The sequence below is a fragment of the Onychomys torridus genome, chromosome 18, assembly GCF_903995425.1.
Source record: "Onychomys torridus chromosome 18, mOncTor1.1, whole genome shotgun sequence".
NCBI lineage: Eukaryota > Metazoa > Chordata > Mammalia > Rodentia > Cricetidae > Onychomys > Onychomys torridus.
In genome coordinates this window covers 56,761,416-56,833,504 of record NC_050460.1, presented here as the reverse complement: position 1 = coordinate 56,833,504, position 72,089 = coordinate 56,761,416, and the positions used below count along the sequence as shown (strand labels likewise).

At 44.8% G+C, this 72,089-nt stretch overlaps 1 protein-coding gene across 1 annotated transcript; it reads right to left on the bottom strand.

Moving 5' to 3' along the window:
• Nucleotides 1-22,675: 22,675 nt before the first annotated feature.
• Nucleotides 22,676-53,966, bottom strand: Upb1 (beta-ureidopropionase 1). Its single transcript, XM_036167951.1, has 10 exons — nt 53,756-53,966; nt 46,383-46,554; nt 44,385-44,472; nt 37,267-37,361; nt 33,869-34,030; nt 32,144-32,313; nt 26,866-26,947; nt 26,212-26,254; nt 25,117-25,271; nt 22,676-22,991 (listed from the first exon to the last, which is right to left on the bottom strand). The coding sequence occupies exons 1-10, from the start codon at nt 53,857-53,859 to the stop codon at nt 22,881-22,883; spliced, it is 1,182 nt and encodes a 393-aa protein (XP_036023844.1). The 5' UTR covers nt 53,860-53,966; the 3' UTR covers nt 22,676-22,880.
• Nucleotides 53,967-72,089: the final 18,123 nt, after the last annotated feature.

The window sequence follows — 72,089 nt, the reverse complement described above, 5'->3', positions numbered from 1 at the left end:
TTCCCTGAGAATTTATCTCCCATTGAAAGGAAGGGTCCTGCTCCTTAAAAATCCCACTCTTGGGTTCGATTTTCAAATATTCAGGATGGGAAAGAGTCAATCCCAAATCTCAGAAAACCCAAGCATATTTTATCTGCTGCTGACTTACTGGCTTGGGTGGTAATGTGGTTTCATCTGCAGTGCCTGGATCAACTCACAATAGCCACCTCTTCACGCCACGAGAACAGCCCCAGGAGTTCTCCTTATACCTCCTAAGTGTTTTTATGTCTTTATTATTTAGGGATTGGAGCCCTGTCTTTCTTCATATGTCTCCATGGTATGGACCATCAGAAATGATATTTTGAATCAATATAAATGTTAGCTCATTTCTCTTTTGAAGGCTCCAGAGTTGAGGTGAGAACTATTGATTCAATCTCTCGAGCAAATATATCTAGTATCTATGCAGAAGGTTGGATCCAATGACCTCTGTACAGGCACTATTGCATAGCCATTATTGTGTCTTCTGAGGTCTAGAAAGTCATTTCTGGATGGTCTGTGAGATACGATTTGCTGGGGGAAAATATTGGCATCAGGTACTTGTACGTAATTCAGGTGTGGGACCAGAGACTTGGCGCACGCAGGCTGGCGTCAGAGCAGTGGGGATTTAAATCCAATGTCATTTAGAGTTACATTGGGTTGCCAAATTGTATGGTCTGATGTCTACCTAGCCCCCTAGCAGTCAGCCAGTCTCTGCCCTTTTGTTACATCAGGATTCAAGACATACTATTGTATAAACATGGTGATTCGTTGCTCAAGTATAATAAATACCTTCAGCTCCCTTTAGCAACTCATAACTGGCTGCCAATGCCAGGACATTCATCCGGGAGGGCCATTGACTGTTTGTATGATCTAATTTATACTGAACCATAAACTCTGGGTAAGAGGAGCTCTCCTAGTCACTGCCAGGAACTCCAGCAGTTCCCTCTTGTTAATGCACACACCGTCTAAATGGGTTTTACAGGGCAAGAGTGGACATTAATTGATCTTTGAGAGCGTTAAAAGGGGTTTGATGTTCCGTGATCCAGACTGGGCACTCCAGATCTGTTCCTAATTAGAGGCTTTGTTTCAAGTCTGTGATTATGTACCCGTATTCACAGCAGTCTTAACTAGCTACTGGTGGGTCTTAGGCTCTTGGACGCTGGAATTGCCTGTTTTCAGTGAGCTTCTAGGCTCGCCTTGCTGTGATTGAAACCCCAGGTAAGCCCTCGTCCCTTACAAATGTGTGCTTTAGGGGGATATTTTAGATCTATATTCAGTGAGGGGTTTAAAAGTCAGGATGGTATTTCCCAGGGAAAATTCTCCCCCCACCCCCCAAAAAAAACAGGCTTTGGAGCCTGTCCTGGACTAGCTCTGAAGACCAGGCTGGCCTCAAACTCACAGAGATCCACCTGCCTCTGCCTCCCGAGTGCTGGGATTACAGGCAAGCGCCACCACCGCCTGGCTCCAGGGAAAATTCTTAAGTCAACTGGTAGTTAGCAAGTTGTGGTGGGTCAGAGTCACAGATGGTAAAAGAATTTGCCCAAGTTCAATAGAGTAAAGTAAGTTTACCGAGTACATAGCAATAAGGGCAAAGACAGGAAAGTGGCCCGCTTGTAGATAGTGGGCTGTGGTGGGTTTAATTTAAGAGCAACCATCTTTTGGGTGTGAATCTCCCCTCCCCATGTAATTCCCATCATGCAAATGAAGGCAGTCCCAATTGGCCAATGTTTGACTGTGGGTGAGGGATAGATTTCCAGGGCTACAGCTCTGTGGTACTAACTTACGGTTAATTTAATTGTCCATGCTCAGTCATGTGACCCTCTCCTCATGCTTTGTACACAAAGGAACCAGTATTTTCTTTCATGGTGTCATTGGGAGCACTGTGGAAAGTTCTTAATAGGCACCCCTTTCTTTTTTGGTCTCTCCATCACGGTTTTCTTTCTACACAAATGAGCTGCATGTTCCGGCAAAGTTTCCTGCTTCAATTGTAACGTTTAAAAACTGTTAGCCAGGCAAATCAAAACGACTCTGAGATGCCACTTTACACCTGTTAGAATGGCTATGATCAAAAGCACAGAAGACAGCTTATGCTGGAGAGGATGTGGAGCAAGGGGAACTCTCCTCCACTGCTGGTGGGAATGCAAGCTTGTACAGCAACTGTGGAAATCAGTATGGCAGTTTCTCAGAAAATTGGGAATCGATCTACCTCAAGACCCAGCCATACCACTCTTGGGCATATACCCAAGGAACGCTCAGTCATACCACAAAGATACATGGTCAACTATGTTCATAGCAGCACTATTTGTAATAGCCAGAACCTAGAAACAACCTAGATGCCCGTCAACTGAAGAATGGATTAAGAAAATGTGGTACATATACACGATGGAGTACTACTCAGCAGAGAAAAACAATGACAGCATGAAATTTGCAGGCAAATGGATGGAACTAGAAAATATCATCCTAAGTGAGGTAAGCCAAACCCAGAAGGACAAACATGGTATGTACTCACTCATAAATGGATACTAGATATAAAGCAAAGAACAATCAGACTGCAACCCACAGAACCAGGGAGGCTACATAGCAGGGGGACCCTAGGATGACTGTGGCTTATAATAAGTTTTGGTTTTACTCAATTACTGGGCAAGCCTCAATGAAACATTTCACTATTAGGATAAAAATTTGTACTGTATCAAGCTGATAATAGAAAATAAATAAATAAATAAATAAATAAATAAATAAATAGACCAGTTAGCCAGTATGTCTCAAAAAATGGTGGACAAGTTTCTAAATACCCTCAGAAGAATTTTCCAGAAGTAGAGGAAGGTGGGTGTTTTAAATTTTACTTTGAGGAGGGAAAGGTCTGTCCATTTGAACTAATTGTTGGGGGCCCGGGACAACACAGTGTCAAGAGCACTGGCTACTCTTCCAGAGGATTTGAGTTCTATTTTCTCAACACCCATAAGGTGGCTCACCACCACCTGTGACTCCACTCCCAGGGGATTTGATGTCCTCTCTGGCCTCTGCAGATACTGCACACAAGTAATGCACAGAGACACACATGCAAACAAAATACCCATACACACATAAAAATGAAGGAAAAAATTTAGAGTAATTTAGGTTCATTTTTAAGTGGCGTGCAAAAGAAGGCACCTTTTTTTTGTTGTTTTGTTTTGTTTTGTTTTAATCAAGCACAGTGCAAACCATTTGAATTTTGGAGGCAAGCCTTTTTAAAACCTTTTATTTTATTATTTTATTTTTTTATGGGAGCAGGGGGCACCTATACCACTGCCTGCATGTGGAGGGTCAGAACAGAACTTTGTGGAGTGAGTTCTCTCCTTCCACCTTTCTGTAGGTTCTGAGGATCAAACACAGGTCATCTGATTTGTCAGTAAGCACCCTTCCCCACTGAGCCATCTCAGCAACCCCAGACAAGTCATTTACTGGGAAGTAAAGGTTAGTCACAGTAGGGCAAATATCTTGGGCAATTTTGTTAAGTTCAAGTCTAGAATAAGCCAAGTATTCTTCAGATACAGTTTTTCTTGTGTACTTGGTTTTTTAAATATTATTTTATTAATTCATTGAGAATTTTTTCTTTAGACAGGGTTTCTCTGTGTACCCAATGACTGTCCTGGAACTTGATCTGTAGACCATGCATGACAGCCAAAGTAACATTTTAAGTTTTAATTACTATGATTTAGAGATCCACAAAACAAAAATGTCTCTGATTTGCAAGCCCTTTGCCCAAGGGCAGATAGTTCCTGAAATGCTGGAGACTATTATTTATGGGAGATAACAAGTCACTTGTTTTCATTCCCCTAAACAAGTTTGACCCATCTGTACCAGATGTGCCTGATCACATGTGGGCAGGAGGTATGAAGGCAGGAAATATGTCAGAATATTTGCCTATCCTGACTGGACCTGATGGGAAATGCAAAGAATTATGGGTTTTCCTTCTTATGCCCTTGCCATACTTGATTCTGGGACATCTCCTGGGAACCTGACCAATATTTAAATAAAATTCGCTTCAAATTTGGTTTTAAATTGTGATAGTGGTCTTATTCTCAATCAGTGGGATTAACACAGGCTGGCCTCGAACTCAGAGACCCACCTACCTCTGTCTCCTGAGTGTTGAGATTAAAGGCGTGCACTGCCACTACCCAGCTAATTCACTGAGAATTTTACACAATATATTTTAATCATATTCATACCCTCCCTAACTCCTCCCAGGCCCACAACCCCTACCCATGAAACTTCTTTTATTATTGAAAAAAAGTTAATACAACGTATTTTATTGTGATTTTCCCTTCCCCAAATTCCTCCAGATGCTCTCCACCTCCCTACCCACTCAAGTTTATGTTCTTTCTCTCTCCCTTAAAAAAACAAAAAAAAACAAAACAACAACAAAACAAGAAACACAAAAAACCCACAAAAAATTTTAAAAAACCAAAAAACTAAGCAAACAAGCAAAAGACAAGACCAAATTAAAAAAAAGAAAAAAAGCCAAAACAAAGCGAAGTGAAACAGTAAATCCACAAAAATACCACGGAGTTCATCCTGTATTGGCCAAAGCTCCCTCACTGGCACAGGAAGTGACTTTCCGAACAGAACATACATAGCACAGGCTCTAAGACTGACAGTTAATAAACGGGACCTCATAAAGCAGGAAAGCTTCCGTAATGCAATGGGAGAAGATCTTTACCAGTTCTACATCTGAGAAAGGGTTAGTATCTAAAATACATAAACAACTAAACAAACAAACAAAACCCCCGAGCAGCAAGAAAAATAAGAACCCAACTGAAAAATGGAGCACAGAGGTAAGCTGAGGGTTCTCAAAGGATGAAACGTTCATGTGAGAAACACATGTTCAACATCTTTAGCCCTTAGGGAAACACAAATCACAACTCCTTTGAGAGGTCATCTTACCCCAAACAGGATGGCCAAATCAATCCATTAAATGACAGTGTGTATTTTGGCTTCGGTGTCAAAATCAGGTGTCCATTGGTGTGTGAGCTTACAATGGTCTTCAATTAGATTCCATTGATTAACCTACTTGTTTTTATGACATTCCCATGCTGTTTTTATTACTGTAACTTGAAAGCTGGGTTAGTGATACCTCCAATGGGTTATTATTGTTATTCAGTATTGTTTTAGCCATGTTGGTTGTGTGTGTTTCCATATGAATGAAAATGTTTTGTTTGCGCTTTTTTTTTTTTTTTTTTTTTTTTTTGTGAGGAATTACATTGGAATTTTGATGAGGATCTCATCAATCTGAAGATTGCTTTTTGTAGAATGGCCCTTCCACAAAATTAATCCTACTAACTCATGAGCATGGGAGATCCTTCCATCTTCAATTTCTTTCTTAGATGTCTTAGAGCTTTTATTATACAAGTTTCTCACCTGCTTGGTTAGAGTCATACAAAGGTTTTTTTTGAGGCTACTTTGAAAGGTCTCTCTAATTTTTTCCTCAGTATGTTTGTCATTGTCTATAGGAAGGCTACTACTGATTATTGTCTGTTCATTTTGTAACCTGTAACTTTGCTGAAGTATGGAAGATTCTTGGTTGATTTTATTTTTAGGGTCTTTTGTGTTTAAAATCATATGATCTACAGATAAAGATACTTTGGCTTCTCCCCTTCCTATTTGTATAATAGCATCCCCTTGATCTCCTTCAGTTGTCTTACGGCTCTAGCTAAGACTTCACCTACTATATCGGATAGGTATGGAGAGAGTGGACAACCTTGTCTTGTTCTTGATTTTGGTAAAAATACTTTGAGTTTCTCTCCATTTAGGTTGATTCTTGCAGTGGGCTTGTTGTAGATTGCCTTTATGATGTTGAGGGGGTACCCCTTGTCTCACCAAGACTTTTATCATGGAGGGGTCTGGATTTTGTCAAAGACCTTTTCTGCATCTCATGAGATGATCCTGTGTTTTTTGTCTTTTAGTCTGTTTATGTGAAATATTACATGTATTGATTTATAAATGTTGAACCATCCCTACATCTCTGGCATGATGAAGCCGACTTGATCATGGTGGATGATATTTTTGATGTGCTCTTAAATTCTGTTGCAAATATGTTATGATTTTTAAAAAATATTTATTTATTTATTATGTATACAGTGTTCTGTTTGTATGTATCCCTGCAGGCCAGAAGAGGGAGCCAGATCTCATTACAGATGGTTATGAGCCACCATGTGGGTACTGGGAATGGAACTCAGGACCTCTGGAAGAACAGCCAGTGTTCTTAACCTCTGAGCCATCTCTCCAGCCCTGTTATGGTTTTTTTGCTTCTATGTTCATAATATTGGTCCCCTCGAAAGCAGTGCTGACTGGAGGTAGGACAAAACGGTGTTCTGTTAGATTACTTTTTCCCCCCAACTAAGATGCTGAGGGTCTCCAACTGCTTGTTTGCTTGCTTGCTTTATTTGTTTATTCATCTACCTATTTACTTTTTATGTTGCCATGCCTGCGACGCACTAAGACTCAAGTCTGTTGTCAGCCTAACAATTAATTGAAGAAGAAAAATTTAGACTTCATACTGTTTTTCCAACAGGGACAATGATGCAGTTAATCATTGTCACAGATTAGTCTCAAGTGCCTGATCTCACCTGTGGGTGCCCTAGGCTCAAGTCAGTAGGGATAAGGTTAATGGACATGGATTCTAGAGGTGTTGTGCTCACAGATCTTGGTTGGTTGAGTCAGGAGGAGTCAGATTTCAGGACAGCCTGGGCTAAAGAACAAGAGATCTTGTCTCAAATAAAAACAGAAAAGGATATGAGTGCCTCCTTGAAAGATATATAATTGGGTTTTAAAGTTTTGGGGAGGCTGATACCAGCAAAAAAGTTCATCTGTTAATGTAACTGCCCAGAGTTGAAACAGAAACGGGAACAGGAAAAACACAATTAAAATAAAAAATAAAATAAAATAAAAAAACAAAAATCTAAGCAAACGAGCAAAAGACAGATAAGACCAAATTAAAAGAAAAAAAAAAAAGCCAAAACAAAGCAAAATGAAACAGTAAATCCACAAAAATACCACAGAGTTCATCCTGTATTGGCCAATGCTCTAACACCTTTTGTTCTTCTGAGGGTGGGTTCTCCAATTTGAATCACAAGCTTGGCATGGTGACACAGGCCTTTAATTCCAGGACTTGGAAGGCAGAGGCAGGCAGATCTCTGTGAGTTCAAGGATGGTTTGGTCTACAGAGCCAGTGAGACCCTGTCTCAAAACAAAAAAAAACAAAAAAAATTGTTTTGAATCATCACCTTTTTTAGATCAGATGCTATAACACACCTATTTTTTACTTATAAGAAATTTTCTTTATAAGAAAATTTATTGTGTTTATGTATGTGTGTATATATTTTATTTTAAAATTTAATTGACACAGTAGAATAGTACATATATATGGGGCACCAGGTGATATTTTGGTACATGTGTATATTACATAATGTTCCACTCAGGGCGGAGATATTTCTATTTTTATTTACCACTTCTTGGTAATAAAAATATTGGAGTTAAGTACAAAGAGAAAAGGAAGGAGTCTCTTATTGAAGGAGAGTTAGAACCCAGGCCAGGACGGGGCTCTGGGGAGCAGGAGAAGAGAGAAGAGGTAGGGATCTCACTGCGGACAGAAGAGAAGGTGTCACTGGGTAAGACAAGGGCACACAGGGAGTTGAGGGACAATGTCTGCCATACCCTCGGCCCACTTGAGAGTCTCGCCCAGGCAAACAGATGCGCGTGCTCCTCTGGGCCTGTGTATTTCTACAGCTGCGACTCAAAAGCTGCTTATCTTCCCTCCAAGAGATTCTTTGGAATGAACCCAATGGGAGTCCAGGCTTTGGGAGAGTCTCATTGGAGCAGATGGGCCAGGGCAGCCAGCGAGCTTGTTGCCTTTGGCTGAGAGCACCATCCTGGAAGTGGATGTCTTGTGAGTAAGGCCCAGCAGGCTCGGCCATAGGCCTGAGTCAGGCAGCCTGCTTCTACAAGTTTCCCCCTCTTCTCTGCCTTCCTGTGCTTGTGAGAGCTTAGTGCTTTGGGGTTCCTTGGAGTTTTCACAAGTACATGGCGTGCAGGCTCAGGGGCCTGGGTTCTGGTTGCTCTGCAGTTGCTGATTTCCCCAGGCTCTTGCTCCCTTGTGGCCAAACTGTCCTTCCCTGGGCCACAGTGCTGTCCACTATAAGGCTGTTTATAATAAATTACATAATCCCTCTGGATTCTTTCAACAGTCTGGTCTGGTGTGTGTGCTATTATTGTCTGGCTTCACAGATGAGAAGGTAGAAACTTAGATTTTTTTCAAACCCTAACTACCCACTTAGACCTTGACCTCATCTGGCATGGTGAGGTACGTTTGTAATCCCTGCTATTCAGAGGCTTAGGCAGAGGACCACATGAGCCCAGAGTTCAACACCAACCTGGGGAACCTAGCAGGACCATGTCTCAGGTTTTTTTCTCCTGTCATTTACTAATTGGAGGAGGAGTGTTGGCTCCACAGCGCTCAGACAGAGGTCCCAGGATAGCTGGCTGGTCTTGTTCTCATCTTTCATCATGTAGGTCTTGGAGATCCATCTCTGATGGTCAGGCTTTGTGCTAAGCACTTATTGTGCGCTTTCTCTGTTTTATTTTGGTCCTGGAATTTGGTGCCCCTTAATTTGCTACATACATCACTTTTCCCTCTGCTCTCTCTCCCACAAGACAAAGGTTCCATAGGAAAGGTCTTTGTTGTTTAATTGTTGTGTCCCCCAAGGCCTAGAATTATGTATGACTCAAATATTGGTTGAATTAAAGCAATGATTGAATAAATTCCTGGTAGGGGTGTAAATTGGTATAGATTCTATGGAAGTCCATTCAACAGTGGTAACACCTGACATAACCTAACTTTGGACCTTGCACCATGTAACTTTGAATTCATCCCTTACATGAAGGTTCGTGCATATACATACGATCATAAGTGAGTGGATGTTTACTACAGCATTGCTTTCTGGTAAAAGACTAGAAGCAATCAGCTTGTTCATCAATACGGGGACTCATTAAAGAAGCCTCTAGGTTCTTAGGTGGATTCTAGATAGGGTGAGAAGAAAGATGTAAATGTGCTTGGGCTGTTACACACCATCTAAGAGGCACACTATTAAGTAAGAAAAAAGAGCAAAGAACAGCATAGCACTTCTTTCTATTTGCATTAAAATAAAAATGTATAATAGATTTTAAGAGGTATTTGCTCTATCCAGATTATTTTCAGAAGACAAAAATACAATTGTCTTTAGAGGAGGCCAGAAGTTCTCATGGGATGAGAATATATTAATATTACAATATGCTTCATGGCTGAATCAGATGGCAATACCTTCTATCATAAATCTTGAGCAAAGACAGGAGCATCATAGCATCATGAATTTGGGGAAGGGGGCTTAGGCTGTCAAAAAAATCAAACCAAACCAAATAAAAAACAAACAAATCCAAAACAATACAACAAAAGATATGTTCATGAACCACATGACTGATGCATGGAAAGTGTAAACTTCAATGCTTTTTAGTATATTACATTAGTTTTTAACAATATGATAGTTTAAGTATAACAAAATTATCTATTCTATCCTTTCAAAATGTAAGTTTGAGTGCCATTAATTAAAGTCATGATATCATGCAAACATGTTTGCAGTAGTCAAAACTTTGTCATACACTCTGTAAGCAATTATTATGTGGTATTGTGAAGTGTTTTACTTCCAAAAATTATGTACTGACATCAGTTTTTTGTAAATATTATTTCAAAAGAACATCGCAGGTTTAGAAAATGTTTAGAAAATGAACATGCCTAAGGTCTTACTGCTCATACATCATAGTAGTAAACATCAAGTTTATTATAAAACATAAATTCTTACAGAGCATCAACTTTTGGCCATACTTCTGAACATTCAGTGGGATGTCTGGGATCATCTAATGTCCCCATTTTATAAGTTACAAAACCAGTTCTTGGGAGCAAGGTGGATGCCTGAATTCAGGAAGCTTATCATTAAGCAGGCCTCCTAATTCAAGGGATTCAGAGCCAATCATCAAGAGAAGTTTTGTTCCCTGACAGAAAGTGGGGTTTGCTTTGCTCCCTGCAGCCTGGACTTAGTCACCTCTGGTTTGGAATATCTCCTACAAGTCCCAAGGACCTGTTGGGTCTAGCAGTAGAGAATAGGACTTTGCATCCTGATGTCCTTGTTCATGTTTATCTATCTAAAACCATGCAGTAAACTTTCAGGGACATTCTCTGCAGCACGAATCTTAAAAGTTCTTATTAATAAAAACACACCTGAGGCCAGTTATTGGGGTGAATGCTGGAAGATCAGAAAAGCAGAACAAACCACAGCTTCCTCACCTTGCCAATTCCTCAGCTGATCCTGTTTCCTCAGACTGGATGCTTTCTGCCATCACTCCCTGGGATTAAAGGCTCGCTTCTTGGGATTAAAGGCATGTGTCACCATGCCTGGCTATTTCAAATGTGGCCTTGAACTCACAGAGATCCAGAGGGATTTCTGCCTCTGGAATGCTAGGATTAAAGGCGTGCATGCCACCATTTTCTAGCCTCTGTATCTAGTGGCTGTTCTGTGCCCTGACCCCAGATAAATTTATTAGGGTGCACAATATTTTGGAGAACACAATACCATCACAGTTCTCAGTGTCTATTTCTAAGAAAATCTCTTTGGTTGCCCTTCTAACCCCAAATTTCTATGTATGATCTTATACATACACATGAACCTTTCATGTATAGGAGGAATTCATAGTTTCACATTACAAGGTCCAAAATTAGGGTATGTCAGGTGTTACAATTGTTGAATGGACTCAGGTTGGGTTCCCAGCACTCATAGTTCTTAACTTACAAACATGGGTATTTGGAACACAAAAGTTGCAATCACAGAATGGTATAATTTTTTTTTTTTTTTTTTTTTTTTTTTTTTTTTTTTTTGAGACAGGGTTTCACTATGTATCCCTGGCTGTCCTGGAACTCCCTAAGTAGTCCAGGCAGCCTTGAACTCAGAGATCCACCTGCCTCTGCCTCCTGAGTGCTGGGATTAAGTGTGTACACCCTCTTGCCCCACCCTGCATAAATTGTTTTATTGCCATGACAAATTATGAGTCCCTCTGCATACTACAGTAAGCTCTAAGGGGAGATGCTTGATCCACGTAGTACATTGCCAATGGACTGGTTGTTGCTTGGTTTAGATGTGCCATTTGAGGGAAGGTGGGTAAGAGAAACTAGATTTAGATGTGTTTCTCTCTGCCTCCTAGATTGAACATAGACTTTGAAATTGATGGAGAGTGTAGTGATTCCTCATTCACTGAGGACATGTAATTCTTCCCTCATTGTACTTAGCCTGGCATCAACTACCTCTTCACCCAATGACTGGCTACAGCTCATCTTTTCTTTCTTTCTTCCAGGTCCAACCAACTGGACGCTGCATGGACACAGCTTCCTGACTCACCATGGTGTCTCTAGCATCAAGGCAGGCTTATGGTGGACTGAAGGATCAGAGGAACAAACACACAGCTTATGTTATACTCGAGGAAGTTTAGGTCAAAGAAAGCATAGTTGGGTGAGAAGGCAGGGTGCTCCACCCTGGTCCAGGCAGCATGCATTCTTTGTTCCTCTGTTTCTTCTCCGGATTGGTTAGAAGTCTTGTCTAGGGATTGGAGAGAGAGCTCAGCAGTGAAGAGCCTTGGCTGTTCTTCCAGGGGACACAAACTGGGTTCCCAGCACACACATGGCAGCTTAGGATTTTCTGTAACCCAAGTTCCAGGGCATCTGATGCCCTCTTCTGGCCTCCACAGGCACTGCATGCACATAGTGACTATAAATAGGCAGGCAGAACACCCACACCCATAAAATAAAAATAAATAAATGTTTTTAAAAGTCTTGGCGCCTAGTCCAACCCCTTCATTTTACAAACAAGGAAGTGAGGCCTAGAAAGGAGGACATACCCAAGGTCACCAAGAGAGGCCTGTCAGAGCCCAGCCTGGTACCTAGTCTCCTGCCTCCCAGGCCAGCTCTTTCTTTGTAAAAGCCTAGAAAAAACAAAGCTGCCCTGGCCTCTTGCCAAGTCCCCGCGGGAGGTCCCACAGCCAAGAAGCTCTCAGAGTTCCTCTCTATTCTTAGCCTGAACTCTCAGTGACTCTGTTCTTCAGCCCTTCCTTCCTCTTCCCTTTACACTTGGTTTGTGTGATTTGTGTTTTAATAAGTGGGGCTACGTGTAGGAAACAGGCTTCAGCCAGTCCGGCCGCAGAGGCGCAGAAAGAATAAACGTGAGACAAGGGGGCCTGAGAAAATAATTGGCTTCCTTCCCTCTCAACTGACCCCCAAGTGTCCAAGAGCTGGTCTGTCTGTCTGTCTGTCGCCGGTCACGACTGCCAACAAGGCTAGGCTGCCCACAAGGGGGGTGGAATCACCACAGACAAGTTGCAAGGAGGATTGGCCACGGAAGCCTCATTTTGATACAGACAAAACCCAATTCTTCCCAAACTGAACATCCGCCTCCATTTTGCTCCTCGAGTCTTCATTAGCGAGCGAGTTTCCAAACACGAGCGAAGAGCCCATGTCTGGCACAATTCTCACCTCTCAAAACCAGCTTCTTTCTCTATTTGTCCAAACACCTGCTCTGTCCAAACACAGGGCCAAAAGGAATTTAATGACTGAATGACCCTCCAATGACTGAAAGTACAAACAGAGGAGAGGAAGGAAGAGATGGCACCAGTGTGCAAAATGACCAACGGGAACAGCTCTGTCGCGTTCAGATGAGGCAAAGGTTGCTCTGGGCAAGAAGTCACGGAAAAGTCACTAACCATTTGAGCCGGGTCTTGTGGATGTGGTGTTTATTGCTCTGCCACATGTTACTCTCTGTTGGGTGTCACTGTCTCTTACCACACAACAAATTACTTTAATATTTGTGGTCACAGACAGCAAACATGTATTATCCAGCTGTTTCCATGGTTCAGGATCAGGTACAAGAACTGGCTGCCTCTGGTTGAGAGTCTCACGGGTCACAGCTGAGCTCTCAGCCTCAAGGTTAACTGTGGTTGAAGGGAATCCAATGTCAAGTTCACCGAAGTGTTGCTTTTTTTTTTTTTTTTTTTTCTTGGTCCTCTGAGATAGGCCTCCATATAGGAGTGCTCTAAAACTTTCTTAGGGTGAGGAAAACAATTGAATGACCAGGATAGAAGCCCTGGGCCTTTGCCTACCTCACCTTGGGGGTACTCCCTACCTCTGTTGCTCTCCAGATACTCCCCAGCTATGGGTGTTAGAATGTTCACCTTCGTGGTAACATTGAGAACACATACACACACCCCGTGGTGTTACATGAGCTATTGGACATTTTTATCATAAAATACATTTTGTGTTGGATTATTTCTCCTATCTGTAGGCCAATACAATTGTTCTGAGCGATGACATTCAATAGGATGGGTGTTTTCAATGCATTTCAGCTTCATGCTATTCCCAACTTGCAATGAGTTTATCGTTGTAAATCAAGGAACCATCTGTGCTTTTTATTCAAAGAGAGTCACTAGATGAATCCCTGGATGTGAATGTGGATACCAAGAGGCAGCAATCACTGAGGGTCTGTCTTAGAGACTGTACCACGTCTTGCTGGGTAGATCAGATTTAAACATACACATAGATGACAGATTTGAACGAGATGTTCTTTTGCAATGAGGCAACTGAGGTTTCTTTTTTTGTGTGTGCCATGGCTGTCTTTTCTGTGTGCTTACATGTTTACTTCTCTGTGCACATATGTCCCTCGTGTCTCTACCTCCTTCTAAGGGCACATGTAGTTAGATCAGGGCTCCAACCTTATAACCTTACTTGATTTATCCTTCAAAGACACTATCTTGAAATATCATCACACTGAGGCTCAGGGCTTAAAGATGTGAATTTTCTGGCAGACACTAACCAGGCTTCAACAGTAGCTTCTAAGTGAGCATCCTGTTCCCTCATTCATTATCCTACAAGGGTATGATGATTTCTCATATCTGCAGATAGGGTCATTGCTTCTTCTTTTCATTAATTCTACTTTGATTTCCTTTTGCTTTTTCGTTTATTTTTGAGAATGTATTTTAATTACATCTCTCTCTTCCCTCTCCTCCCTCTAAACCCTCCCATAGACCCCTCTCTACTCTCCTCCAAAGTCACAACCTCTTTGTTCATCATTTGCTATTGTCTGCACACATGTGTTTGTATATACATAAATATTCCCAAACATAACCTGTTGAGTCCATATAATGCTACTTGTATGCATGTTTTCAGGACTGTTGGCACTAGACAACCAGTTGGTGTACTCTCTTCCCTGGGGAGGGCCACATCTCCTGTTGTGTGTAGGGCTAGGGCAAGGGTTATCACACACATACACCCACACACCCATACACACACATATACATGGGGAGGGGGAGAGAGAGGAGAGAGAACAAAATCCTTCATATCATGATGTTGCAGGACTATGCCATAGCCTTCAAGAGCAGAGATAGGTTTGCCATCTCTCCTCTAGAGAGGGAGCAATATACCAGGCAGGTTCCCAGGCCCTCCAAGCCTCTGGCCCCTTGACCAAGCCTTTTATGCTCAATCTTGGCATTACCTGCCCTTGACTTGTTGAGATACATCCCAGCATCCTGGTCTCCTTTGATTCTAAAAGCCCACATTTTCCTCCTCTACTCTATCAAAACTTAGCAATCCTTCCAGGTTCTTACATTTGATTTTCAAAGCAACAAGTACCTGACTAGGTCAGCTGTCAGTGAGCTGTGTGGATGTGTCAATGAATCTATTAGTTAACAAACAGGTTAACAGTCTGTGGCATTTTAAAGCTTCAAAAATATCCTTTTGACATGCAACACCTAACATATTTTAACTATAACAAAAATTACATGAGCATCTCTTTCCATACAATGGAAGAGAATCTCTGGCTAGCTCAGGATCACAGCACAGGGCAGCGTGCTGGGACTTGAACCTGTGAACCTACTGTTGTGCTATTCATTTTTATTTCTTGAAGTGCTAGGGATTGACTTTGGGGCCTCTGAGCATGCCAGGTGAGCACTGTACCTCTGTACTGCTTCCCTAGACCCTGCTTTTTCAACACAGAGTCTCACTGCATAGTTCAGGTTAGCCTTAAGCTTGCTGTGTAGACCAGGGTAGCCTTGGACTCCTGTCTTAGTTAGCTTCTTTGTTGTTGGGATAAACAGCATGGTCAAAAACAAATTGGGGGGCGGGGCAAAGGGTTTATTTGGCTGACACTTACTTCAACATTACAGTCCACCATTAAGGTAAGTCAAGGCAAGAAGTCAAGGCAGGAACTCAGGCAGGAACTTGGAGGCAGGAACTGAAGCAGAGTTCACAGAGGAACACTGGTTCCTGGCTTGCTTCCCATGGCTTGCTTGGCTTGCTTTCTTTTAAGAAAAAAATGTTTCCCATTAAAATAGAATTATGTCACCTCCCTCCTCCATTTCCTCTCTCCAGCCTTCCTCCCTCAAACCTCTCCTATGGCCTCACTCTCTCAAGTTGTTGACCTCTTTTTCTTTGATAATCTGTTATATATGCAGCCTGCTGAGTCTGTTTTTGCTGTGTGTGGGGAACAGTTTCAAGGCTGACCACCCTGCACTGGCCAACCAATAATGGATCTCATCCCTGGGAGAAAGCTAACACCCCTCCCCCAGTAGTCAACGGCTGCCTGTAATTCTCTGTCTAGGACTGAGAGCCTGTGAACTTTTCCCCCTTTCATGTTCACATATTCGTTGATATTTCTATTGTTCCAGTCTTGTTTATGCAGCCATTATAGGAGAGACTGTTTCACAGCAGACTTCCTGGTATTCTGGCTGCCATAATCCTTCCCTGTTTCTTCCACCAGGTTCCTTAAGCCACAGACGCAGGAGCTGTGATATAGCCCCAATGGGGCTGGGCTCCCATGATCTGTCAATCTCTGCGTTGAGTCCAATTGAGGTTTACTGGGATGGTCTCCATTTGCTGTAGAGAGAAGATTCTTTGATGGGAGAGGGATCTACACTTACCTATGTGTATAAGGATAAGACTCCCATGGGCCAGAAGCACGGGTCTTGACATGGCTGTGCCCATGCCAACTGTGGGAGCCCATTTTCGGGTTCCTCATAGCTTTACAGTGCAGCAGGTCCGCATGAGGATGATTAGGGCCACAGGCCTGAGTGCAGGTGTCTGAGATGCTCTGCACTTGGCTGTGCTGGGGGAGGAGGTCTTTTGCTCCACCCCTTGCCGTCTCTATAAATACCCTGGGGCAGAGACAGTCGGGGGCCACTGGAATAGGTTCCAGGCCCTCTGGAGGTTATCCTTTATTTTCTATCTGTTTATCTCCGCACTATAAATCCTTCTATCTAATATTTCCTGCCGCTCACACTCAAGAAAACTCTGGGAGCTGTGGGGTTGGTGGATAAACACCCCGCAGCCAACAATGAGTATTCACTCAGGACTTCACTTGCTCTTTCTACATGCACTCAAGGCATCTTTGGCTCCCCATACCTGCTGCTCGCACACTGGCCAGCACCCAAATGGGGACATCAGCTGCAGTCGCCCCTCTTCATGACACTTATGGTTTTCATTTTAGATGAGTTTTACAGTTGTGCAGCTATATAATTTCAAAAGAACACCATTCCTACAACATTCCTTAAAGCAAAGAGCATGATTGGTGAATAGCTCAGTAGGTAAAGGTGCTTGCCATTCAACATGTGAAAACCTTTAGTCTTGTCCTCCCGACCACGGAAAAAAAATCAAAGGGAACCAAATTTACATTGTCCTTTTACCTCTACACACCTGCCATGGCATGCAAGTGCTCTTAACCACTGAGCCAGGACTCCAGCCCTCTCCACCCTCCCTTTTGAGACAGGGTTTCCCACTAAACTTGGCCCAGGGGCTGGCTTGTGAACTGGCTGGTTGTGCAAGTCCCTGAAATTCTTCTGTCTCCACCTCTTTGGCCCTGGGATGACAGGCGCATGCCATCCCAGCCAGCCTTGTGCATAGCTAATGTTAAGTCCAAACTCAGGTCCTCATGATTCTGGGGCAGGCACTTTGGCAGCTGAGCCGTCTCCTTAGCCTATTGTGAGATCCTGACAATAAAATGCCTGCTGCAGCGAAGCGGTACAGGGACTACAGCAGCGCTCCCTCTCTAAGATGTCTTTGTTTTGTGCTTTTCCATGCATTTCTGTGTCTGTGGTGTCATCAGCGGTCTTTCCTACCACCTGATCTTGATCTCTTTCCAATGTACTGCTCTTAGGCGGTGTCTTGGACCCCGTGCTCCTGCTCTGATGTGGGAGCCCACAGAGGTTTCCCAGTGAGAACCTACTCAGGGTCGGTAAGAATTTTTGCATCTGTTCCTTCCCAGTTCTGCCCCTGCCCTTTTGTTTGACTTTCCAGGATCTCCTTATTTTGTCCTCCACGTCAGGGCTCTGTATGGTCTAGATAAAGATCTGTAACAGCCACACTTTCAGTTTCAAATGAGCGAGTTTGTTAGGCATATAGAAAACGGAAGCAATAGCAAAGAGCACATGGACAGAGGGAGTAGACGGACGGCCATGTAGCATCAAGTCATCAAGTGTTAGATCTCACAGAAGTCTGTGACGATGGCTAACCAGGGTGCCTACTAACATATCCAAGTGGATGCTGGCCACCAGGCTCAGCATAGCCACCAGTTAGAGAGTCATCCTGGCTGGCATACCCAGCCCCCTGCCCTAAACCTCTTCAGCTCCTGGGCTTCCCTTCCCTTCCCCCAGCTTCTCTGATTCCTATATAACCCAGCCATTTTTGGCTATGTGTCCTCCTGGTTCTTGGCCCTTCTCTTGGTTCCCGGTTCCTCTCTTAGCCTCCTCCTCTTTCCTCTCCTCTCTTCCTCACTCATTTCCCCACCCCCTTCTCTCTCCTCTCATGGCCCCATTCAGTCTGGACTCTTCCAGCCACCCCTGGTTATGATCTCCCTCCTCTCTACAACAAAACCATGCACCTCAGCCGTACCCAGGAACAGGCATGTCCTCATTTTTCATTGACTTGTGATGTTCAACAGATATTACTGGAGCAGCCTGACTCAAAGAACAAACCAAGACAGCATCATCAAACCCAGGCTTATGGCATCCAACAGGACAGCCACATTAAGCCAATCAGCTAGGGTTCTCAATTGAGTTTTTCCCGGTTCCCACTGCAGACATTTTTACACATGACATCAACAATAGTGACCTCTAGGAATGGTTTACCTTACTTCTAGCTCTTCTAGAGGATGTAATGTTTCCACTACTCTTAGCTGGTTTCATAATGGTCCCGTTCATAATGGAGGCCTGCAGGAAGGGACCATTTATTGCTTCCATCATTTTAGTAGACTGAGGTCCAGAACTATGGGACCTGGCAAAGCCAAGACTAGAAGCCGGGTTTCTGACCCCCTACATCAGGCCTCTCCCCAAAATGTGTTTTGCCCTGTGCCCAATGCAGACTTCCTGAAATAGAGGGACTCCCTGAGCCCCGTGTCCAAAATCACCATTTTACAAGAGTCCAGCAATATTTCACAGGCATGTCAAACAGAAACCCCATTTGTCATGCTCCTTAATGAGCAGGCATGGGGCCTCATGGTGTCTACAAGTCTTTGGTGGCCAGGACCCCCTTGAGTCCATGGGCTCTGGTACAGAAAGGGATTCAGGGTCCCTAACTGTCACCTTAGTTAACAGGATCAGAATACAAGCTCCCTCAGAGCCTGTCCTCAGTGTCTTCTCAGGACTTGTTTCCCTTCAACCCCCCCTCACCCACCACCAACCCCCTGGCTCTCGCCGCCCCTCCCCCACACCTCAGCAAGCTGCTTCCTGCACCAGCACCCTGTTCTGCTCCTGCTATCTGTGTCTGCTTCTAACAGCTGGCCCCAGCCTGGCAGCCCCCAGCACTGAGGATTATCCAATTATCCCATTAGCCCAGCACATCCTTCCTTCCTCTGAGCTTCTAGCTCCCCCACCTCCCTCTCCCTTTCCCAGGGCTTCTCATAGCCTCCCTGACTGGTTCCTTAGCCAGTCCTAAAGCTGAGTCAATCCCCAGTCATAAGGGACACACACAGCCACCCATCTGCTTTACTGTGCAAGGAAAGAACGCTCCTCTGAAAGCCAGAGTCACATGACCAGTTCATGGCTGCAGAGTTAACACCTAGACTTCTTGACATCATGGCTGTGTTTTCCGCTTTCTCAGACCCGTGTGACGGGTCTCGGCATGTGCTCGCTCGTTAAGGTGACCCCTTGGATGGAGGAGACCCTAACATGAATAAAGTAGCCCAGAGCTGCTGAAGAGGTGAAAACAAGGAGCTGCAGAACTGTGGGAGTTGTAGGCAGCCATGACCGTGGCAGAAATGAAGCCACAAGGAAAGCACTCCCTGGACCTAACAAAGCACGGGGCTGGGGGGTGGAGGGCGGGCGCGGGGGGGGGGGGGGCGGGCTGGGTGTGTGTGGGTGTGTGTGAGCTTCCACATCAGCAGCAACAAGCAACACTCAAAATAAGCCTCAAACCAGGAAGGGGGAGGGGGAGCTAGACAAAGGACATGCCCCATTTAGCTCACTGCCTACCCGTAGCCAGAAAAGGGATGTTGTTCGCACCGATTGCTTTTATGCAAAGGAAAGGCTGTGCATATACCAATCACAGTTATTGGTCCCTCCTGCCCCAGTCATGACAGTCCTGCTAGGCCACCAGGGGAAATGAGCTTCTGGACAGGGTGAAAAAAAGCTTGGGGGACGTCTCTAGAGTTCACTGGGACTTGAGATGGCAAAAGAGACAGTCTAGACGGAAACAGTTGAGGCTGGGGCTTGCCCTTGGCGGGGCTGAGCTGTGTTTGTGCTGGCCTCCGGGGACTCTGGTTGGCTGCTTGGCTGAGTGTACCTTGCAGGAGGCAGCTAGGACACCCGGGAGAAACAGCTGTCCAATGGGGAGTGAAACTGCCCCACCCTTCAATGTCTTTGCTCTTTTAAAGGACAAATCAATTTCAGGGGGGACGCTCAAAGGACTTCTCCCCACGTGACTTTTAACACGCATAACAGTGCTTTGTAAAATCTGATCTTTTGGCTTCTGGAGTGTGTGTGGCTGTTGAGGGGGTAGCTCAGTGACAGGGCACTTGTCTCTCTCATCCATGTGACCGCTTCTACTTCTGCCATAGGTTTATTTTTCCTTCTCTCTTTCTTTTTATCCTTTCTTTTTCTTTTTGGCTTATTATGACTTCTTTTAGGGGGTGTAATTTGGCTGGAGGACTGCTTATCTGGAATGTAGGAAGTCCCTGGTTCAATCCCAGCACATGAAGATTTCTTGTATCATACCATCTACTTTGGGGGATGCTGTATGTTGTTTGTATTGTATAATTTGGCCAGCCTAACTCCACCACAGACGCCAACAATTAAGTTGCTGGGCAAGAGCTTTGGCTCAGCGGCACGGCGTGTTTAACAGAGAGAACTGTGGGGTTGGATTCTCCAGCATGGAAACAAAGGAATCTGTAGTCTGGGAGAAAAGCTGCTTGCCAAGAGACTCAGAGCCTGTGATGGTAAGGTGGGAAACTGAGGTTCATCCAAGATGGTACAGGCACCTGCAGGCTAGAGGTGATGGACACTGGACCAATGCAGTTCTTGTTTGAGAGTCTGCCCAGTGACATCATCAATGGTCACATAAAATCTCCACCCCCAGGCTCATTCAATGAAAGTTTGCTGAGCATCTACACGTCCCAGGCATGAGCCCAGCCCTGAAGCCCCGCCCCTGCAGGGGCTGCCTCCCTGAAGACAGGCCTGACTATTCTTTTCCGGACAATGACAGGAGTGGATAATTCAATAATCCCTGGCGTCTCAACTCAGCATTTCTGTATTAGGCTGTTTATACGATTCTTCCAGAAACCACAGACAGACACACTGGCTGGAGATGCTGAAGGGCCATATCAGAAAGTTCACCACATCTACAGGGACAGACCTAACACGCACTGAGGTCTGATGGCTGCTGTTCCTGCAGCCAAAAGGGTTAAGGATGACAGTGCAAACATCATCAGGCAGTTCCACTGGACGCTGTCATCCAAGATGCTACCTAGGGACATCTATCCCCAACATGGGGTTGTTCATGTAATTTAGCTACTGGGCAACAAGGCTGCCTGCTCTGCTAAGGAGCAGGAAAGGTGGGGCTACAGAGTACTACCTCCCACCCCCAACACTCTGGTCAGCTACAGGTTGAGGCTCAGCACTGTACCCCTGAGCTACACCTTCTGCACCTGTGGTTGGTGTCAGGGGCACAGCCACACAGGCACAGCACTGACAGCTGCCAAGGGGCTTCATGGGACATCTAGTCTCTCTCTCACCACCACACTGAAACCTAATGCAGGACAGCCATGGGGCTGTATTATACACATAGGCAGAGAATTGAATGACCTGATCTTAAGTCAGAGTCAACCACTGAAGTGGGAACCATGAGAAAATGGACGGGAATAAAACACACAAAGACTTAGTAGAAGGAATTTTCTGACATGATGATGGGCCTGGTTAGGCAACAGGGAAGAGCATCAGGAAGGGCAGGCTGGGACTCTCGGGCACTGGCTGGTGACCTGCCCCACATTTAGATGTTTATGGTAGCATCCATCATGCCATGGGCAGCCACTTCTGTTTTTTTCCATAGGAAAGAGAGTCATTAATGTCTTTTAACCAAGTCAAATGAACAGAATTCCAGAAACCCAGAACCAAAGAGGAAAATTCATCCTTAGGAGTCTGTTCTTTGGGATTGTTCTTGGCATCCAAGTCTGTATCGGTTAGACCCAGTGGAGGCAGGACTCATAGGGTATATATTAGGAGATGTTATGAGGCCGTGAAGGGCGTGATGGTGGGGCTGGCTGGGTAAGTCTAATTAGCTCCACAGTGGACTGTCAGGGAGGCAGGGACTGCTGTCTATACACAATGTCTTCCTCCCCACAGAAGGCTCAAGGATGCTCTTTAGCACTGTAAACAGATTGAGTGAGGTCCACCTTGGTTTTATGGCATGATCTCACTCAGTCAACAGGCTATAAACTTTATAATCATATTCATAAGATACCTTTACACAATGCGGGACTTGGTGGCACATTCTGGGAGTCCTAGCTGCTCAGAAGGCTATGACAGGATGATGGTTTGAACCTTAGAGTTCAAGACCAGCCAGGAAAATACAGTGGGACCATGCCTCCCATGTCAAACCCTTTACATATACTAGGTTTGTGCCTGCCTGAAGAATTAGGATGCGTTGAGTTTACTCAGCGGTAGCCCATCTGTTCACAGTCATGCTGTAGCCTCTGAGACTCTCACCTGACCCTCTTCCTGCTAGCACAGTTTTCCAAATTGACCCTCAAGGAGATGATGGAACCTTGAGACTGGGTCAGGATGGGAAAGAGGAGAGTGGTAACAGGTAGGAGCAGCGAATACCCAGAATCAGAACTCAGCCTGAGGTCTGCCTGGGCCATGTGGCATCTCATTATAGACACACATGGAAACCAGAGGTGGAAAGCCAGGAAGTCAGTCAAAGCTGCTCACTCCCAGGCACTCCCTCTCTCATCCTCCTCTGTGCCAACTCCTTTCAATGGCGTGGATATGAACTCACAGCTGGGGATTTCTTAGATGGAGGTAGAATTTGCATAACACAAAACAAAACACTTTCAACATATGCAATCCAGTTCCATTTAATAAAATTTCAATGTTGTTGAATCATCTTTTGAATCCCAAAACATTCTCAAGTTCCCAGAAGAAAATCATGCATTAATTATTAGCAGTTATCCCTCACACACTTGCTCATTCTCCTCTTGCCTGAGTATTGAATCTCACCTCCACCTAATCCCCAAATACATTTTAAAACTTAGCCACTGGGGCCAGTGATGTCCCCAAACTTAACCGGAGCTAGGGCATAGAACCAGGTCTTCCTTCACAATGTTGGGAGTGTAGTTGGGTTTGACCGCTTCAGCAAGTTCCCGGGCATACATCTCAAGTCGGCCAGTCATCTGAAAACAAAACATACATGCTGTGTGATGGTATTTCTGTATGCTGTGAATATGTTGCTCTCATTGGTTGATAAATAAAGCTGATTTGGCCTATAGCCAGGCAGAACAAGGCTAGGTAGGAAAGCCAAATGGAGGTACAGGGAGAAGGAGGGTAGAGTTGAGTAGACGCAAGCCACCTATCCAAGAAACAAGATGTCAGAGAACGTGTAAGCCACGGGCCACATGGCGATGAATAGATTAATACAAATGGGTTAATTTAAATGTAAGAGCTAGCTAGTTATAAGCCTGAGCTACTGGCCAAACATTTATAATATAGGCCTCTGAGTGATTATTTAGAAGTGGCTATGGAACAGGGCGGGACAGAGAAACCTCTGATTACATAAGACACCCAACGTGGGGTGCCAGATGAAGCACAATCCTAATTAGTCGTAACAATAAGAACCTGGAGTCAGATATCAAGGGTGAAATCTGAAAGATCAAAGAAGCAGAGCAGTCAGCCACCAGAGGCTTCTAATCTATATGAAATCTCAGACTGAATGGGTGGGATCCTGTCTCCACTTGCCTTATATTCCTGTCTCCATCTCCCTACTACTGGGGTTAAAGGCATGAGCCTCCCATGTGCTGGGATCAAAGGCCTGTACCACCACTGCCCGGCTCTGTTTCTTTTAGACTGGATCAATCTTGTGTAGCCCAGGGTGGTCTTGAATTCCTGAACTTCCTGCTTCCTTCTCCCAAGTGCTGGGATTAAAGGTGTGTGCCACCACTGCCTGGCCTCTGTGGTTAACCAGTGGCTAGCTCTGCCCTCTGATCTCCAGGCAAGCTTTATTAGTCAGAACACAAACAAAATATCACACAACATTATACATGCTTGGAAAGATTTAATAATCTATTCCTTTCTTGCCACCACCTCTGGCCACTAGGGGGCAGCCACGGGGCAGAAAATACATTCATCATGCTGATTGACAGGGCTATTTCAGACAGTAATGAGGACAAATAATTGCATTATGACCTCAGCATGGATGCCAGTGCAGTGCAAGGATGTGTGATGACTCACACAGCCCGGCCCAGTTGACTATGACCTCTTCGTTCAGGAGGTGTGGTCAAGTCTGAATGCAGGATGGACGAGTGAAGCATGAACTCACATCCATCACCACTGGGAAGGCTTTTGTTTCGAGAAAGGGTCTAAAGAGAAACCACTCTGCTTGTTGCTCCTGGAGATACTTGGCAAAAGAGCTGGCCACATTCTTGGCTCCAACTTCTGACTAAAATGGAATCCTGTATTAACCTCAGCTGCCCAAGAAGAGGACATAGAGGTCAGGAGACCTTCTCACAGGCAGTATCTTATCTGTCCGATGAGAATCTGAGTCTCTGGATATGACCAAGGACTCACACTCACATAAAGTCGGGGAACAGAGTTCAGAGTCCGCATCTGGGCTCCTCCAGTCACACTTTGCAAAGCCATTCAGTCACCCAGAGTGGGACATTCATCTTCTCTGTAACTGCTGGAGACGAGTGTAACAATACTTGCAGTCAGGAGCCCTTCTAGGGGTCCTGGCCTTGGCCACCACTGTCTCATCCCAGTGTGGCAGGCACCTGCTCTCTCAGACTGCTGACACCACAGGCAGCATTGGAGACTGCTCCTAAGGCTTAGGGACAAGATGTTTGCCCCAAAGGAACTGAGTAAGGTGGAGCCAGAGCCAGGCAAAGATCCACGTGACCCAATTCCCACTATTGTCTCGATGCCTAGACTCTGGAGCCTGGTCACAGGCAGAACCAGACATGCACATTTATCTTGTGACAAGTGCAAATGCCTGGAAAGAAAAAATGGATTACAGAAGCCAGCCCACTGTATTCTCTAGACAAATGAAATTGAGATTCATTTGTGTGAAGATGCCTAGAATCTAAATCCAATGGAAGGAGAATGTATTGAGCTCTCTGGCTTGTGTATCTTCTCATCCAGAGATTCCTCCCACAGCCCGCAGAGTCCTGGCCCTCTGCTCAGGAAAGAGCTGCATAGTGGGGAGCTGGTGTCTCCTTCCAACGGCCTGCAGGCCTCTGAAGTTCCTGCAACTTCATGGGGACCAGTGCAGAGTAGCAGGGCAACAGAAGAGGCTTGGGCACCCACCTTGAAAGTCCAGAAATCATTAATCTGCTGGCAGAGGTTGAGATTGAGCTCAGTGACCAGCAGCCCATCTTGATTTCGTGAGAGGCCAGGGGTCCGGCTGCCGTCAGGAGCTGCCACATAGCTTGAGCCGTAAAAGTAGCCAAGGTCATGGTGAGCTTTAAGGAGCAAAGGGAAGCAACTGTGAGCTCGTACATAGTGTGGGCTATAAAGAAGTGCAGGCACATGGCAGGAGAGAAAGCCATCCTGTGTACCACCTCGGTGTCTGCTGAATGCCAATTTCCCTCCTCATGTCTAAAGGTCTTAGAGAAGGTGACAGAACTTTGCTTTCATAGCACTCCCTGCTGCCCTGAGGAACTCAAGGCCACCATAGCTGAGTGAGGTGGCCCCTCTAAGACAGGTTCCAGAACCTCCTTTCCCACATCTTCTGTTTATCCGTCATCAGGATGCATCTGGGATTGGAACCTCTACAAGTTTGGACTCCAGATGGAGGGATCTCGGAAACATTGTGTTCATCCTTTTGTATCTTTCTGAAGGGGACCCACTGAGCCAGGGGAAACACCCTTTTGGTGAGTGACACAGGACTTCCCTCTCACATTCCTGGCTGGAGAGGCCAGACCTTAGGGTGAAGGATTTTTAGCAGAGGTGTGTTGGTAGTTGCCTTCAGATCACAACCACCTCCGGACCTCAGAACCTATGACAATCTATGCTGACTCAGGGGACATCATCAGTACAGTTGGGAGGGTGGAGAAGAAAGAAGAAAGATGGGGACCCCTGTGAGAGTCCCCCCACTTTCTAGAGAGCTCACAAAGGGGTTCCCCATAACTTCATGGTCCAGTTTCACACAAGGCCTGGGGAGATAGTGAGACCAGTCCATTCCCATTTGATCCCCATTTGGGGAACAAGGTGGCCACCCATGAGGACCCACACCCCAGCCATAGTCTCCCAAACTACACACAAGGAAGCAGAGGAGACTCGTCAGTGGTCCCTTCCTAGGTGCCCAATGAGCAGGCACAGGCTGTGGGATGGACCCCTCCCAGAGGAAGTAGGTGGAGTAGGGGAGATGAGGCCCAGCAAGGGGAATGTTCATGAACATACCTTTCTTTCCATCTCCAGAAGTGAACTCATTGGGATAGTGTTCCTGTGAATTAAGTGCAAGGCTAAGATGAACCTCTAGGTGGCAGCACCATGACAGTCATTCCAGATCACTCAGCGGGACCAAGAGCAGCACGGGGCCCAAGCAGGAAAGCGTTAAGAGGATACCAGGGTCTGCACTCTGGGCAATCAGCAAGCGTTTGGTACATATTCAGCAGGCCACCACTGCACCTTAGAAAGCCAGCAAGGAATGTGACAGGCAAGGGAAGACCTGGATTTTGTCTTTGGGTTTATAACCTGGCGCAGGGAGACACCAGTCACCTGCAATTCTCAGGGCTGGGCAATGTATGTGAGGTCAGCCTGCCTTTGGAAATAACACCTCACCTTGAATGAGGGGAGGGGAGATAAGGGAAGGGAAGAGGAGGGGAGGGGGGGAGAGGGGAAGAGAGGGGAGGGGACAGGATGGGAGAAGACAGGCAAAATAAGAAGAGGCCAAAAACCAGAAGAAAATTACCAGATCAAGTTATCCCCCCGCCCCCCAACTTGGGACTCTAAAGTTTGTGGCATGTATGCAGCGGGAACAAGAAGACAGGTGAATTGTCCCATCCAGGGCATTAGTCAGGGGCCCCTTTCCTTGACTATCTCTCAGGCACATACCTGACCCACACGGTTAATGGCGCATGTGAAGCAATGATTGGCAATGGCCGCGTTTCTGGCTTCGATCGGCCACATGGACTCACTGTGGGAGGTTGAGGAAGAAGCAGATTGGAGACCTCTTGGCCACTCTGGAGATGCTCAACTCTAAGATGCAGCCCGGCTGCGAGCAGAGCCGGGCATGGTACCAATCTAGCACTTAGCAAGCTGAGGCTAGAGGCCTGGGAGTTAAACACTAGCCCAGGTTACACAGCGAGGACCAGGCTAGCCTGAGCTAGCTGGGACCAGTCTGAAAACAATCCCACAAGCGGACTAGCTTGTCAACTCCTTGCTTAATCAATAGCAGCTTCTTAACAAGCCAGCTAAAGGCAGAATCCATACTGCCATCGTCTCCTGGGGGTCAGACAGCTTTTATCCTAAGTCTCAGTCGCCCCCAAAACATCCAAGTGAGATGATGCAGCTTGAATGGTCATAAAGATGAAGTTCCACAGAGTGGTTGTTTTGTAACAGTCATGTCCGCGTTTTCATTCTTCCCAGGGAAGCCATCTTCTAAGCTGAACGCAAGGCTTGTAAGTATCAGAGGGGAGCTATGGGCTTATTAGGGAGCTGATGCATGGCCCATGGGGGATGGGCTTGGAAACTGTGACACAGCACTGGGGTTTGCCTAACACTGTACTTAAAAAAGAAAAGAGAAAAAACACCAACCACTTAAATAAATAACCCTGTTACTTTAAGGAAAATTCCCAGAATCTCACCAGCTTAATAAACTAGTTGGATTTACTTCCATCCTCTATGACTACACTTGCCCATAGTGGGTGAAAAAAAAAAAAGTCGCAGAATTCTGACCACACATAGTGGAGGACACAGCTCCTGTCTCCTCATTGCTCATACCTTTTCTTTTTATCACCATGTTGCATTATCTTCATAATGGCTCATTTTAGTGTCACTCACCCACAGAAGAAATGGGTTGAAATTTACTTAACCCTGACATTTCTGTGGCCGCCAGCTGCTCCATTATGGATACCGTCACCACCACTACCACAAACATCTCACACGTCACTTTGTTCTTCTTGACATCACTTCCTCAGGCTACCATTCTACAAGTACAATTAACTGGTACAGGGCATGAACTCGAGTGCCCATCCCACTAAGCACACTGCTCTCCCACAGACTGCCTCAGCTTTTCCAGCTCACCACGCCCTTGAAAGTCCAAGGCCGGGCAATTCCTAGCCGAGGCAGGAAGAACCAATCATTTTTCAATAAGGCTGCTGTGGACCTAAGAATTAACGTGCATATTACTTTGGGTTACTTCTGTTTGCTCAATTGTAGCTAAGAAAAGTTCAAGATAACAGGCTGGGGAGAGCCTTCGCATGCATAACATGAGGTAGCTCTCTGGGTTTACTCAGAAGCCAGTTCATACCCATGTGCCCAGGAAGTAGACTTCAGATTCCTCTAAGGAAGCCTGAGGAGAAGATGGAGTTCCCCAAGTGTATTTTACATTTTTTGTTACATTTTATTTATTTTGTATGTATGGATATGGAGGTGAGACACAATTTGTAGGAGGTAATCCTCTCCCTCTATCATGTGGGGCCTGGGGATTGAACCCAGGTCATCAGGCTTGGCAGAAGGTGCCTTTTCCCTCTAAGCTATTTTTTTCCAGTCCCTTTCCAAAAGTCTTATACACAGCAGGTAGAAGGCGGGATACTCCACAAGGTGGCCCAAGGTTCCACTAAGACCTAGGAGATGAGCAACTTGATGTCAGTTGCCTTTCAACTGACAATGGACAGTTAGCTGCATTCAAAGCACCAGGAGATATGTTTTCAGAATGGAAACCCTGAGGGAAGATCCAAGCTATGGTCTTCGTCCCTCTGCCCAAAAGCACCCTTCCCAGACCCAGACCATACCTCTCTATGCACCCAACGTAAGTAACTGGATAACTAAATTCTAGGTCTATTAGGGGCCTGCTGTGAAAATTCTGTGTGGAGGAATGTTATTCAAAAGACAAGCACCATGCTTCAAAGCAAAAGTAAATTAAATGTTGCATCTGACATTTAGAAGAAACTGAATAAAGAAGTCCATTGAGAGCGTAGAGCTTTTCCCATGACCCGAACCCTACTGGGACAGAACACAGAAATCATAAACACAGAACAGAAGTCAGCACTTCCTGTTGTACCCATCCATCATGCTTTGGAGGAAGGCAGCTCCAGGTTGGGATGTTTGCACATAAATTCCTAGAGCTCTTTTAACTTGTAATGATACTTTGGAATCGCCTAGGAGATACACTTCTGAGAATATGTATGAGGAGACTTCCGGAGAGACTTAACTGAAGAGTGTCCTACCCTTATCCAAACTTGGACAGTGCCATGCCATGGGCTAAGGTCCTAGGATGAATGAAAGCAGGGAGGGAAAAGGGGGGTGAGCGGCATTGATCTCGGCCATCTCTCTGCAGACACAGACTTCACACTCCCACTGTCATGCTTTCCCTGCCGTGGGCTGAACTATGAAACCATATGCTTTAAAAATAAACCTGTTTTCCTTTTAATTACTTTTTGTCTGATGTTTGATCCCAGTAATAAGAAAAGTAACTATTCAGATCATTGATATCGGAAGTCGGGGCCTTTGCTTTGAGAAACCTGGCTATATCATTCATAGGCCTTTTGAGGGAATGCTGAAGTATGGACCAGAGATGCTGTAGACTGTCCTAAGGAGAGTTAATGAGCCATTTTGGACAAAAAGGCCTGAATGCTAATTTAAATTCAGATGGTTAAGACTCTGCTCATGAAGTTCCTATTAGGGGAGAATAAAGACTCTATCAGGAAGTAGGGTAGACACCATTCATTTTAGAGTCTGGCAAAGAATGAGGATATATCTATGCCAATAGACTTTAGTTGGAATCTTGAACAAAGCTGAATTCGAAATGAATTTGTCGGGTCAAGGAAATTTCAAGATAGCATAGCACTCCAGTTTTGGCATGGTTACTTCTCTCTGCACTTATCCACATTAACAGTGAGAGAAAAAGAGGTCGAGTGTGGAGAGAAGGGCAGAAGAAAGGAGACAAGGGTGCCCTGAGAGTCCAGCTTGGAAAAAAATCAAACTTATTTAAAAGGAAAGAGACTGAATTGAGGACGCCCTCGGAAAGGGTTCTATGCTGGAAAACCACTACTCTGGGGAGTGTTTCTCCAGGTTCAGACACTGGTCACACAGAGACCGCTGTGTCTGCAGTGGAAAGGAGGACAGGCTGTAGCCTGTCCTCATGCTAGCCACAGAATTTGGCAACACTGTTTGCATGGTACTGGTTTCTCAGGCATGCAAATATAAGAGGTATGGGGCTATCATGGCTTACATCAAGATTCCAGAAAGCCACAGAAGCCAAGCAGTGTGTAGCGGGGTCAGATTCCTCGAAATAGGGCCCTTAAAGGCCAATGACTGAGGCTACGAAACCCAAGTCGCTATGGAGACCACAGGACACTGGAGATGTGGGGTCTGTGGGACATCAACTGAAGAAATCTGTAGGCATGGGAAGGAGCTGGCTCAACAGAGAGGCTACATGGTCTCCTGGGGCAGAACTAAAAGAGAGGGCCTACCCAAGACTGTAGGAGCCCAGGTGATGCCATCAAGAGCCTCAGAAGCCAGACATGGAGTATCAAGACTTGGTGTTTTGTTTTTTTCTGTGGGACCCCAGTCTTACTTGGTCTGAATTTTCCTTGTTATGCTCCCTTTTAAAATCAGAATGTTTGCTCTGTGTCATTGTTTATTAGAATTGTGTTCCACCCTGCCCCCCCCCCCCCAGCCCACAGAGATGCACAGATTTGAGACGCTGGATTTCTGAACAATGTTGGAACTGCTAAAACTACAGGCAGTTGTTGGCAGAGTGAGACAGGCACTGGGCCTGAGGACCAACAGTGGAATGTTATGAGTTAAACGTCATGTGTTTGAGTATCAAGTACAGCAAATGGACTTTGGATGGTTACTCTGCCTTGTCAACTTGACAGGATTTCAAATCACCTCAGAGACATTCTCTGGGTGAGTCTATGAGAGCATCTCCATAGACAGTTTCCACAGAAGAAAAAAGACCCAGCCTAAAGCCTAGGCCTGGTCAGCATCAGCCCACAAGCTTGGGTCCTGACCTAAATAAAAACTGAGAAATGAGAAAACCAGACAAGTACCAACACTGATGTCCCTTTGCTTCCTAGGACTGCAGATGTAATGGGACCCACCGGCCACCTCACTTTCCTCCTACCTTCTCCACTGTAATGACCTGAACCTTCAAGCTGTGAGTCTTGTCAGCCATTCGTTCACGACAATGAGAAAAGCGACCAGTATACCTGGACACCTCCCAAATAGTTAGCCAAAGGGGGAGGAAGAAGTGGTACAAACCCAGCCCTGTGGGGTATCTCAGCTGACTCCCTGCCCTGCGAGTCCTGCCCCAGGGCTCTCCTGCTCCAGCCCTCAGCGACACCACAACAAAGCAGTTTTAGCCATATTAGAGACGAGGCTGGTACTCTAACACTTCCTGTTACATATTATTTTTTTTTAATTTGTGATTTATTATTTTTATTTTATGTGCATTGGTGGTTTGTCTGCATGTATGTCTGTGTGCGGGTGTCGGACCCCTGGAACTCGAGTATAGACAGTGTGGGTTGCATGTGGGTGCTTGGCATTGAACCCGGGTCCTCTGGAAGAGCAGCCAGTGGTCTTAACCACTGAGCCATCTCTCTAGCCACCCCCTCTCCCGCCACCCTGTGACATATTATTAAAGTGAACCTTTTCACTGGTTAAAACAAGTCTCCTGGATTACCCCCTGTTCCTGTTACCTCCTCTGCTCCACTCCTCTGGAGGACTGCCCTTCCTATGGGGCATGGTAGAGTTGAGGTTCAGGATTCTGAAGACCCCTGTCCAGGAACCCATGCTGGCCAGGAGCTTATTGTGCTCCACTGAGAAGTCAGGCTTTGAGATTCCAGACCATCATGAAGGAGAGTGAGAGTATTATCTTTCTCCCAGTGTTCAGAATCCCAGCAAAGGTTGCTGCCAATGGCAGAATGGCTCTTTGGGAGGTCAGATATTGTAAAGGTCATGTTGGGCATTTCTCCTCCCCCCCCTTGACTAAAAATCTGGTTAATTGTGCAACATCCAATCAGACAGTTGTGATCTAAGACATCCTGATGATTATACCTGCTCACTACAGTTTACTAAACCCATGTCTGAACCCTACAGGTTGACCCTGGGCCTGAGGTGGTGATGAGGCCCAGAAAGCCCCCCCAGATCTCTCCCAGCAAGTGACCTGAGTTCTCCAATGGTGGCTGAGGGATTGAAGATGATCTCCGCTCCATTGAGGCTGTACATGAGCCAGTTAAGGGGGTGGTGTCGCCCGTAGCAAATGTTTACTGCAATCCTGCCAAACTGGGTCTGGAACACAGGGTGGCCCAGGTTTCCTTCCATGTAGTAAGTTGACTGAAAAGCACAAACAGAGGGCCATGTGGTGGTGCCTCAGAGCGGGAGCAATTCTGCTTTCCTTGGGCTCTGCGGAAGTGAGTATCACCAGTAATCTAAAATTAACATTAGGGCGTGACTCGTTTTAAAACCTAGACATAATAATAACAACACAACCTCACGGGGCAAATACAATGGCCTGGTATGTAACCCACGATTGGCTTTGTGGTATGTCACGTGATTTCCAGGATAACCTATGGTAAGTTTTCAATCATGATACAAGAAAAGGTTGTGGTCAGGTCAATGTTAAGATGAGTTACCAACCACACATCTTTACACAGAACGTTAGAGGTGAAAAGACCCGGACCCACCCAGAGTAACTCTTCGTTTTTGGAAACTGTATGTCACTTGAATTGGTTTGGGACTTTCCCAACTGACTAAGACCAAATCTCAGAGTAAAACACACACTCTCCACATAGCAGCCTATGTAGGGTTCCCTGTAGGACAAGAAAATGGGAACCGTATTCTCCCACCTCTTTCCCCCAACCTGAGTCCCGAGGCTGCCACTTCTGGGACTTGATGAGGATATAGGTGAAGGGAGGCTAGAGGGCAAGTCAGGTCCCAAACAGGTCTGCTCCTAGAGCTTTTGGCTTTCTTGCATTAATTACTTAAAAACTGACCGAGTTAGACAGCAACCAGGATATGTACACACAGTGGACCCTGAGCAGATCCTGCTGTACTCAGACCAGTGGTTTCTGCAGAAAGCTAACAATTAACCCCAGGGTAAACAGGTGAGGAGTGTGTCTGTCCTGCCCGACTGCCAGCTGCTACTGGGAAACACCAGCTCTTCTGTCTCCCCGTAGCCCTGGAGATAGTTTCTCACCTTGTTGACCAGCCTGAGAACAGTCTAAATTCCCAACCAAGGATGCGGAGGGCTAAAAAAGAGGGCAGCACATCCTGATCTACTGGTCCTCTTGAAAAGTCACATTCAAATTCAGATTTAGGATCCTGGCGTTATGAAAAGTTCATTTTTCTCTTTCAAATGCCCTTCACGGCCGCCACCCACTGCTTGTGAATTGGCATTTACCATTGAAACAGCCCCTCTCCCAGAATTCTAATCACTAGTAAGTCTAATGAGTCCTGTGTAACCACTGTTGTATAGAGACACATTCAAAGACACCTGAACAGGAGCCAACTGATATAAGTCACAAAGACCAGCATCCACTAAAACTAGGATTATATGTGGTTGCCTGGGAGCTCAGTGTCCCTTTACAGGGGCTCACAGGGTAATCTCATGTGTACTGTTTATCTGCATTTTAGTTTATGAACCAATTACCTCGAGGGAATATTGCAGAAAGTCAAATCACGTTCCTGCACACACGTATGATGTATATATCAATCCCATGCTGCTAAAAGTTTTTTGTGATTCTAAATATCTCATGTCCATGTGATGCAGGGCCATGCTATCAGACTCTCCAAAGACTGCCACAGCACTACCCTGTAGTGCCTCAAGTCACAGCCTCCAATACAGAATTTCTCCCCAAGAAAAGCCCACTGAGCTCTGATTGGCACTCACCTCATTGAAGTCACCCACTCTGGGGATGTGGTTCTTCCTGGTCTTTCCCATGACTAGTCCTGAATTGGAGATCACCACAGCTGTGTTCCACAGAACTCCCCCATGATCTCGATCTCGTTCCAAAATTGGAGACACCACCACCATGTTATGCCTCTTTGCCAACTGGGGAATGGAAAACCATGAAGTTCCTCTTTCGAGTAAATTGTTACTTTTTTTTTTTTTTAAACTAGACAAGAATTTAACAATGTTCCTAAATAATTAGACTTAGTTTGTAGCTGTTACTTATAGCAATTTTTTTTTTAAAGTACAAAATGTCAGTGTTGTCTTGATGCTTACAGCTGGTTATGTTAGAATAATCAATAGCCAGATGTGGTGGCACATGCCTTGAATTCTAGCATTTGTGAGGCCAGCCAGGACTACATAGTGAGACCCTGTGGGGAGAGAGTGAAAGAGAGAGAGAGAGAGAGAGAGAGAGAGAGAGAGAGAGAGAGAGAGAGAGAGAGAGAGAGAGAGAGAGAGAGAGAGGATGAATATGAATAATCACCCTTGTGCAATATAAATATAAAGTGATATGGACACTCTGGGAAATCATATGGATGTTCCCTAATCTGAAACAGAGAACGATGACACAACACCACTTGTGCATGTATTCTCAAAGACTGAGAAAGCAGTCACTCAGGGAGACAGGTCTATGCAGTGATGAACCCGTAGCAGGGAAGCACCATTTGTTATCATTAAGAGCCAAGAGGTAGAAGCAGCTTTACTGTCCATCATCAGATGAAGGGCTGAACAAAATGTGGTGCATGAAGACAATGAGATTTTATCCACCCGTGTAATTCAAGGAATTCCTATCACACGCTATAAGACTGAGGAACCTTGAGGGCATTATGCTAAATGTTACCATCCTGTTAAAAATGCAATATATGACTTTTACCTGTAAAGGAACCCTTTAGGAATGAAATTCACAGACACAGAAAGAAAAATGTGCTTCTCAGAGGCTGCAGGGGGGAGCACCAGGAGACTCTCTAATGGACATAGTACTTTAGACTCCGGATGCTGAAGTTCTGATGAGGACAGCAGTGGGCACACAGGCAAAAGCATGGCAGATAGCAAGTTTTACATTCTTCATACAATTAAAAAAAAAAATGGGATTCTTGAGTTACCAAAATCAAGGAGAGGACACAAAGTTTGGAAGAGGCCATGTTGGGGTGTGTGTGTGGTGGTTTGAATAAGTGTGGCCCCATAGACTCATGTGTTTGAATGCTTGGTCTATAGGGAGTGGCACTATTAGGAGGTGTGGCCTTGTTGGAGGAAGTGTGTCACTGTGGGGGCGGGGTTTGAGGTCTCATTTGCTCAAGCTGTGCCCAGTGTAGAACTCAGTTCTCCTCTTGTTGCCTGAGGATCAGAATGTAGAACTCTCAGCTGCCTCTCCAGCACCATGTCTGCCTGTATACTGCCTTGCTTCCTGCCATGATGATAATGGACTGAACCTCCGAAAGTGTAAGCTAGCCCCAATTATATGTTTTCCTTTATAAGTGTTGCTATGATTATGATGTCTCTTCACAGCAATAGAAACCCAGAGCAAGACAGGGCTGTCCTGTGGAGTGGGAGGAGAAGCTTGGGATCAAGATGTATTGTATGCATGTATTAAATTGTCAAAGAATAAATGAAAGGTATTTAAAAATAAATAAAATGAAGTCAGGTATGGTAGCTCACACCTGTAATCCTAGCACTTGGCAGGCTGGGGTGAAAAAATTATGTATTTGAGACTAGGTTGGGTAACACAGTGAGTTCCAGGCTACTAAACCTAGAGTAAGACCTTGTCTCAAAAACATTTGTGATAAATTATCGTTATTCTTCTTGTCTATACCAAGATAACTTGCCACTTAGTCTGTTTTGTGCTCTTATAACAGAATAGGAGCGGTCAGTTAACTCATAAAGAACAGAGATTTGTCCTTGGAGTTCTGGACTCAAGGGAATCAACCACACAGCAGCCAGCAGCTGATGGAATGGTCTAAGACAGAGCGGAGAGAGGAAGAAGAGGCTGAACTTGCTTTTATTAAAAGAAAATGGAACTACTGATGCAAATCCACTCACGAGAGCTTAATCCTCACGACCAAACCACCTTTATTGTATGTCTCCTCACAACACTCATATTAGATATTTCTAACCCATCAGCTTTGGAGAACACATTCAAGCCATAGCAGGCACTAAATTCTTTCTGTCTCCAATATGGACATCAGGACCTGTTGACTGAGTAACTTCAGATGGTCACTTGTCCTCAACACTACCTAAGCCACTATTACCCGTGATCTTAATGAGGGCTCCTGATCCCTCTTGATGTTGACAAGTGTTCCCTGGCACCCGCTCTAATCACACTCTCCCTCTAGCCCTAATCTAGGCAGACCAATGGAAACATCCAGTCCTCTTTCCTTTACCACAACAATGAATCAATAACTCGGTGAGAGGGGCCCCCCCACCCCGCCCTGTAGCGTGAGAGGGCGGATGTTTAGAATCACCATTTTGTACTGTTAAAAATCAATAGGGCGATGGCTCTGCCCCAGACTCCCTCAAGCATAGTACAAAGTCTGAATAAAAATAGAGACTCGAAAGTGCTGCTGCTAGAATTGAGACTAAGGACGCATGACCACCAGCAAGTCCTTGACTAGCATGGGCTTTTTCTGGTAACGGCTTTACGGACACAGAATCCACATGGCACAGAGTCCTTCTTTTTAAGGTGTATAACTCACTGGGGTTTAGCATATTTCCAGAGTTGTGCAATGGTTACAACAAGCTAATGTTAGCACATTCTGTGCCCCCGTCATGGAATGCCTGCACCCATTAACCCATTAACCCGTCTTCTTTCCTTACTCCCTTGTCCTGACTTTCCCCTACCCTGTCTCCAGAGATTCGACTCTTCTGGACAGATTGTAAAATTGGGATCAGATCACACGTGTAACCAGGTTTTACTCAGGAAAGAAGAAAACCCAGTTCTGCACCATGACACAGACTGTGTGTTGAAACTTTCACTGAATTAACAACTGGCAAGTGGGGCGGGCGGAGGTCTAGAAAAGATAAAAGCCCCTTATCTCTGAGCGCCAGCTCTGCCATTGGCTGGATTTTCCATGACGTCACTCCAGAGTACCCCTCCCTGGGCTGCAGCTCTATCACCAAATAAAGCCAAGGAGGGCTCTTCTGGCTCTGCAACTGTGACCTTCAGTCAAAGTGGACCCAACGACAACGAGAATAGCAAGTCCATCTCATCTGATGTGGTAAGACAAGCATCAGACAGCTGTATTTTCCACAGCGGAGGGGCCCATCCGACAGCTACGGTTGTCCTCGGCAGCCCGCGTGGGTTTGCCAGCCACCGCCCCCGGGGCACAGCTGGCGTCTCTCACCTTCTGACAGAATCTCGTGGTGAGCCCATCCTCCGCCGACTCAGCAAATTCTGTCCAAGGAAGCTTCTCTCGTGTACAGAAAGCAAAGGGCATGTCTGTAAAAACAGAGAAAGGTTGGGAATGAGTCACATGGTCCCTAGTGAGTATCCTCAGCCCAGAGCAGGTCGCCGCTGGGATCTTTCTTTTCCTGGGGTCAGGGAGACGTCTTCAGAAATAAGCCATTCAATAATACCGCAAAAAGTTTGAAAACTACTGGGCAGGAGGCACGTGCCCCAAGATAAAGGCATTGCCTCCATGATCTCTAGCTAGACCCTGCCAGGGCTTTAATTCAGAGGAAATATTTCATTATACTGTGTTTTGTTTGTTTATTTGGCCTTATTCTGCTATGTATGTGTGTGCGCGTGGGGGGTGCTGAGTTCGAACTCGGGTCTTTGGGCAAACTAATCACTGTAGCACTGATTACACCACCATACTTCTGTTCTTTTCGGTGCTAAGGATTCAACTCAGGGCCTCATGCATGTTGGGCAAATGCCCTACCAGTGTGCTATGTAAACTGATATCTCACCATGATTGACTAAGTCTTCCTTGTCCTGGAAGCAGCTTGGTGGTAGGGCACCCCATCTAGCACACTCAAGGCTTAGCTAGATTCAGACTCTCCACTACAGAAATGCAAACGTTTTCTACTACTAGTCATGCTGAGTATCCTGCTACATAGTTCCTGGGAATTCTGGACTGTTCACACTCTCTGCCCACTGCCTGGTTGTTTCCTACTGAGCAGTTTGGTTTGTTGTTATTTGTTTGTTTGTTTGTTTGTTTGTTTTCCTTGACTTGAAGTACTGCATATGTTGACTGGGCCCATTCGTTTTTTGTTTTTGTTTTTGTTTTGTTTTGTTTTGTTTTGTTTGGATTTTTGAACCTGGGTTTCTCTGTGTAGCCTTGGCTATCCTAGAACTCTGTAGACCCTCGAACTCACAGAGATCCGCCTCCCTCTGCCTCCTGAGTGCTGAGATTAAAGGCATGCACCACCACTGCTGGGCCCTGTTCAGCCAGTACTCTTTAGCTTCCTGTCATATACAAACCCGTCTCCTTTTGTTTTAAATTGGCTAGCCAAGTGGATGTTTCCAGATGTTTGCTGTTGCTCTTCTGGTTCTGAACCGGGCCATCTTGAAGAAACACATCACCTCATGACATGACCCGGTTGTGTTTAACTTGTGTCAGCATGGAGTTTGTGGCCTGTTTAGGAATCATGACAATAGCCAATGGTGACCAAACATGGCACCTACCACGGGAGTGGGCAGCTCAACTCTCACGCATTGCAGAGCTGGTGGGGTCTTTTTCCTTTCACATCAAAGAAAGAGAAGCCACAGCTTCACATTCCTCCCAGTCTCTGTGAGCCCGACCCTAAGGCTACACCTGAGCTACCATGCTACCATTGTCTCTGTCAGCCACATAGCCACACAGCAGGCAGAAGATGTTGCCAACAGAGTCCAGAGAACCTTGCTTCCAGGCTCAAGATTCCCTAAAGTCCTTCACAGTCCAGATAAGAGAACTATTTTAAGGAATCCAGCAAGAAGAACCACTAATAACAAAAAATATTCCCCGATGACCATTAATTCTCAGCTTCCAGAATGTAAGAAGTGACTTAAGTGTCCCCAGAGAACAACATTTCCCATGCTGATTTCATTTCATGTTGTTAAGGGTTCCAAATTTCTGTTTCCCTTTGAATGGCTCCTTTTCCTGTATACATAAATATCCCAATGTGAATAAATTTGTCAAAAAAAACCCAAGATATAGGATGGAGATTAAAGGAAGCAGGCCCTACAAAGTCCCAGAAAGTTTTTTCAACTAGAGGGGAAGGGTTCCACATTCCTAGACCTAACATGGAGTCAGCCTCATGAGTAAGACATGAGTTTGTTCTTAAGAACAGCTAGTCTAGAGAAAAACACATTGATTATACCAGACAGAGTACTATACACCTGGAATCCCAGGACTCAAGAAGTAAGCTCATCCTGAGCTTGAGATCAGCCTTGGCTACATAGAGAAACCCTGTATCAAAACAAAACAAAACAAAACAAAACAAAACAAAACAAAACAAAAGCCCACAACAACAAAACAAAACAAAACAAAAAAAACCCAACAACAACAAAAACAAAGCGAATGAGATAGTTTATGGTCTTGGAAAGTGTATTAGTTACTCTGTTATTGCTATGATAAAAATATCGTAACTAAAAGCAATTTACAGGATCGTTTATTTTGGTTTATAGTTCCAGAGGGAGAGTCCATGATGGCCGGGGAGGAAGACAGAGCAGGAAGCTGGGAGATCACATTTCTGATCTACCCATACATAGGAAGCATAGGGGCGGGGACAGAGATAGAGAGGGAGAGAGATAGACAGTCACAGAGAGAGAACAGGAAGTGGCCCTAGGCTGTAATTGCTCAAAGCTGGCCCCCAGTGACCTACTTCTTCCATTAAGGTTGTACCTTCTACATATACACCATGGAGTACTACTCAGCAGAGAAAAACAACGACAGCATGAAATTTGCAGGCAAATGGATGGAACTAGAAAATACCATCCTGAGTGAGGCAACCCAAACCCAGAAGGACAAACATGGTATGTACTCACTCATAAGTGGATACTAGATAGAAAGCAAAGAACAATCAGACTGCAACCCACAGAACCAGGGAGGCTATACAGCAGGGGGGGACCCTAGGATGATGGTGGCTTATAAAAAACTTTTGGTTTTACTCAATCACTGGGCAAGCCTCAGTGAAACATTTCACTATGAGGATAAAAATTTGTACTGTATCAAGCTGATAATAGGAAAAAATTAAATAAAAATGGGGGAAAAAAAGGTTGTACCTTCTAAAGGTCCCATAGCATCCCCAAACAGCACGCCAACTGGAGACCAAGTGTTCAACCATCTGAACCGATGGGGACGCTTCTCATTCGAACCACCACAGACAGCCGTACTGTCTCAAGGACAGAGTACAGAAACTGCCCTAGGGAGTCTCCAGGGTCTCCCAAAGGAGGAAGCATTGATGGTGGAGCAGGCGTTCCAGAGCCAATAAAGCAAAGAGTTGGTTAAATCATCCAACAGATGTCTTAGTGCTTCTTATACAACAGGGATTACTGTAGCCACTGTAGATAAGGTGGGCACGTGGAAGTAGGGATCAAGAAAATAATTACCCAACAAATGCAAGCAATGGTCCCATGGAGTCAGTCTAACGGAAGCTACAGACAAGAGTCAAACAAGATTGGAGGATAAATGTGGTAAGAACAGGGAGAGTAACATAATGACCACCATGACCTTTGTCCTCTTCCTCTTGGTACGAGGTGGATTCTCTTCTAGAGAGTCCCACCAGTCTGAAGGAAGTAATCCAGAGATACTAGCATGGGAATTACCTATGCCAGAGCACCCTAAACAGCACTCAGAGGATAAGCCTCTCCCCAAAACTTATAGTTGAGTTTCAACTTTCAGTCCTCAATCTTAAAAATATAAGCAGATGTGTGAAAAGGGGGGCAGCCCAGAACAAGTAAGGACCATACCAGGGGACAAAATGCTATTTAATGTCACTACCCTCGGAGGTAAGAGAAGACGCCGCAAACATGAGACAAGATCCAGGGATGATGAAACGAGGACTTCCCGAACAAAGGAACGCCCATGAATTCAGGATATGACAACAGAAGAGAAAGAATGATGGCCGGGGAGATGGCTCCTCGGTAAGGTACATGTTCTGTGAGCATGAGAACCTGAGTTTGGAGTCCTGGGATGCACATAAAGAGCTGGGTGTGCTGGAGAGGTAGGGACGGAGACATGCAGATTCCTGAAGCTCACTGGCCAGAAAATCTAGCCAACTTGATGATCTTCAGGTTCAGTGGGTGTCCTGGGTGGATTTTTGTCGATTGACACAAGCTGGAGTTATCTGGGGGGAGGGATCTTCATTGAGAAAATGCCTGCATCCGATTGCCTGGAGGCTAGTCTGTGAGGGGCATTTTCTTGATTAAGGATTCCTGTGGGAGGACCCAGCCCACAGGAGACTACACAACCCCTGGGCAGGTGGTTCTGAGTTGTATGAGAAAGACTGAGCAAGCCATGGAGAGCAAGACAGTAAGCAGCGTTCCTCCACCGTCTCTTTCTCAGTTCCTGTCTCCAGGTTCCTGCCCTCAGCTTGTGCCCTGACGTCCCTCCAGGATGGACTCTTACCAATAAGATGTAATGAACCCTTCCTGCCCCAGGGGCTGGTGGCAGAAAAGGAAGTTGGACTATAGTACCAGGAGTGGGCTACTGATGTGACAAGTGCTGTCCTTAGGTGGACGGCTTTCGGAACGTTGGATTAGAAATGAAAACTATAAGCAGAGCTTAATGGGCCATCCCAGTAGGAGCTTGGAAAGGTGGGCTGAGAACAACATGGACTTGGAAGGCCCAGCTCAAGAGGTTTTTAGAGGAGAACAATATTAACACTGGACTGGGCTAGATAGTATACCTGTGATATTTTCGCAAAGAATGTGGCTGGTCTCTGTCCTTCTGAGAACTTGCCTGAGGATTTTAAAAACTTTAAAAATTTAAAAGTAATGGACTCATTCCTTTGGTAGAGGAGGTTTCAAGACAGCATAATATTGGCTCCATCATGTGGTTACTAGTAAGCACTCTAGTGCAGGTCTACATTAAAGAAGAGAAGGTAGGGCCAAAAGAAATATAAAATGCACAGTTTGAAAAGTAAAAGGACAATGTAGAAAAGTAGAGGAAAAATGAGAAAATTCTGGAGCTAGGCTGGAGACAGAGCCTAACAGAGTATCAGGAAGTGAGGCTACAGAGGGGGCAGAGACAAGCTGAATGAAAATTGTAAGAAGACATTTAGTCTAGGCCCAAACGAAAACTCAACACAGCATCCTTCACACTAAAGTTCACGGCACCAAAGAGCAACTCAGTAGTTTTTCTCTTTATTTTAGAAAGAGATGGCGGCCATTTTCCACAACAGATCAGTTTTAATATCATCCCCTCTGCTTCCTGCCCTCACCAGAAAAAGTGCTCAGAAGGACCCGGATGGTACCCACTCAGTTACTTTCTCCCTGACCCTGATTTTCAAGGAAAGCAGCCACGAAATGGCCGGTCCCTCTCCCTTCTCTGTTTTCACATAAAGTTTACGAAACTTAAACTTTTCTGCTCAGCTCATCGGAACACTTTCTCTCTTTTCTTCTGGGAAGAAGTGTAGCCTGATTCTAGGAGAAAATGAATTAAAAACTCTAAAATAGCTGCTGTGGTGGCACACGTCTTTAATTCCAGCACTGGGGAGGCTGAGGCAAGTGGATCTCTGTGAGTCTGGGGCCAGCCTGGTTTACATAGAGAGTTTCAGGATAGCCAGGGCTACATAGGGAGACCCTGTCTCAAAAACAAGCAAACAAACAAAAAACAAAAATAACCCTCTAAGATTGTAATTTTTTTTTTTTTTTGGCAAAGAATAAAAGAATGCAAGACAACATGGAAAGAGACAAGAATGTATATCAAAAGACTAAGCATGTAGAATAATGGATTGAAAAGAGTACACACAATGGAACATCCTCACAAAACTGTAGCAATATTAGCAAAGCCAGAAGTCCTACAAGCTTCCAGAGAAAAGTAAGCAAACCAAAGACAATGACTGGGTCATAAATCTAAGCAACTTTGAGCCGGTCAAAAGCACTCGAGGCTAGAGGTCAATGGAACAAGGTATCCAAACTTCTGAAGATAAAAAATTTCTAACCTAGAATTTGATATGTATTCAAACTACTAGGCAAGTCGTAAAGACACAGATTTTCACACCCACAGGTATCAAGAGGCTTACCTCTCTCCTCAGGGAACCATTCTGCAATTGAAGTCAAAAGCAGAGAAAGGGCTGCTCCTTCATAGTGAAGGAAGGCTCTCTCTGAGTGGCCAGCAGAGGGGGCAACTAATTCATACAGGAGCCATCAGAAGCCTGTGGATTCTTTCTTAGATGGAATTGATAGACCACTTAATGTGTCTAAACAGGTTAAAGGGATTTAGAAACATAGAAAGGGTAAAGACAGAACTTGTATGTAGAACACAATGCAAAATTTTAGGGGGAAGCAAAGTGGTTCAGGGGAAAACGGCTTGGCAGAGCCTGAATGGGAATGTGGCAGGGAAGGTGTGCATGTGTAGAGGACGGTTGTGTGCACTGGGGTAAAGGGTGCACAGATGAGGCAAAACTGAAAAATTAGGGGAGATGAGTCAGTGGAGCTTGCCTGACAACCTGAGCTTAACCTGCAGGTCCCACATGCTGGAGGGAGAGAGCCGAGTCCTGCAGGCTGTTCTCTGACCTCCATATGGTGCATACATGTGCATGCATGTGCGTGCCTATATGTACACGTCACAAAAAAGTGTCTGAAAAACTGAAAATTCAGAAATCAAAGGAAATTCCCCAGGAACCCACTGAGTGTTAAAAGAATTATCTCTGGGAGAACACTTACTTTTGTTTTTATTTTGATAACAGACCATGTTATCAAAAATAACATGTTATTTCCCTGACAATTAAAACATAACAAATAACACGAGGAAAAGGTCCATAGTACCAAAAATGTATACAACAGAAGACTCCGTTTCATATAAAGAGGGCAGCCAGAGGGCCCAGACTAGCTGGAAGGAATTCACAAAAACCAAGGAGAAGCGTGTGGATGATGCTCCGTGAGCTTATTCTGAGCCTGTGCACAGCCCAGGGTGTGATTCCCTGGGGCTAAAGAGAAAAGGCTAACAGTGTTGGCTGCTGGTGATTTTACCTGGATCCACAATGATGGAGGGAAGGAGAGAGACAGGGGCTGCTTGGTTTCTAGTGTTGTTAAATACATTGTCTAGTCCAGCCATCCTGGCACATGCTTGTAATCCCAGAGGCAGGCCTGGTCTACAGTGAGTTCCAGGACAGTCAGGGGTACACAGAGAAACCCTGTCTCAACAAAACAAACCCCACCACCACCACCACCAAACAAACAAACAAACAAAGAAAACCAACAGAAGCAGAAAGAAAGGAGATAAAAAACAAAAACCAAAACCTCAGGCAGCAGATACTCTTGAGATAACACACAGAGGCTAAAGGTGGCTGAGAAAGAATCTTGGTAGAGACTTACTCCATGCTTCCTGGAAGCAAATGATATTGACTCCACACATCGCAGCCACCTCGACAATAGCCTCTATGCGTTTGTGGAGGGCAGAGACCTGGCGATTTAAAAAGCAAGGATTAGACTATATTCAGTCCTATATTGTTGAAACAACTTCAAAGAATTTACCCCTCTGCAGATAGAACATCAAAACTGCCACTCCCAGAAGGGGGCGGGGGTTAGTGTTTGTTATTTTCATCAGATTAAAACCTATAAGATAGATGGAGGGGAAGCAGCTCCGGGCTCCCACAAATAGGGGCTGGGGCCCCTCCCCATCCTTCATCTTCCAAATACCATCCCCCAACCCACCTCACTCAACCCCCCTGTGATGGAGAAACTGCATCTTTCTGATGGTGTTGCTGAACGGTGTGAATCAGTACGGCTGTACTTCCAGTATGCAGGGCAGGGGTGTGTCCATGCACAGGCACCTCCTCCACACACGCCCCTCCCATACCCTAGGCTAGCTGCTCTCTGAATCCAGGGCTGTCCACTCTGTAGCATCCTGCCTTTAAGGTTTCAGTGGGCTTGCTCTACCACTTCCGCTATCCAGTAAGATCTGGCTTTCTGGCTGATTGAAATCTTAAATTTACTGGGATGTGCTCGCAGCCAGGAGTGTGAAACACACACACACACACACACACACACACACACACACACACACACCTGTCTTCCAGACTGGAATGTGCTCGTAGCCAGGAGTGTGCCACACCACACACACACCTGTCTTCCAGAGGATGATGTCATCCGTATCCCACCTCACCCTCTACAGACTCTCAGCTCTGTGTGGGCACTCCAATGGCAATACTGTTCCTACTGTGGTACTATGTTTCCTTTGCCATTTGTCACTCAGAGGACCCTCAGGCTCCTTGCAGGGAAGGAAGAAAACATACTTGTCATTTGTGTCCTCAGCCTGAGGTCTGGTTCCCAGAAGATAATCAGACTTGTTTGTTTAAAAAAAAAGGGGGGGGGGGGGGGGGGGGGGTTGGCTGCTGCAACCCTAAGCAGCTCATTCTTTCCTCTGTCCTTAGTCTCTCTCCTCCCTGACTGGAGGCTGTGAGCTTGTCAGGCACGGGAACCCACATTTGCTCAGCGCCATCAACATGTAAGTAGACTTGTAGGTACAGTGGGGCTCAGAATGTCCCTGTCCCCCCACAGTGCCTGACAATCTAGATGACAAGCTTGTTCACAAACAATAAATTCAAAGGGAAAGATAAACTGAGAATCACATCGTGTGTGCGTGTGTATGTGTGTGCGCGCGTGCGTGCATGCACGCACGCCCTTTCAGCTCTCTTCCACATATATGGAAGTGTAGGACCAGTCTGACCCGGGATTCAAGTGACCCCAGCTTTCCTGCAGAACACTTAAGAATGATCAAGTATGCTGAGGTTACCACCATGGACAAAAGCCACCAAAGTTCCAGCAAAATCTTTTCCTTTGATACAGCCGTGGAAAAGCCATGTAAATAAACCACTTGCATCGGTGACATGGTATTTTAGAGAACTGTAAAATATTATCACATCAATTAACTATACAATCCTAAAGGAATGTCTACCATAGTCTCACAACCTGTGGGACTTTCGGTAAACAGATTTCTCAGCATAGTGAGCTCCTTCCTGGCTTTATGATAAGCAGAAAAACACAGGTATGATACTGGTCAGAGCACCCTGGCAGAGGTGGCCTTGGGCCAGGAAGCATCCTGGGGAGCGAGCTCCAGCTGTCAAGGGGGCCCTTTCTCAGTTGGTGAATGAGATTTCAGGTCAGGGGTGGTACAGTGGCTGAAGGGTGGGTAGAAAGATGAGCAAGGCGTGAGAAGAGGAGGGAAGAGCTAGAAGAGCTGGGGACAAGATTGAAGGAAGAAGAGGGACAGAAAAGCGACTCAGACCCCCAGGACAGCCAGCCGGTGACTGCACACTGGGGCAAGCCAGAGCCCCGTTGATATGATACGTGCACTGTTAAAAATGACCACACCTGTTCAGCGACAGGAGCAGATGTGGGGAGCGGGATTCTGTTCTGCACGAGCCCCACACGCACGATCTGGGGGCATCTCTGCTGCTCCGCGGCTGCTCCAAAGGCGTAGCCCTTCAGTTCAAAGTTTCTTTCTGAGGCCGTTTCTAAAGCTTTTCTGGGCAGATCGAGATTCCTGAAAAGGTGGGAGAGAAGAGAAAGAAGATTTTGAAGAGTCTGATGTATTTAAACCTCCACCCTCCTCCCCGGTCGGGGAAGGGGCATCAGATGTAGAGTGTGGATTTAGCATGTGTAAAGCCCCAAGTCAGACCCAACACTGATAATAATCCCCCTACCTCTCTGTAGCTGTTTATCAGATAAAGAGCCTTAGAGTATCTCTTTTGGTCGGACTGGGATATGAATAGACACCCCATTGACTGGGCAAACTGGGGGACTCTAGCATGGAGGAGGCCTGCCTAGGCCTGGCAAAGCGAGGAAGTGTTATCTATCAACAGGCTGGTGTTTGGAATTACAGAGGATCAGGGCGGACTACAGTCTCAGCGGCCAGCACAGATAGGAAGGAATTGGCTTCAAAAAAATGTGTTTGAACCAGGATCAGAGGGGTATGTGGAGCCTAGGGTTTGGGCCAGCTGTGCTACCAGAGAGGGGGTAGGGGGCTCAGGAGGCCAGCTGGATGGAGGCCAGGAACTGCTTTTTTTTTTTTTTTTTTAAATAAAAGAAGGCCCCATGCACTCATTTGTCCCTCAGGAAACAGAGTTCCAGGAAGTCAGCCCAGAGCCTTGTTCTCTGATACTCCTTCAGCTAGTTCCAGGCCTGGTGCTGGGTGGGTGGTGGGTGAGTACTGGATGGGGGCTGAATGGGTGCTGGGTGGGTGCTGGGAGGGTTTGATAGGGTGCAGCTGTGAATGCTTACCCACATTGGTGTTCATCACTAGCTGCTGAGGATTATTTACCTTCTACCACAGAGACTATGGGTCAGGCAGCAAATACCTCCTGATGCCTGTTGCATGCCCAGGCCTGGGGTAAAACCCCAGGGGCATAGTTCATGGCCCAGGGCCAGGAAGGGCTTACCATCTAAAGGCAAAATGATTATAAAATAGCAAGAACACATCAAAAAAATAACCTGACAGGCATTACCTAATAATACTATTTCTCTCCTACTTGAAGTCACTCTCTTAAAGACATTTCTTTCAAAATCACAGCCCTGTCAGCCCAAGCCCCCTGTCTCCACCCCCTGCCAGGAGCTTTCCCTGACAGCTCTGAGTTGGGTTCCGCCCCTGACAATCAGCCTGCTTTTCAAACAGTCAAGGCTCTTTCCTCTGGCAGGTTAGAAATAGCTGTGGTGCCCACACCTGGCCTCTCCTCACTGTGACTGCCTCAGAGAGTCCTCCCACCCTTGGGTGGAGGGGCCCCTCGTGTGGGTCTCGGTCCCTGGGAAATCTTCCCTGGTGAAGACAGTCCCAGAGCTTCGGGGGGGGGGGGGCTACACACTGAGGACACGTGGACACCCACACCACCCGGAGGGAAAGGAGGAAGGCTCTGTGTGTTGGTTTCCCAAAGGCTATGGGCTCAGGAGCCAGGCTGTCCTTCCAGAGCGTCCTGTGGTTTCAGTCCAGGAAGATGGCAGGTGCAGCGAGCCTGGCTTGCTGGTGGACATCTCCCTCTACCACACCCCGGAGCTGCCTGTCTGCTGAGCACCACCATCTATTTTTTGCTAATCTCCTTTCCTTCCTGAATTCCACCTGAGTCCACTGCTGCCCCCACCTCTGCCTTCCATGAGATGGTGCACTTGATCATTCCCAGCTCCCTCCCTGTAGACACTCATTCCCTTGGGCCTGAGGGGAGGGGGTGCAGGCTGCTCCATACTGCTGGCCAGCTGCCTTTTGGCTTTGGGGTTCTGCAACTTCTTGGTGACCCCATCTATTTTTCTGGTTACCACCTGGAAGATCTCTCTGCCATCCTGCTGTTCAAAGCTGGAGATCCTCATTCCCTCCCCCTGCTTGCATTCAAGAGTTCCGAATCTACACTTGAGGCAAGGGTTTGATTTGGAGGAGTCTGTGGGACACTGCATGGCCACCATGAATGAACTGAATATGTGCCCCCACCATCATTAGAAATCCTAACCTCTAAGAGGGTATAGGATGTGACTAGGAGGTAAGAGTAGATCCCCTACAAATGGCATTAATACTTCTATTAAAGCCCACAATAACATGGCCTGCCTCTTGACCACACATCCACAGAACAAGAAGCCACCATTTATAAATCCAGAAACGGGCCCTCCCCAGACTTGAAACCTACCAATGAATCTCTAGTGCCATGAGGCAATGTATTTCTCTGAAAAGCCAGCCAGTAGATGATGTCGAAGCTCAGAAAAACTGTGATGGGCACTGATCAGCCATAGTCTGCGAAGGAATGGGACCCAGAAAATGAGTCTCCAGTCTGTTCAGGTGCCTTGTCCTGCATACAGCTGTCTGTACCTGTAGTTCAGTGGTTCTCAACCTTCCTGACACTGCGACCCTTTAATACAGTTCCTCACATCGTGGTGACCCCCAACCATAAAATCACTTAGTTGCTACCTCATAACTGTAATTTTGCGACTGTTATGAATGGCAATCAATGTAAATTATCTGATACGTGACCCCCCCAGGGGGTCGTGACCCACAGGTTGAGAACCACTTCTGTACATGCTTTCCGTGCCTCTGCCTCTCTTGCTATGAAGAATCTCAACTCTCCTTACCCCCACTTCAAGGAGGAAGGCTTGTTACTTCTCATCCTGGCTCCAAGACACATGCCTAGGTCCCTCCCTCTTACTAGGGTCCAGGCAGACCTAGCTTGAGGGCCCTAGGCTTCTGCTTTCTCAGCAACCTCACACACTTCAGGAACTTCATCTCTCTTCCTGCAGTGGCCCTTTGCCATCAGCTCTTCAGATGACTGAACGAGAGGTTTGTAACAAAGAAAATACTACTGTGAAGGGGAAATCATATCACAGCGCAGGGGGAAGAAAAGGAAGAAGTCTTCTCCAAGCTTTAGCTCCAGACCTCAAAGGGAGCCCTCTTAATGTTCGGTGCCTCCTCCCAAGGGCATAGAAACTGCAAATGGAAAGGCAGCATCCTGCACTCTCCGCTCTTCATCTTGCCTGTTTCGCTGGGGGCATGACAACTCTTCTATCAGCGAGGGACTGAACAGATGACTTCAGTCCCTTATAACCCTTGTGGGCCTGAAAGAGTCCCTTCACCTTGTGACATCCGAGCTGTCACGACATCATAGTACATTACTGTGTTTGTAGTGATCCTGATATAAACCCACACAGTATAGCCAGCCACATAAAAGTCCAACATAACATATACAATTATGTACAGAACAGAACACTTGATCATAATAGCCAGTAACAGTTACTGGCTTCTGTAAATGCTTCACTTTTAAATTAGAATGGACCATAATGGCTAATATAAAGCAGGACACTGAATCACACCAATACCTCATGCTCATAATCCCTCTTGATGGCATCTGTGTTTACATTAAAGGGTTACAATTTTAGGTCAGTGGTCCCTACTTATGGTGATGGCTGCTTTTGGTCAGCTTGATGTAAAATCTAGACATATCTAGGAAGAGGAAATCTCTGTTGATGGAGTGCCTCCATCAGATTGGCCTGCAGGCAAATCTGTGGGGTAATTTCTTAATTAATGATTGATGTGGGAGGGCCCAGCTCACTGTGGGTGGTGCTGCTCTTAGGCAGGTGGTCCTGGGTTCTATAAGAAAGCTGGCTGGGCAAGCTATGAGGAGCAAGCCCGTAAGCAGAACCCCTCCTCGGCCTCTGCTTCAGCTCCTGCCTCCAGGTTCCTGCTTTGAGTTCCCTTCAGGATTGACTGTGAGCTCTAAGCTGAAATAAACCCTTTCCTCCCTAAGTTGGTTTTGGTCGTTATTTTTATCACAGCAAAAGACAGAAAACTAAGACATCTAGCATGTGGCAAGCCTCCTGAATTCCATTCCTAGCTCCACAAAAGAAAAATCTTAAGAGGAGGGAAGGGGAGGGAAGGGGAGGGAAGGGGAGGGAAGGAAGGGATAGAGGGAGGAAGGAAGAAGTACCGTGACTAAAGATGAGTTTACAGCATGTAGGTTGGGGTAAGTACCCTTTGTCAAGTTGATACAACCACAAAGTCACCTAAGGATGGCCACACTCCTGTTGCTAAACAACATATGATACACAGCTTGAACATTCTTCCTAGTATGCACAGACCCGTTACATTCGCCATTCATGGTGATTGGGTCTCCCCCATTTAAAGAACAGAAAAAGGTGAGTATGTGAGAGTATACCCACCCACTCGCCCCTCATCCGGGAACTTCCACACATACCCTCATCTTGGTCCTTTATCTCTGTCACCCTCTTTAGCCCCATTCTCTGGCTCCCATTTAACAACTTAGGGACCACCCCGCCTTTTCATCCCTTGAGTCACAGCTAACAGACATCTCTGTGCCATCTGAAGCTACTTCCATGTCCAACCTGGAGTCCTCCTCCCACGTGCTCAGCCTTACCCAACATTCTCTGCTTCCTCTGACCTCCTTAACATATGGTCTCGAGTATTCTTCCCAGGCTTTCTTTCCATGGTGTGCTTGCTCTTCCTTCCTCTGGAAAGACCATGGGAGCACAGTTCTCAAGTTCTCAGAGATCCCTGTGAGCCCCTCAGCCACACAGCAGACAACCACAGACATTTCCACCTGAGACCTCATGCATACCTACAGGAGACTGAACGTGTCCATGTCTTTTTGTCATTTGTTTTTAGTAAATCATGTTTTTCTGTGACATACATTATTGAACACATACCTGACTTTTAAAATGAACAGCCACAAATGAAGAACCTGGTATATTTTTCTAATCAAAGTGACCAAGCAGTTGAATCCTAAAGCCGCAATAACGTTGCATGCACCCTACCATTTCCACTGGGTATGATCTCCTGTTTTGATGACTTCTGGTGGACAGTGAGTTTGTTTTCTCCAATACTTTCCTTTCATCAGTAGTCATGACAGATGGTTTACTGCTTCCAGAGAGTTCTACCAGGTGATGTTGTTGCAGTCTTTTAGTGACATCCCTATCACGGCTGACTAAAGAGTTCCGTTAGGCGGCCAAGGCTTCATTCTGCTTAATATGATATTCCTGAAACCTCATGGATGTCCTTCACATCATTCTTTAATATTTCTGTAAGCAATGTTCTGAACATTCAGGTTTCACTTCTCCTGTGCAGTCCTTAACACAGTCAAGAAAGTGGGTTTCTGAACGTTTAAGTTCCCAGGAATTCCTTAAAGCATCCGGTCAGATTTTAGTATCTGTGTGGCCACATTCAGCACATGCCTAGCACATGCCTAGCACATGCAGGAGACCCTGAGTTTGGGTCTCAGCAACACCAGCAAGAAAAATAAAGAAAAAGAACATCCCACCAAAAGCAGGAACCCGTGTATCACTTAATAGTCCCTCTAATGTCCGAGGCAAAAATAAGTGAACAACAAATGTTGAAATTAATGAATCCTTCTTGGCTCTGTTCTCGGGGGGTCTCTCATCTGTCTGGTGTGGGCAATGCTCACTCCCGTGTAGCTCTTTCATGACAAATATTTAATAAACATTGTCAGTGTATTGAGCACAGCAAGATAGGATGATTTGGGGAAGTAGCCGTGTACAAACTGGCCTCTGAAGAAGGACCAACAGTTTAAGCAGGAGGAGCTTTTAAGTATTTTAAAGATAGAATAATTTGCTATCTTTAGCTGAAATTTCTGCTCATAGCCAAACCTCACCCAAGCATAAGAATTAAGCATGCATGGTCACACCTTAAGAGGTAAGACATGGAAAGGTTGTCAGGGAAACAGAATCCAAGAAAAGAATGGAAAAACAAGAGAAGGCCCGTGTTTAGTTACTGGGAGCCAAGTCCCAGGGTCAGGGTCTGGCAGTCATAGGTTAGCACTGGTTAGCATTTTAGCCTTTGTTACAATTTTGCCCTAAGCTGTGGTTCTCCAAATGCTGATACAATACCTCTTACTTAGTAGTCCTTGACCTGGCCTCCCCACAGAATGTGTACCAGTCACTTCTGTGGGAAACATTTCTTTCTTTATAATGCCCCTCAATTTTACCTCTGATGCCAATGGTATCAATTCCACGATAACATGCTCACTTTACCCTTAAAACAAAGCAATTACCATCCCAAGGAACCCGGCCAGAATACCCCTTGTTTCATTGTGAGTCTCAATTCTAACACTTCTCATGTGACTAATTTGCCGCTGTTGCTGTGTGGTTTTATATGGGGCTGTGGAAACCTAGGCCTCTGGCATGCCCCGCAGGCCACTGAGCTACTATATCACCCACCTATATGACTGACTGGTCTCGAAAATACAGTAGAAAGTAGAGCATTTGGGGGTCATCTAACCCCTCATGGCTTACAGAGAGGTAGTTTTTCCCCCAAAAAAATGTCAATAAAGTTGTTCTATCATCCACTTGCTGTGGTAGATTTAGTGGATCAGCCCCGTGGCCCCCCCCCCCCCCCAAGAACTCTAAAGTTGTCGGGAACTACGGATTTCATCAGTTCTCTTTGGCTGATCAAGGTCATAGTACAAGGTCATTGGCACATGGAGAGGTCCTGGAGCAAACAGGCTGGATTGATCAGGCCACTGGAGGCAAGGAAGTGGAAAGAGATTTACTAAGGTCAGAGTCTACAGTTCATTGTAACAGCTGAGAAAACACCTTCCAGGGTTTAAGCAAAGGACAAGGGCAGTCCATTTAAAGACAACTTTCTGGTTGCTCCAGAAAAATAGATCAAAAAGGAAGTCCAGAATGGGGTCTTCCCCCAGCTCTGTTATACCAGATGCCCAACAATACCACTCTAAAATAAAATAAAAGTCTGGTGATCCACTGCCAGCTTGCCCACTGTGGGAAAAGATGTGCTGCCAGTTCTCTTGACTTGACAGTCGGGAAGCTTCTTAGCTAGTTTGAGTCAGTAGGCCCCCACCTCTAGGATGCTAGGTCACAGCAGGAAGGAGAGATCAAGGGACCCTAGTTGGAGGCCTTGGACAGACCTCCAGGGAGGAAGCTGGGATCTGGGTCAAAGCCAGTAAACTTAACGGAGAGAGCTTGAAGAGACAAATTCTCTTTCTTTCCTATTTTGTTCCACATAAGGTGTGTGTCAGGTGGTAATGCGGGAGGGGGTGCAAAGCAGTGTGTAAGGACTCACCCCCTAAAGGCTCTCATCACAGTTCGATGTGGCTTCAGCAAGATTCTTTACCACTGCTCCCACAGGGCCATTCCCAGCCCAGAAGCCCTCCCCCTTGCTCCCCAAGCCCACACATGGTGGTTACAATCCCTGCCCGCTCCCCAAACTCAGCCCCTGCATCCCTGACCTAGTCTGCTTGCCGTAGAGAACTCGCTTCACCTGGCCCAAAGCTTCGGGCGGCAGATGCTTTTCCAGACACTGCTCCAGAGACTGCCACTCGGGTCCCGCCATGGCCAGAGGCTGCAGGTTCTCGGGTCTCACAGGAATGGTCTGCCTTTTGGCCCCAGGATTGGGAGGAGAAGCCGGTGGAAGCCTGGCCGTTCTCCAACCGCATGGTATTGGACTCAACTCGGGGGAGGGTCCATGAGCAGACAACATTCTCCTCATGCCTCTGCTGACAGCAGCCAATCCGTGCTCAGGACCTTCGTAGTGAAACCGCCCCATTGGCTCTCCATCAAGGGCCAGACTTGCCTTCTGGACCAGTGTGGGTCACAGCTGGAGGCTTTCGCTGGCAGCTTTCTCCAGTCTGGGTGTCCATCTGTCCTCTTCCTTCTTTCTTGCCCGCCCTCATCCCTCGAACTCTCCCTTCTCCTGCCTCTGGCATAGCTAGAGATCTCTGATAGGCGGTGAGTGGGGGCTGAGGTCATTTGACCTGGGTCTTGGTCCACAGAACAGGTGGCAAGAAGCAATACTTTGGTGTCTGAGTATTTCTGGGGCCAGTCCAGAGTCCCTGCGCTATAACCACGCCAGGTCTTAGGCTTCCTTTGAGCCACAGGTCCGGCAAGTCAGGCAATACCTTCCCTGCAGTCAATACTGCAGGATCCCGGATCCCAATCAGGGGGACTCTCCCTCTGTACTCCCATGCCGCTCCAGGACCTCTGCCCTCTGCGGTACACGTGCAGACGTGGGCGTTTTGCCAGCTGCATTAGACTTTTCTCGGAGGTGGCAGTGGTAAAATGCCCCTCCTGCCGTTCCCGGTAACCCACAGACACGCCACACTTGGGAGCCAGGGAGGAGTTCGCTTACAAACCTCCTGTGACTTCCGAAAGCTTAGCCAGGCAAGGGTGGAGGAAGCAGTTCCAAGACCCTAATTTAGTTCTGTGGCCGGGGGAGTTGCTTTATCTGCGAAACTGCAGTCCTGTGACTACTTTACGGCCTTGCTGGAGTTTAGTTCAGTGGTAGAGCACTCCTTGCTACAGGCCCTGGCGTGAGAGGGTGGGCTTAAGATATTGTTTGGTTTTATGATGTTATCTGACAGTTTCTAGTGTCTTCCTTTTCCAGAAACGCAGGGCTTTGTGTGTGAGACTTCACACAGCATATAACAAAGACAGGTGAGGGTTACCTCTTCTCTGTGTTTTGAAGTAGAGATAAAGACAGCTGTCCCTCCATACAGAGGTCCCACAGCTGCATATTCAACCAACTTTGATAAAAAAATCTCCAAGGTGTGCCCATTTTTAAAGGTCCTCCCCAGGCCTGGATTTCATAGAGATACCCTGTCTCAAAAATATAAACACAACACACACACACACACACACACACACACACACACACACACACACACGTTAGCAAGAGTAATCAAATAGACAGTTCTTCCTGTTTGTTTGTTTCTATTTTATGCCTATGGGTACTTGCCAGCATGTATGGCCATGCATCACGTGCACACAGTGTCTACAGAGGTCAGAAGAGGGCGTCAGATCCCCTGGAACTGGAGTTACAGGCAGTTGTAAGCTGCCATGTGGTTGCTGGGAATTGAACTCTGGTCCTCTGCAAGAGCAGTCAGTGCTCTTAACCACTGAGACATCCCTCCTGCCTCTGTTGAGTACTTCTTAAAATCAGGAACTTAAGTTTGTAACAAGGTTCACCTTCACGTGTTTGCTGTCAATAGGTTTTTATACCCTTCTTGATAGTCTAGTTTTGGGCTAATTTTGCTTCTTTGAGATTTAGGTTTTCCTTGTGGTAACCAGGATTTAGAAATGCAAATGTGGGACTAAGGATTGGATATTTTGTTATGGTAAAAATGATTTGGTTGATAATTCAAAGAAAGAAAAACTAATTGAAAAACTAGCAAATTTTCAGATAAGAGCTGAAAATTATGCCTGGCAGTGTTCGTGCAGGCCTTTTAACCCAGCGATTGGGAAGCAGAAGCAAGTGAATCTCTGTGAGTTCGAGGCCAGCCTGGTCTACAGAGTGAGTTCCAAGACACCCAGGACCACAGACAGAAACCCTCCAAATAAACAATTCTGAAAATTATTTTATGTATATGTGTTACATGCTAAGTCAACATACATGCTCACATTTATAAGTCATTAATGTGGCTATCAAAATTGTCTGAGAAATGAGTGAGAGCTCCTGAATTAAAAAAAAAAAAAAAAGACAAGAGCCAAAATACTTTGCAAGGTTTAAATGACTCAGAAAAAATATTAAGTAGAAATGACTTGTTTGTATTGTTTTTTGTTTACTTTTAGAGGTAATCTTACTGGAATTGGTTTGGAACTTGTTATGAAGGCCAGGTTGGCTTCAAACTGGCAATCTTCCTGCCGCAGCCTCATTAGTGCTGTTATGGTTAAGTCTGTTGCAGGATGCCTGGAATTATATTAGTTGAATAAAACGCTGTAGAAAACACAGAGGTTCTTGTGCTCACAGAGAAGCACTAGCTAGGGAAACCAAAAACGTGAAACACCCGGGGTTGTCTCCTCAAAGAGAAAGATGCATAACCTGTTTTCTGCCCAGAAGGCTGGGAGAGGAGGGAGTTATAGCCTAGTGACCTCTGGGCTTAGGTATATGACTGAGACCACACCAGGTCCTCCCCAGACACTTATCATGAGCTTGTTTTTCTCAGTCAGTTTACAGGGCCTATCTTTATGGAAGATGTCACATGTACTCAACCCATAGAACGCTTTTTTTTGTTTTGTTTTGTTTTTCGAGACAGGGTTCCCCTGTGTAGCTTTGCCCTGGAACTCACTTGGTAGACCAGGCTGGCCTCTAACTCACAGAGATCCACCTTCCTCTGCCTCCCAAGTGCTGGGATTAAAGGTGTGAGCCACCACCGCCCGGCTAGAACCCATCTTTATGCAAAATGTCACATATGCTTTACAAAGAGGTTCAGTGTAGTCATGTCTTAAGCTTTATTGTGCACATGGGATTGGGTTAATTATACCAGGAAACTCCCCCCAACCCCCAAACTGTGCTGTACTTAAACATACCTAAAATAAACTGCTCAGAGTCAGACTCTCTTTGAACCAATACTTCGTTGAACCAAACTCCCGTCTTATCTCACATCAATCTTTGCTCTGCTGGCCATGGTGGTCACAGACACACTCCACAAAGAGCAGCTGTGTTTCTTGATGAACAAAATACTCATGTCCTTTATAGACTTCTTGCTTAAACACTGTTCAACATACACATGCTAAAAAACAAAACAAAACAAAACAAAAATCCCAAAAGCTGTTCCCCCAAATAAATAAGAAAATACTTATAAATAAATTTAGCAAAGGAGGTGAAATACTTCTTCACTGAAAACTTTAAACATTGAAGAAAGAAACTGAAGAAAGTGATGGAAAATAGAGCCCCTTCCTTGTGCATAGACTGACAGAATTAATATTTTGAAATAGCTGTGTCACTGGAAGTGATCCACAGATTCAGCACAGTCTTTCTCTCCATCAAAATTCCAATGACAGAGCCAGTGAGATGGCTCAGTGGTAAAGGTACTTGCCACCGAACCTGACAACCCAGCTTCTATCCCAGAACCCACACTATGGAAGGTGAGAACCAACGTCCACAAATTGTCTTCTGACAACTTATTAATACGTTTATTACTTGTTCTTATTTATTTGTGTGTGCTTATACATATGAGCACATACCTGCATGCCACAGCATATGTATGTGTGGAGGTCTTCTCTGGCTTTCTCTGCACACTCACAGGTATCATACATGTGCACACATGTACTATTCAGTCACATACAAATTCCAATGACATTTTTTCACAGAACTAGAGAAAAAAAAAACAAAAACAGCAGTTGAAAAATTCATGTGGATGCCCAAAAGGATACTAAAGAAATCCTAAGAAGAAAAAGCATTCATTACTGTTGGAATCAATACCTGACCTCAAATTATACTATGGAGCCATAGTGATTCAAAACTGAGCAGTCCTAACACAAAAACAGGCGTATTGGCCCATGGCGTAGAACAGAGGACCCAGAAACAAAGCTACTACCTTGCTGTAGCTACCTAAAAGTTTACAAAGGTGTAAAAAAATACACATTGGAGGAAGACAGCCTCTTCAGATCAATGGTGCTAGGAAAACTGAATGTTCATATGTACAAGAGTAAAAAAAAAAAAATTCCCTCTCACCCTACACAAAAATCAACTCAAAATGGACCAAAACTTTATTGTAATGCCAGAACTCTTCTTGAAAGTTCTAGGAGAAAACACAGGCAACAACCTTCAAGGTAAGAGTAGTACAGAGAACTTTCTGAAAAGGAACTCCACCACCACAGGAAGCAATCCCAAGAAAAGAATCATCAGAGGATGAAACAACCCACAGAATGGGAGGAAGATGCTGCCAGTCATATACCACACAGGGACTAACTATCTAGCACATATTAAAAAAGTGCAGAAATTAAATACCAAAACCAAATCATCCATTCAATAATGGGTGAATAAAATATAGGCAGTTTTTGAAAGAAGGAATACAAATGGTGATTAATATTGAAAAAGGTGTTCTGTATGCTGAGTCATCAGGAAAATGCAAATTAAAGCTGCTTTGAGATTCCATCTCACCCCAGGCAGAATGGCCATCATCAAGAAAACAAAGGCTTGCTTTACTCCACTCCCTGGGGACTCTGCCTCTGGGTGCAATCCGGGGTCCCCCTAGCCCTCACATCCCTGTCTCTCCAGACTTACTCTTTGTCCTATTGCTTTCAGGAGCCCCCTTCCCCCTCCACTCCCTAGGGTCACCCTGTTGGTGCTAACTCAGTCCCTCTAGCTCTTTCCTACAGACCCTCTCAGGCATTCCTCCTCATCATCTCCATTCCTTTCTGCCACCCACATACCCACAGAAATACCCTCTATCAGGGTCACCACAGCCACCACACTTGCTTAGAACCCAGACACAGCAACAGCAACCTAAGAGTAGAACAGCCATTCAACAAAGACAAGACCAGATATGGACACCAAGAAACACCTCAAACATCAGAACTACAAATACCTAGATCCCAAGGCAAAAACTGCAGACATGACCAGCCGAGACAATATCTATGCCTCCACCAGATGTCCGTCAGCCTATTGCAGAAGGCCCTGAGAAATGCAATATAACTGAAGCAGAAGACAAGGACTTCAAAATATTAATTATGAATATGTTCAAGGACCTGAAAGAGGATATGAGTAAATTTCTTAATGAAATCTGTGAAAACACAAACAGTTGAGTAAAATAATGAAAACAATTCATAACATGAAAGCGAAATTTAACAAATAGAATCACTAAAGAAAACACAAACTGAAATAAAAATGGAAATGGAAAGTTTAGGATGTCAAACAAAACCTCAGAGGTAAGCTCCACCAACAGAGTGCAAGACACAAAAGAGGTGTTGAAGTATTAGAAATGGATACCACAGGGGTTGGGGATTTAGCTCTGTGGTAGAGTGCTTGCCTAGCAAATGCATGGCCCTGGGTTTGGTCCTCAGCTCCAGAAAAAAAAAAAAAAAGAATAGAAATGGATACCACAGCCAAAGAAAATGTCAAATCTAAAAAACTCCAGGCACAAAACATCTAGGAAATCTGGAACACTGTGAAAAGACCAAATATGTGAATAACAGGCATAGAGGAAATAGAAGAAACCTAGGTCAAAGGCACAGAAAATATTTTTAACAATACCACAGGAAAAAAATACACCAACCTATAGGAGTTGCCTATCGCTATACAGGAAGCATACAGAACACCAAATAGGACTAGAAAAGAAATTCTCCATGACACATCATAATCAAAATACTAAATGTACAGAAGAAAGACTATTAAAAGCTGCAAGGAAAAAACAAACAAAATAATTCATACCTGACTTCTCAATGGAGACTCTAAGCCAGAAAGGTTAGGACAGGTGTTCAACAAAGTCTAAGGGACTGCAAATGCCATCCCAGACTTCTATACCCAGCAAAACTATCAATCCCCACTCATGGGAAAAGAACAACATTCTAGGATAAAACCAAATTTAAGCCATATCTCTCTGCCAATCCAGCCCCACAGAAGGCACTCAAAGGAAAATTTTAGTCTGAAGAGGTTAACCATACCCAAGAAGACACAAGCAATAAATAATCCCAGAATAGCTAGTTCAAAGAGGGAGGAAAACCCACCGTAACAATAAAATAACAGGAATTCCTAAGTATGCCTCATTGAAAACTCTCAATGTTAATGGTCTCAATCCCCCAATAAAAAGACACAGACTAACACACTGGATTGGAAAATGGGACACATCTTTCTGCTGCATCCAAGAAACACAGCTTACTCTAAAGAATAGACTTTTCCTCTGGGTAAAAGGACAGAAAAAGATATGCCAAGAAAATGGACCCAAGAAGCAAGCAGGGGTAGCCATTTTAATATCTGACAAAATGGACTATAAACCAAAACTAATCAGAAGAGATAGAGAAAGACACTAGATACTCATGAAAGGAAAAATCCACCAAGAGGGTATTTCAATTCTTAACATCTGTGCACCAAACTCAGTGATAAAGACCGCTACAGCTAAAAATCACGCATTAACCCTCACGCACCGATAGTGGGAGACGGCCATACCCTAGTCTTGCCAATAGGCAGGTCATCTAGACAAAAACTAAACAGAAAAATTATGGAATTAAATAACATCATAAATCAAATGGACCTAGCAGACATCTACAGAACACTCCACCTAAACACTTCAGAATAGACTTTCTTCTCAGCAGCTCATGGAACTTTCTCTAAAAATGACCATATACTAAGAACTCTACCAGCCCTTCAAAGAATTAATGCCTATACTCTTCAAATAATTCTGCAAAATAGAAAGTGAAGGAAAACTTCCTAATCCCTTATATGAAGCTACAATTGCCCTGATAACAAAACCACACAACAACAGAACAAAAAAGAAAATTATAGACCAATATTCTTTATGAACAGAGATGCAAAAATTCTCAATAAAATACTTGCAATGTAGATCAGAGGACACATGAAAATTCCCATGACCAAGCTGGCTGCATGCCAGAAATGCAGGGATTGTTCAACATACCTAACTCAATAAACATAATCCACCTTATAAACAGACTAAAGACAAAAAACACGTGATCATCTCATGAGAGGCAGAAAGGACATTTTACAACATCTCTTCACGATAAAGGTCCCAGCAAGACTAGGCATACAAGGGCTATAGCTCAACACAATAAGGTCAATCTACAGCAAGCCCATAGCCAATCAATCTAAACAGAAAATCAAGCATTTCCACTAAAATCAGGAACAAGACAAGAATGTCCCTTTCTTCATAGCTATTCAATACAATACTTAAAGTCTTAGCTAGAGCAATAAGACAGCTGAAGGAGATCAAGGGGATACATATAAGACAGAAAGAAGCCAAAGTATCCTTATTTATAGATGAAGTGGTTTTATACATACAAGACTCTAAAAAACACGAACAAGAATCTTCCAGAGTTCATAAATACTTTCATCAAAGTAGAAGGATATAAAATCAATGCCCCCAAACCAGTAGCCTTTTTTACCTATAAATGACAGACTGAGAAAGAAAACAGGAAAACAGTATCTTTCACAATAACCACAGAAATATTGTGTGATAGTTCTAAGCAGCCAGTGAAAAACTTGTATGACAAAAACTTTAAGACATTGAAGAAAGAAATTGAAGACACCAGAAAAATGGAAGGATCTCCAATGCTCATGGATTAGTAGGATTAATATTGCAGAAATGGCCATCCTACCAAAAGCAATCTGCAGATTCAATGCAATCACCCTCGAAAATCCCAACATAATTCATGGAAATTGAAAAAACAATTTTCAGCTTCGTATGGAAACACAAAAACCTAGGATGGGGGGGGCTGGAGAGATGGCTCAGAGGTTAAGAGTACTAACTGCTCTCCCAGAGGTCCTGAGTTCAATTCCCAACAACCACATGGTGGCTCACAACCATCTGTGATGAGATCTGGTGCCCTCTTCTGGCCTTCAGGAATATATGCAGACAGAACACTGTATACATAATAAATAAATAAATCTTTAAAACAAAACAAAACAAAAAAACCTAGGATAGGTTAAACAATCCTGAATAATAAATGAACTGCTGTAGGTATCACCATTCCAGATCTCAAGTTGTACTATAGAGCTACATAGTAATAAAAACAGCATAGTATTGGTATAAACACACACACACATTGATCAACAAAATTAAATTGAAGACTCACACATTACAAAGAATCTTAAAACACACACTGGAAACAAGACAGCATCTCAAAAAAAAAAAAAAAAAGGTGCTGGTCAAACTAGATGGCTACCATGCAAAAGAATGCAAATAGATCCATATTTATCACCCTGCACAAACCCCAACTCAAATGGATCAAGACCTCAAAATAAGACCTGATACCCTGAATCTGATCGAAGATAAAATGGGCAATAGGCTTGAACTCATTGGCACAGGAAAGGGTTGTCTGAACAGGACACCAATTGCACAGACACTAAGACCAGCAATTAATAACTGAAACTTCAGTGAGGTAGAAAGTGTCTGTGTTTCAAAGAACTATCATTTGGGAAAACCGACAGCCTAGAGAACAGGAAAAGATTTTTATCAATTATGTACACATCAGATAGATGGTTAGTATCCAAAGTTATAAAGAATGAAAAGACTGGACATCAAGAAAACATATAACCCAATTTGAAAATGGGTTACAGAATAAGCAGAGAGCTCTCAAAAGAGAAAACACAAATAAATGACTGAGAAACATTTAAGGAAATATTCAATATCCTTAGCCAAAAGGGAAAAACAATCATAACTCCTTTGGATTTCATCTTCCACCAGTCAGGTTGGCCAAGATCAATGAAACAAATGACAGCATCGGCTAGCAAGGATGTGGAAAAAGTGGAGCCCTTGTTCATTGCTGGCAGGACTGCAGAGTTTTAAAGCCACTATGGAAATCAGTGAGGCAGGTTCCCCAGGAAGCTGAGAGTAGATCTACCTCAAGGTCCAGCTGTACCACTCTTGGAGCATATACCCAAAGGACTACATCCTACTACAGAGGTACTTTCTCGTCCATGTTCATAGCTGCTCTTTTCATATTAGTCAGAAATTGGAAACAGCCTCGATGTCTCTCAGTGGATGAATGGGCAACAAAACCATAGAACATTTATACAACGGAATATTACTCAGTTCTTATAAATGAAATTATGAAATTCACAGGTATGATGACTATTTTTTGGTTGTCAACTTCACAACATCTGGAGTTAATTAAAACCCAAGCTATTGGATACACTTGTGAAAGATTTTTCTTGAGTGGGTCAGTTGAGGTGGGAAGACCCACATTAAAATCAGGGCCACAGTTTCTGGTGGCAGCTCTCTCTCTCACTGGCAAGTCCATTCCTTCAGTGGCGTTAGAGTCTACTTGTTCTGGATTCCAGCACATACTGAAGACCAGCTGCACAGACTGAACAACCACTGGATTCTTAGCTTTTCCATGGGAAAAAGCTATTGTTGGAATAGTTGGACCACAGCCTGTAAGCAACTTGAATAAATCCTGTGTGTGTGTGTGTGTGTGTGTGTGTGTGTGTGTGTGTGTGTGTGTATGCATGTATGTAATGTATGTATTCATTCTATCAGTTCTGTTTCTCTAGAGAACCTGGACTAATACAGCCTATAAATGAATGGAGCTAGAAAAAAAAATTATCCTCATTTAGGTAATTCAGACCCCCAAAGACAAATACCATGTTTTCTCTTAAATTTACATATTAGCATTTAAGCCTTCAATATGCTTGCCACAATCCATATAACTACAGAGTTTAGGTACATTGGGAAAAGACAGGGGTGGGGGGGGTCTCCCAAGGAAGGGGAGAATAGAATGTATTATTACAGACTATAAATTATAGAAAGACAAGGGGGGGCTAATGAGACCAGAGTGGAAGGATTCAATGTGGGGGAAGGAAGGAAGGGATAAGGGAGAGAATATGGGGAGGCCCGGCTAACACTGAAGGCCATTTGAGGGGCTGTATGAAATCTGCTACTGTAGAGGCCTCCTAAAGTTTACACATATATGAAAGGAATCTAAATGGAGTCACCAAACAATGGGAGAGACAATGTGCTACCTAGACATCTTACACCACCAAGTAAAACCTCCAGTGCCAGGAATAGGTTACATCTAGTTGAGTCACTGGCCAAAGGGGTTCCATGGAAACCCCGAAACACCTCAGGCTATTGATTGTTCTCCACAACCTGACTTATTGCTAAGGACAACACTTACATATCCCATCTAACACAGAGGAGCAAAGCTGGTACCTACCTAGAGCCTTCATCCCTACTGACTAGTGGCACTAAAAGGTCTTCTGCTCACTACCAGAGGGGAAAGGTAACCACCCACCCAGCTCCAGACCCTGTGATCTACAATCATGACCTGCCTATGCTGGTGCAATTGTGGCACAGACATTGTGGAAATAACCAATCACTATCTGATTGGATTTAAGGCTCACTTCATGAGATGGAACCCATGCCAGACACTGCTAAGGTGGCTAAGATCCTGAGACTAGATAGGCTATGGGCCCAGTGGAAGACCAAATACCAAAGGAACATAGCAATACAATGACTCCTAATGACATCCTGCTATACCCATATATCAGTGCCTTGCTTAGCCATCATTGGAGAAGCCTCTTCCTGCAGTGTATGGAAGCAATCACAGAGATCCACAAATGGTCATTGGGCAGAGTGTGAGAGACTTTGGGGTACTCAGTTTTAAAAGGGGTGTCTCCATCAGACTTTTCTTCTCAGGGCTGGGGGAGCTATGTGGAAGAGGAGGTGGAAAGATTGTGAAAACCAGAGGTGGCCGATGACGCCGAAGAAGCAGTGTCACGTTTCTCTCCGATGGGCTCTGACTGGGCCTGAAATGCAGGCTCTGTGAGTAGCTGATGGAAGCAAAGTGAACTCAGTGGTGTTTTTATAGGTGGTTTGTCTCATATTGCTTTGTTTGGTCACTTAAAAAAGTCTTATTGGTCTTTGGCTTGTATGTTTTTGTGAGTTTTTTTTTTTTTTTTTTTTTGGTGTGTTTGTGTTTATTTTGTTATTTGTTTTTTTGCTTGTCTTTTTAAAGAGAGAAAGAAAGAATGTGGAGTTGTGTGGGTCAGGGGTGGGGTGGGGAGAATCTTGGAGGAGTTGAGGGAAGGGAAATCATGATCAGAATATGTTATATGAAAAAAATTGTGTTCAGTTAAAGCAGGAAAGAAAACAAAGGACAACCAGTGCTGGTGAAGACATGGGGGGTGGGAAGGAACACTCATTCATTCCTAATAGGACTATAAATTTGTGCAGCTGCTAGAGAAATCGGTACTGAGGTCTCGTAAGTAATTAAAAGTAGAACTGACTTAGGGCCCACTCCCATATGTACACCTGAAAGACTATAAGTCAATACACCACAGAGATGCATGTGAATCCCTTCTACTGCTACTCTGTTCACAGCTAAGAAGTGGAACCAGTCTGGCTCTCCATCAACAGATAAATGGATAGAGAAAGTGGGATTTATTCAACCATGATAAAGAAAAATGACATTTGCTGGAAAATGGATGGTAATGGAAATTACGCTCAGTGAAGTTAATTAGGCTCAGAAAGGTACATACTGCATGCTTCCCCTCATGTGTTATATTAGTTAGGGTTCTCTCGAGGAACAGAACTGACAGATGATTGATATATATATATCTGTAATTTATTAAAATGGCTGGTCTAGCTAGTCCAGCAATGGCTATCTCCTAGTGGTAAGTTCAAGAATCCAGCTGTTGTTCAGTCTAGGAGGCTGGATGTCTCAGCAGGTCTACTGAAGAAGTAGGTTCTAATGTCAGTGAAGCAATGGATTTCCTAAGGAGAGTGGAGAGAGAGAGAGAGAGAGAGAGAGAGAGAGAGAGAGAGAGAGAAGAGAAGAGAAGAGAAGAGAAGAGAAGAGAAGAGAAGAGAAGAGAAGAGAAGAGAAGAGAAGATAGAGAAACTTCCTTCTTCCATGTCCTTTATATAGGCTGCCAGCAGGTGTAGCCCAGATTAAAGGTGGAATTTCCCACCTCAAAAGATCTGGATTAGACGTAGGTCTTCCCACTTCAAATGATTTAACTCACAGGTGTGCCTAGCCATTCACTTTTAGTTCATTCCAGATGTAGTCAAGCTGACAACCAAAAATAGTCATCACATGCATGGAACCCACATGGAACCCAGAAGGAACTAGACAGTCAGGCTTGCCTGAGACCTAAAGCAATGGGCCCAGACACCACAATTTAAAACATCTAAAACTGAGATGAAATGAGCCTCTCCTCCCTTGAGTTGTTTTTGTTGTTGTTTGGTTTGGCGTTTCTCACCCCCAGACATTTGTCAGAGGAACAAGAAACTAACTCAAATGAAATTAAAAGCAGTCTAGGGGCAGGTCCTAGGTAATGGTGTCTATTCAGAGAGCAGTGTGTTAAGAGCTAGTCAAGGAAGAGAGAGAGACTGGTAAAACTAGGCTGCAGATGACCTGAAAGGAGGGTGAGCAGAGGCAGCTGGCAGTCAGAGGACTTTTATTTTTTCTTTACTTTTAATTTTTGGAGCTGAGGATTGAACCCAGGGCCTTGTGCTTGCTAGACAAGCACTCTACCACTGAGCTAAATCCCCAATCCCCAGAGGACTCCCCCCCTTTTTTAAAATTATATTTGTGTTTTAATTTTACACATCAACCATGGGTTCCCCTGTCCTCCCCCCTCCCACCCCCACCCTCACATTCCCCCCATCCCCTCCCCTCCATTCCCATCTCCTCCAGGGCCAAGACTCCCCTGGGGATTCATTTAAACCTGGTGGATTCAGTACAGGCAGGTCCAGTCCCCTCCTTCCAGGCTGAGCAAAGTGTCCCTGTGTAAGCCCAAGGCTCCAAACAGCCAGCTCATGCACTAAGGACAGGTCCAGAGGACTTTTAAAACCACGAAAACTGCAGTCTCTTGGAAGGAAGAGCTAAGCAGGAATACCATAACGGGAGGTGAGTGAAGGGAGGAGGTTGGCCTCATCTCTGCACCCCCACCGCATTAGGTAAGCCTCGGAGGGCTGTAGGGAGAGGTAGTAGAGGAGGCTGTGAGGACGCAGAGGCAGATGAGCGAGCCTGTGCTAGCTGACTTCCTGTGGCTCCTTCCTCTTCCTCCTTCTTTCTGTTCTCACGATGTCTATTCCGTTACCCTGTCCCTGCCTCATGCATACTTCAGCGAGGTATCACTCAGAGAAAGACCTCTTCCTCCTCTGTGTACAAAGTCTCTGCATTGGAAAATTCTCAGGAAAAAAAACCAGCAGGTTTTCACGTACTCAGGATACCCGCGGAAGGCTGTATAAGGCCTCTTGGTCTCTTCCCACAATGTCAGAATTTATTAAGTAACAATAAATTCTCAAAGCTCAGCAGTTTCGATGACAGGAATTCGTCATAAAAAAAAAGTCTACTTTGGTATCTTGGAAGAAGCCGATCTTAATTACTAACTCCCATAGCACACAGAAAACACATCTCTACACATATAGATGGGTTGCAGAATAAACACACATTAGAGAGCCTATAACAGCGCTCAGGTGGTTTCAGAAGTGGGGCTGAGAAAGAATCTGGGTAGATAAGATAATGAACCAGAGCCACACCGGGAGGGAGCTGCTAGGGGAAGTCAAGAGAGAGAACAAAGCTACAGAATTCAGCTGTGAGGTGAAAGGCCATACTGGGTCCAGAGCAGGAAATGAGTCAAGAGCAGGAAACAGTGGGTCAGGCCCAGATCCAGATGGGCCAACAGGTGGATGTGCAGGCAGTCAAGTAAACTGTATCAACAGCAGGGGACTGAATCAAGTCAGCAAGGAGTCCTGGGTCCCTGCCTCAAACACAGTATCAGGTGACAAGCTGGCAGTGCCATTACAGCATTGTGTCCACCATTATAAGGGGTCCAGACAAAGAACTTACACCTTTCCCTCCGTCTGGCGTGTCCAGTAAGTTCTTGGGTCTCATTTCTCTGATATGATTTTACTATGTCCATGTACCCCATCCTTTTAATTCTCCCCAGTAGATTTACAAGGAGGCTTCCTTTCTAGTCCTAGAACTAGGCCGTTGATCAGTCTTTGCTGGAAGGAGCCACCTAACATATGGTTCCATTTCTGGGTCCATACAGGGGCTATAGTCATCCTTCTCAACATGAAATAAAGGATTGCTTGTAAAATACAAACCCCTGGAGCAGGGGTTCTCAACCTTCTGAATGCTGTGGCCCTTTCATACAGTTCCTCATGTTGTGGTGACCCCCAACCATACAAATATTTTCATTGCTACTTTATAACTGTAACTTTGCTACTGTTAGGAATCATAATGTAAATATCTGATAGGTAGGATGTCTGATATGCAGCCCCAGCGAAAGGGCCCAAAGGGGTCTCAATCCATAGGTTGAGAAGCACTGTCTAGAACAATGAATTACCCACCTTTTAATAAAACAACAGTTTTATGTAATATGGAGCAACTTAGAGTTGGTCTCAAGAATCAAGTAAAGCAGTTTACAGCTTCAGATGTGCCACTGCATGGCCACTTCCATCGGAGAGGTGGTCAGATCTGCCCTACCTAAATTGGCTCCTGCTTTTCTTTGATACTCTGAGGGAGGCATTGGACTCATACATAGCACTTAGAGAGATTTTTTTTTTTTTTTTTTTTTTTAACAATTCCAAGGAACCATATGAACAATCTCCCGACAGCACCAAGCAGCTGCGGAGCAGAACCACCTTTGCCTGTGACCTTTTAAGATTAAGAAGGAAAAACAAAACCAAAAACCCCTCATAGGAGTTAAAGAGAAAATGGGTTTTTCTGTCTTCGAGGAAAAGCAGGTTTTTGTAGGGTAATGCATCCTAGGATGCCCTCTTCCACCATTTATACTTCATGTTCCCTCTGAAACTTGTATCACAGAATGCCTCTCTGCCCACTCCTGGGGTGACAATAGTGAGTGCCTCAAATGTAAGCTCTCCTCTTCTCCTCAGGGAGTTAACCAGACCAAGAACTCTGCCGGGTGTGCTGTTTCCTTGACACATGAGCATAAGCCCCACTAAAGCCTCATGTGAGTGGTACTTCCCTGAACTGAGGAAAATAACCATGGGTTGATTGGTGGAAGGAGGCTGTGATTTCCAGCCTGGGAAGGGAAATCTCTCAAGGCCTACTAGAAGGGGCTTCATTGCCAAATCAGCATGCCTCACGTGAACTTGAACTTCTCTCTGACCTGCTATGATGATGTCATAATCATGACGGCCAACTTGACAGGGCCTCGAATCTTATAAAGACAAGCCTTTGGGCATGCCTGTGAGGGATCATCTAGAGTAGGTTGGTAGGAGTGGGCTTACCCTAAAAGAAAGACAACATCATCCCCAGGCCTGAGGTGTAGACTGCATAAAAATGAGGAAGCTAGCTGAGTGTGAGCATTCACCCCTCTCTTTCTGTGGGGGCAGAGAGATCTTTGCTTGTGCTCCTACAGGCCATGGCTGTAATAAGCCTGCCTTGTCTCCCTACCTTTGACCATCAGACTGTTGAAAAAAATGGATCCATGAAGTTTCAATGCCCTTGAGAGGCCCACTCTCAACTTCACACTCTCTCTCACCTTTTTATGTAGCTGGTGGCCCCATCCATGAAACGCTGCCACCCACATTCAGGGTAGGCCTTCGCACCCCAATCCAGTTTAAACTGATCCCTCATAGACTCGAGAAAATTCTTCATTGGGACTCTCTTCCCCAGATGGTTCTAGATCTTGTGATTAACAAAACTGACCGTCTCACACCCTATGTATTCCAATGGCTCCTGTCTTTACAGAGTCGCTCATCACTTCCTGTACTCTTTAGACCACCTCACTCAGTTTTCCTCCTGGCTTCAGCTTGCCCTTGACCTTGGATCCAGAGCAGCCCATCAGTTTAGGAAGAAACAGAAGATGGCATGGCGTCAGGCTCTCTCGTTTGGCTCATCTTGTGCTGTGGTCACGGTGTCATGTTATAGTTGTGGCAAAAAAAGATTCAAGGTGGCCCAGTTCCTAAGCAAGTGTTTATGTCCCCATTCCTGGGTTGTCTTGTCTCCAATCTGGATTCCTTGCTGTAGAATCAAAGTTAGTCCCTTGACAGGACTTATTCCATTGTTGTTGGTACTATTGTCCTTATGTAGACTTACTGAGGACCCCACTATCGTCTAACTACGTCCGGTGGCATGAGCATTCCAAATGTTCCTCTTTGTGTGGCACTTTCTTTACCCAAATAGTCCCATTCAAAACTCAAGAGTGAAGTGTCTCTCCACGGTAAAGCCTCTCTGACTCCTTCAGGTTCGTTCCAAGTTCTCACTTGGGTGTTGACACAGCACTGTGTTCAGTTAATATCATTGTTGTGTTTTGTATAGCTATAGATAAGGCATGTTGTTGAATCCACAGTGCTTTGCATATAACTGGCACTCCGGAAATTATTGTTGAGGCAAATTGAACTCTGTATCAGCATATGTAAATACTCATCACTTACTGGCTCCTTTTTCTATATATTAACTCAATAGCTTATTTACTCTGCTTTATCAAAAGACTACTCTTAGCTCTGGAAGATTTATAATTGTTTTACTTCCACAAGGCTCTTTGCCATCTTTGTAGTCTGGATATTTGATACACAAGTGGTCTGAGTCCTTAAGTAGCTCCAGCGACTACAGATATTGGGAGTGATGAGGTGGTCTACACTCTCCTGCTGCTTCATACAACCAACTCTTTACTCAGAAGTAAACATGGATCAGCTCTCTTTGATTAGCCTCCTGGGCCACATTTCCTTAGATTATGAATTTGGAAGGATCCTTAACCCATGGTGCTTCTGAGTTATAGAGAATTTACATCTGACCTCTTCCTACAGATAACACAGCTATCTGCTTGTACTCTGAGAAATTATCATAAAAGACCTGTATTTTGGGAAGTAGTTGAAGAGAAAGAACACTGGACTGGGTACATGAATAGGCTTTAAATTGGGTTTTATTATTAGATCTAACTTCCACATTGTGGGGGGATTATTTGGTATGTCATAAATTCTAAGTTAAAAGGAATTAGAATAATCATAAATTCTGTGGTTCTGTGACTGGGGAAGTATGAAGTAAGACCCTTTTAAAACTGTGGTTAGCAAGAGCAACTGTTTCACATGCTACCCACCACCAAGAGGATAGCATTGGATATTAATGTCTCAAGTCAAGAACTGGTTCTTATTTTATTGGAAAAACATGGATAGAAGGATTGAACAGTATCCAAGGAGTTAGTCTTCTTGAAACCCCTTTTTTGCTGTGTAGCTGTAGACAAGTCACTATCTTAATTAAGGCATGTCTCAATTTCTTCTTGGAAAAAATAAAAATACTAATACTACATTTTCTTTGATTTGAAAGAATCAAACACACTACATTTAAAGGTATTTCATAATTTATACAGTTTTATCTGTATTTTAATTAATGGAAGAGTATCTGTATGGAATCTGTCCACAGGAACTTACAAACATTCTATCTTTAATATAGTAGACATTTATGCTTATTTTTTCTAGGGGTGATAGATGACTTTAAACTGACTCATTTATAGTCTTTATGCCAATTCTTCTTGGTGATAAGTTAATTGAAAGATGGATAATTTTGAAAAAGGCTGCAAGTCTGAGGCCATGAAATAAAGCAAAACGTGACTAGCCTCGGCTGAAATCCAGCCAGTGATCCATCATTCATTTGCCTATAATTTTGCCTAGAAAGTGAAAGCTTAATGTATCATCAGGGATCCAAAACCCTAGGATATTTAGATCTCAAAGTCAGGACATATCAATATGATAAATAAGCTATTCTATCTGCCTCCTTCCCAAACAATTACATAAATGTATAACTGGCATAATAGTACTATACATGACACTTAGGGGTGAGTATTCACTGAATTATAAGCTTAATGCAAGTGAAGACGTTTGACTGCCAAGAAAAGCTAATACAGTCTTAGATTGTGTTAGAACACAAAAGAATTGGTTGTCTTACTCTGTTCTGTGCTTATGTAGCACACATCTATCTCTAGGTAAGATAGAATGCATATAGATTGTCTTCACTATGTGGGAAAGAAAGGAAGAAGCTGTTGACAGGAATATCTAACAATAAGGGCTGAAAACTATGGGAACATGTATATACAAAGCTAATGAATCAGGAAAGGGTAATACCACTTGATCTTGACTGCTAAAGGGGAGGTCATATATAAAAGGTCTTAATTTGTTCCATCTATCTCAAAGATAG

What these genes read in the sequence shown, in the direction of transcription:
- Upb1 (XM_036167951.1), bottom strand. Translation starts at nt 53,859, where the DNA reads ATGGCGGGACCCGAGTGGCAGTCTCTGGAGCAGTGTCTGGAAAAGCAT. An exon ending in CTGCTCCTGTCGCTGAACAG is followed by an intron (nt 44,473 to 46,382) that starts GTGTGGTCATTT and finishes TTAAATCGCCAG; the next exon opens with GTCTCTGCCCTCCACAAACG. An exon ending in ATGATTTCTGGACTTTCAAG is followed by an intron (nt 22,992 to 25,116) that starts GTGGGTGCCCAA and finishes TTTTGTTTTCAG; the next exon opens with ATGACTGGCCGACTTGAGAT.